The following is a 52464-nucleotide window of genomic DNA, read 5'->3' on the forward strand; positions in this document are numbered from 1 at the left end:
TTCAAAAGATACAACAAAACGAAGTTTGGAAAAACAAAATTTCACACAGTCCGCTTGAGCTCCGCTCAGCGGACCCGGACAGAAAAATCACCAAACGAAAATACAGAACCTCTGCTCAGCGGACCCGGACAGAGATTTCCTGCAAAAGGACCTCCGCTCAGCGGACCCCCTCCGCTCAGCGGACCTGCGTAAACCCAGAAAAACCAGTTCTGCAACAGACCGTCTCAGCTCCCTCTAAACCATTCAAAACCCATTTAAACCTTCAACCCAACACCAATACAACACAAACATGCTATATATACACCTAATCCATGATTAACACATGGTTGGATCATCACATATTATTTTTGACCTATATTTCTTCATAAGCAAGAAAACATGGAGAAATGAAGAACAAACATGATCCATGGGAATATCTATCATCATAGTACACATACACACCACAAAATCAAGTTTATATCTTAAAAACTCACAAAACACACAATTTGCCATTGTTGAGCAAGCTTGGAAAAGAGGAAGAACAAGAACAAAGCATACAAAACTACAAGAACCATACAATCAAGATAAACCATATTCATCCCCCTTACCTTGGTTGGATTCTTGGCTCTAGCTTGGTTTGGATTCTACAACTCTCTTCTTCTCTTTGTTTTTCTCTTCTTTCTCTTCTCTTCCCAAGTTCTCTTTCTTTATTTCTATCTCAAAATATCTCATTTTCTCTCTATATCAAAATATCTCTTTCTATTTCTCTACTTCTCATTTTCCCCCACTCAACTTTCATAAATTCTAATTTTGGCCCAAATGTCACTAAACATTAATTCTAACCAATTAACACCCAAAACATAATAATTACACACATGGAAAGTAATAAGTAAAATATTAACATAATTAATATTTACCGACTGACTCGACTCGAAAACGGTAAAATTAGGAAAATGTAGCAAACATCACAATTAATCAGAAAAACACATTTACGGGCGTTACAACCCTCCCCCACTTAAAAGATTTTCGTCCTTGAAAATAAGATTACCTGCTACAAACAACTCAGGATAGGAGTCTCGCATCTTGCTCTCCAACTCCCAGGTCAAACTCTCACCTGCCGCACTTAACCATATGACTTTCACCAAGGCGATCTCCTTGCCTCGCAGAGTCTTAGTCTCACGATCTTCAATACGCACCGGTATCGTCTCAACCGTCAGGTTCTCACGCACTTGCACATCATCCATCTGAATCACATGGGACGGATCTGCAATGTATCTCCTCAACTGAGACACATGGAAAACATCGTGCAGATTAGAAAGACTTGGCGGTAACGCCACCCGATACGCAACTTTGCCAACTCGCTCCGATATCTGATAAGGACCAATAAAACGCGGAGTAAGCTTCCTCGATTTCAAAGCTCGTCCAACACCAGTCATAGGTGTAACTCTTAAGAATACATGATCACCGGCTTGGAATTCCAAATCTTTCCTTCGCTTGTCATGATAACTCTTTTGCCTACTCTGTGAACTTCTCATCTTCTCACGAATAAATTTCACCTTCTCTGTAGTCTCTCTTACTATTTCAGGTCCGAGTACCACACTCTCGCCCGATTCAAACCAACACAGTGGAGTTCTACACTTACGACCATATAGCGCTTCAAAAGGTGCCATTCCGATACTAGAATGAAAACTGTTGTTGTAAGTGAATTCTATCAACGGAAGATAAGTATCCCACGAACCTCCCTTCTCTAGAACACATGCCCTCAACAAGTCTTCTAACGATTGAATAGTCCTTTCGGCCTGACCGTCTGTCTGAGGATGATATTTTTATTAGAAATTTATAATTAATATTTTCATTGTTTTGTTTTAAGACAATTTTCTATTAAAGTATTTTTTAACACGTAAGCTTTACCCTAATTTTTTTTAATGAAATAACACTTCATACTTCATATCTGATGTGTTTTATTATTAATTAATTTATGTAACTTCTAGAAAATATAAATGTCAGTTGTTTTCGCTGAGAGCAACACCATCATTTTGCTTTAAACGGTGCTGCTGAAAAACCCCTCACTTTCCCTCCGAAACACAGAGCGCACAGAACGATGGCAGGAGAAGAAAAACGACACCAGATGATGCAGAATCTCTTCGGAGATGAATCCGACGAGGAAGATGAACTCGAATCCAATCCTCAACTCAATTCCGTAAGATCATCGTCCACTCCGTATTTCCATTATCAACTCACCATTTCCATTATCTCAATATTTTTTTCCATACCCTAGCTTAATTCCGTTTCTTCCTGAAGCATCGCTTAATCTATTTGCTTCAAATTCGATTGTATCTGTGTTGGAAGATTATATTCAAACTTTCGAAATTCAAAATTTTACAACTGAATTTTCTGGAATTTTGTTTTTTGCAGGATGAAGGAGAGGGAGAGGTAGGCCAAGACGGAGAAGGAGAAGGAGAAGTTGAAGGACAAGGAGAGGTGGAAATAGAGAGTGAAGGGGAGATGGCGCAGATTTCTCGGGAGATTGAAGTGGAGTTTGGTGATCAGAGAGAAGAAGAGAGTGGAGCTAGGGATTCGGATAGTGATGCTAAAGATGATTATAGTCAGCGCGTTGTTACTAGCCGGCGTAGGGATGTTGTTGAAAGTGGATCTGAGGAGAATCATTTCAATGAAAATGATGGCGAAGAAGTTGATGCAGCTAGAAGCCTAAGGTAATCCTCCATCTAGTGTTTTGAGGAGTTAACCACATTGTTGTGTAATGTGTATGTTATTTTTTCTGGTTTTGTTACTCTGTTTATGTGTTGGTGAATTTGTTGGTTTTTTATGGGATGAAATATTTTGTTTATAGCAGTGATGTTTTTGCCACCATAGGGATCTTCCATAAGTTTATTTTTGAAGATGTATTTATTTGTGCAAATTTGTTGTCTGGATGTAAACTTTTGGATGTTATTATGTTTAGAAATAAACAAATGGAATGTACCGGTGTAGTGGCTAAAACGAGGGTGTCAAAAACTATGGGCCCTATTATGTTATGATATTGAATGCGAGAGAATCCGTACTAAGCTTCGTTGGCGTTTATAAATCTACAATGAAATTGATGATTGGCATAGAAGAAGATGGAGAGATGGCGGGCTACTTGGTTAATTGAACTAGGTTTTGTTAATCGTATATATTGTTGTTCTTAGTGTTACTTTACGATGGGATCTAATAATGTTTTGTTATTAATCAAGACTTAGTCTTTGTTTGGATTAATGGGATCTGATAATGTTTTGTTATTGATAAAGACTTAGGCTTTGTTTGGATTGATGAAATCAGATGGAGCGGGTGGTATGAAATGAAATGGAGTGGTATTCCATTGTTTGGATGGTTTAAAGTCGGCTGGAGCGGAACAAAATGAATTGGTATGCATTCCATTTCATTCCATCATTTATCACCATATTTCTTTTCCTTCGATTTGGGTGGAATGAAGAATTTGTCTCGTTCCGTGCTAAAATTTCCAAACAATGGAATGGAATTTTCATTCTGCGCCGCTTCATTCAACTCGGCTCCTTTCCATTCCGCTTTCTTCATTTTGTGATATCCAAACATAGCCTAAATTCAGATATATTTTTTTTAACAATTGCACGTATAAAAAAGAAAAGTTGAAATGTTACATTAACCAAGTCTTTTAAGATACAAAATTTCAATTTTCACACAAGTTGAAATTAGTTTTGAGCCCAATTTTTCTAGAGTGCTATCTTTTCGTAGAATAGAAACTAGAAAGTTGAAATGTCTTAAAACCACAATTATTCTTCCAAAATATAGTGTTTGACATAAGTGGGAATCAGTTTCTAGAGCTCAATTATTTCTAAAGCGTCCTCATTTTTTGAAATATTTAAGTTAATTTTGTAAGTTAGGAACTAAATATTTCAGAAGTTCCACAAATAAAAAACTGAGTATAAAAAAGAAGTGAAGTGATTTGGTCCCAATATTCCTTTTCCCCTCCTCAGCAAACTCTCAAACCCTAGTCGCTGTTTTGCTTCCCCGTGCCCTCTCTTCTCACCATCAGGAAAAAAAATAACTTGCACACAATAGCTTTAGAGATTGAACACCCTGAGAATGAAAGATAGAGAAATAAACTTACGCGCAACACAGAGACAAAAGCTGAGAGGGGCTTCCGGGTTGCAAGGACTTGCAAACGCAAATGTAGAGAGCTGCAGCGTCCGGCCCCCAAGGCTTAACATTACCAATAGTAGTCGATTCTATGTTTCCTCGAGGAAATCACGCAAATTTCACCCGGGTAATCGCTCTTCTGCTGATTGGCCGCGATCCTCGAGTGTGAGAGTCGCGCCTCAGAAACCCCCAACAAGAAGGTTTCACTTTGCATCCAAGTTACAATCCTTCCAGCGACGGCGCGGGTATTAACTGTCTAGATTTTTATTTGATTTCGATCAAGATAGATCTGATGACATTATTATTTTTGTAATGTGTAAATTTGCTGCCCCAAATGACCCATCAATTATTGCATTGAGATTTCTAATGGATGATGAGACTTCCTTTTCTGTTTTATATATTAGTAGAAACTCCATGAATTTAATACCTAGTTATTGAAATTAAATACCAATGGAATCTATGATTTTGTAAGTGCATTTCATTTCAGTATTATACAATTTATAATTGATTATATCTGTGTGTGAGTCTAATTTGCAGGATGGGTTGGCTGTGTTGTTCTGTTTCTTATTGTTTGTGTTGATATGCATGTTTTAAAAAGTTATCTTGAATTAGAGGATCAAATAGAACGTAGAAAATTACCGATGACCAAAAATTTATCATGCACAATTCTTTTATGTAGCACAACATTGACACTGAGAAATTGTCTTTTTTTTTTTTTTATCTAAAAAAATATAGCGGGTCACCTAGAGATGAGAATGATCAAACTCGTGATTTGCATTCTGCCCCGGAAATCCGTGATGTATTTGGTGATTTTGACGATGAAGAGGAGGACATGGGGTATGCAGCTCAGCAGGACATTGGACGAGATTCAAATGTGAGTGTTAGGTGTCAACATTAACATATTTCATTTACATGTTTATTGTTCAAGTTTTTAGAATTAATTATGTAGTTGATTTCTTGTTGTAGAGATATCCAGCGGATGCAGAAGGGAGTTATGGAAAGAGCCTGAGACCAGAGGATATGCTTGCTGATGAAGATCACGAATTAGAGGAGGAAAACATTGAAATGAAAACTAAAGATAAGCCACTTGGGCCCCCCTTGGAGTTAGAGATTCCATTACGTGAACCACCAGCTCTTCCTAATAAGGTCTGCCTTGTGTGAGACCTGTGTTTTATATGTTATTTTTAAGATGAAGCTGGTTAAAACATTAAGTTTCTACTCTTCTTTTGCATACTTTAAATTTTGTGTTAGTTTAAGGTTGTTATTTGTATCAATGAATGTATGTATTTTGAAATGTTTATAGGAACTTCAGAATTTTTTGATAAATTTCTGATGTTATGTTTGGTGAAAGTGACCCAAGTGATAAGAATTAAACAAGTTTCAATAAAAACGTTATAGTGAATAGATTTTGACATTTGGTATCATTCTATTGGGACCTAACTACAAATAGAATACATTTATTGTTTGATATGCATTCGTGTAAACATCTCTCATATTTGTGGCAGATGAACTTGATTAAAGTTTCCAATATCATGGGTATTGATCCAAAACCTTTTGATCCTAAAACATATGAGGAAGAGGATACCTTTGTAACTGATGAACTTGGAAACAAGAAGCGCATACGCTTGGAGAACAATATTGTACGTTGGAGAGAAGTCAAAAATCCTGATGGCACAACTTCTGTAAGTAATTGTATACTATTTTAGTTTTTATTTTTATTTTTATATTCCTTCTTTTACATCCATGGTAACATTTACTCTCTTAGTTGTAGCAAGAATTAGGTGGGGTTGGCTATATGGACTATACAATGTCACCACCGTGTTCTATCACAGACCATTTCTAGATTTAAACCATTTAATTCCAAATCTTTCTCAGTGGTTTGGTCCAGTGTTATCAAATATCCGCAATTGCGGTGCTGCTATAGGTTGTCAATAGCGCGCAATAGCACTGCTTTAGCGGCAAAGCGTAACGGCGCGGCCCCTCACGGCTACGCTATTGTTCTTCGAAGCGCTATTGACGATAGCGGTCATAGCCGCTGCTAAAATCACCGTCGTAGTGGCACTAGGGTGTTGTAATAGCGGCGTCATTGTGATTTGATGGCTGCTATTCTCAATTTGGAGCAAAATCGTAAGCTCTAATATTTTAAAACATAATATTTTTTTTAAGGCTATGTTGGCCTTTCCACATGTGTTATGCTTCTCTAGTTTCACCTTTTTTTTGCATTGTTCTCCCCTGCAACGTCTTCCATCGCATCTTCTGCATTCTTCGTCGTTTTCCTCTATTTCTTCACCGTTCTCCTCTGCTTCTTCATTGTTTGCCTCTGCCACTGATGCGTTACTGTGTAGGGTTAATATCAATGAAGAGGATGATAATATTGTGTAGGAATACTTTTATAAATTGATTTTGATGGGAACTCATTTTGATGGGATATGTGATGTTGCAATTTCTATTTTGAAGTATTTATGTATATATTTAGAATTTATGTTTACTATGTACGTTGTTTTTTAGTCTTCACAATACGGTCATCCTGCAATCCACTATGCAGCTATAGCATTTTAGGGGTTTGGCGCTACATGCCATTATCCGAGATTAACAACCTAGGTGTTATAGTGGATATACATAGCGGTTTTTGGGCTTGCCGCAATGGTAATTACCGGCCGATAATACGGGGTTTTCCGCCGTAATCCGCTATAACGGCGCCACAAAGTGTCTGGTACGGTGGGATTTTGGCTCTCCGCCATCCGCCATGGACAACACTGGTTTGGTCTGTTGTTTTTTTTTTTTAAATTTTTTTATATATATTATTCATCTCCCTTTTGCTAATGTTATAATGTCTTCTCATGAATCATATTTCAAGATAGTGACATAACAAATAGCCTAATTATGAAATGGCATTTAATATGTATTACTGTTGATATGGTGCAGAAAATCTACCTATTGAATGTGCAATACATTTTCTTTTGCATTAATGTTTTTTTAATTAAGAGTATTGGCAAAATGAGTTCATGTGTTCTTATTTATTGTTAAATGGTTTTCAACCTTTTAAGGGCAGCTTAGTTTCCGTTGCACTACATCACTTATTTTGTAGTAAAAAGATATTATTCATGATCAGGTTGAAAGCAACGCTCGATTTGTAAGGTGGTCTGATGGTAGTCTTCAGTTGTTAATTGGGAATGAAGTTCTTGACATATCAGAGCAGGATGCCCAGCATGATCAATCACATCTTTTCCTTAGACATGGAAAGGTGAATTTCATTTTTCTCATAACATGTTTGATGATTTACTTTTTCTCATAACATTTTTCTTACAGGGAATCCTGCAATCACAAGGAAGGCTATTACAGAAAATGAGATTTATGCCATCTTCCTTGTCCTCAAATTCTCATCGATTGTTGACTGCTATTGTTGACTCAAGGCAGAGGAAGGTTTATAAGGTTAAAAACTGTGTTACAAACATTGATCCTGAGAAGGAAAAGGAGGAAAAGGAAAAGGTATAATCAATCATACCAATTAGTCGCTATTAGAGTGAGATATGAGAGAGAAAAGAGAGATTATGTTATTGTTGAAATGGAATGGAGCATGAAGCTCTATTTATACAAGAGGAGTTGAACATTCAAGAGTTGAATCATTCAAGCTCTACATTTAAGGATAACTATTCTTATTCTATTAAATTAAGGCTGGCCTTAATTATTCTATAGTGGTGATGATTTTTCATATTCTAAGATATAACTCTAATACTCCCCCGCAAGCTCAAGGTGGCTGCAAAGGCTGACTTGAGGCAGACAGGTTGAGCTTGCTGCTGAGCTCCATAAATCTTGAACTTGAGAGAGGCTTGGTGAGGATGTCAGCCTTCTGGTCAACACCAGGAATGTGGCAGACAGTGAGAGACTTATTAAGGACCTTTTCTCTTACAAAAAAGAGGTCAATTTCCATATGCTTTGTTCTTGCATGAAGAACAGGGTTATGAGCCATAGCAACTGTGCTCAGGTTGTCACAATAGATGGCTGGAGTTGTCAAGGGAATTCTTAGTTCAGCTAGCAAAGTTTGAACCCATAAAACTTCAGCTGTGATGTGAGCCAAGCTGCGATATTCTGCCTCAGCACTAGAACGAGCAACAACAGTTTGCTTTTTGGACCACCAAGAGATCAAATTAGGGCCTAAGTACACAGCTGACCCAGAGGTGGATCTTCGATCATCTGGGTCAGCAGCCCAGTCAGCATCACAGTAGGCCTGCAAAGAGAATGGAATAGTGGAGGCAGGAGTGAACAATAAACCAGAGGTGATAGTGCCTTTTAGGTAGCGAAGAATACGCTTGACAGCTAGCCAATGGGACTCCAAGGGGTGTGCCATGAACTGACATACTTTGTTAACAGCATAGCAGATTTCTGGGCGTGTAATTGTTGCATACTGCAGGGCCCCTACAATGGACCGGTAGTGAGAGGCATCAAACAAGGCAGCAGACCCTGTTTTGATGAGTTTGGTGGTGGATGCCATAGGAGTAGCAACTGGATTGGAATTCTCCATATCAGTTTTGATTAGCAAGTCCCTTAGGTACTTAGATTGAGTGAGAAGGAGATTTCCATTGGACAGTTTCTTCACCTCAAGGCCCAGAAAATAATCCAAGTCACCAAGTTGTTTGAGAGCAAACACGTGATTTAGTTGTTGAGTAACTTGCTTGATGAGAGGAGGAGAGTTACCCGTGATGATTATATCATCAACATAAACCAGCATATAAATACAGCACTATGATGCTTGTAGATGAACAGTGAAGTATCACACTTGCTGTTCAGAAAACCAAAGGATAAAAGAGTGGTTTTAAGTCTTTCAAACCATTGCCTTGGGGCCTGTTTGAGGCCATACAAGGCCTTGTGCAAGTGACAAACCAGAGATGAATTAGGGGCAGTAAATCCAGGGGGTTGCATCATATACACCTCCTCTTCAAGAATGCCATTCAAAAAGGCATTGTTTATATCCAACTGCTGCAGAGGCCAATTGTAAGTGAGAGCAAGAGTCAAAATAATTCTAATTGTGACCGGCTTAATAACAGGGGAGAAAGTTTCATTAAAGTCACATCCATGGACTTGATGGAACCCCTTAGCAACAAGCCTAGCTTTGTACTTATTTACTGTCCCATCAGCATTTTCCTTTACACGAAAAACCCACTTGCAGCCTATTGCTTTCCTGAGAGCAGGCAGTGGTACCAAAGACCAAGTGTTGTTCCTTATCAAGGCACCATACTCCTCTTGCATAGCAGCAAACCACTTAGGATCTTGGAGAGCAGTTTTAACACTCTTAGGCTCAGAATTGACAAGAAAAATGGAAGGATTTAGACGAGGTAAGGGTACGCCAGATTTAGTTCTAGTAGTCATAGGATGAGTATTGGTGGGAAGAAGTTGAAGGTTAGGATCCCTAGGAGCAGAAATAGAGGAGGACGATGGTGAAGTGATAGTAGTAGGCTGATTGTTGGCATTTGAACAGGGTGAAGGAGTAGGATTAATGCTGGCTGTTTGTGTTACAGGAGTGGCTGACACAGAGGCAGAATGTGTATGGCTGGAATTGGATTGAGAAGAAGAAGAAGAAGAGGAGTGTGAGGTAGTGGAAGCAGTAGGAACGGAAAAAACATTAGGAAGAGCTTGTGTGTTAAGGGTTACTTTAGATGAGGAGGAGGATGGAATGGTTGATGAGGGGAGAGAAACATTAGAGGAAAAAAGATCATTGTAAGGAAATTTGGACTCATTAAAAAGAACATCTTTAGAGATGAATATTCTACCACTCGGGGAGAGACATTTGTAACCTTTGTGAGCTGTAGAGTACCCTAGAAAAAGACACTCTTGGGATCTAAAGTCAAATTTCTGAGAGTTGTATGGGCGAAGAAGAGGAAAACAAGCACACCCAAAGACTTTGAGGAATTTATAGTCAGGATTTTGATTGAAAAGGACAGCATATGGTATATGTTGATTGAGAGACATGGTTGGTAACCTATTTATTAGGTAGACAGCAGTTAAAAAGGCATGATCCCAAAATTTGAGAGGTAAAGAGGCATGACTCAAGAGGGTTAAACCAAGATCAACAATGTGTCTATGCTTCCTCTCCACTACACCATTTTGGCGATGAGTGTGAGGGCAAATTAGACGATGAATAATGCCAAGATCAGAAAGAAACTTTGTAAATGGGCGAAATTCACCACCCCAATCAGTTTGGACAGATTTAATAGAAAATCCAAATTGTAATTCAGCCATGACTTTGAATTGTTTAAAGATAGTTAAGGCTTCAGATTTATTTTTGAGCAAATAGATCCAAGTAAATCTAGTATATGCATCAACAAAGGTGATGTAATAGGTAAAGTTTTGGGAGGATTTGACTGGGGCAGGACCCCATAGGTCACTGAAAATTAATTCAAGAGGAGAGTGATATTGAGTTTGTGACTGAGGGGAGTGCAGCCTATGTGCCTTTCCCATACAGCAGGCAGAACAAAAGACAGATTCAGCTTTACTAGAATAAGGAATATTACATTGAGCTAAAACAAGTCTCATAGTATTAGAATTTGGATGACCAAGGCGTAAATGCCAAGTATGTTGAGAATTATATGAGTTATTAGCTAATACATTTTGATTAGAAACCGAAACCCTATCACTAGTGCTGGAATCAGATCTTGGAACAGCAGCATTAGAGTCTAAGGTGAGACATGAGACTTGACTTGTTGAAGGAGACTTAAGAAGCTGAAGATGGGGAAATTGGTACAGGCCATCACTTCCTACACGACCTTGGAGCAGAATTTCATTGGTAGCCTGAGATTTGACATAACACATATCAGCATGAAACTCAAAGAAAACTTTATTATCAAGACAGAACTTGCTGACACTTATCAGGTTCTTTGTAATAGAAGGAACAAACAGTAAATTATGAAGAGCTAATGGAGTGTTTGGTTTAGAATGAGAGGGAAAATAAGAAGAGCCTGAAGAGTGAATATGCAAACCTTGACCATTATCAATGAAGATCTGATCAGGACCTTCAAAAGGTGTGGTCTGCTGTATGTTTTGAGAGGTATTGGTAACATGATAAGAAGCTCCTGAGTCTGGGAACCAGGCACTGCTTGGAACTGAAGCTGTATTGGCAATCATAGCATTGGGAGTGATCTGTGGTTGTGGCTGAGGAACAGGGAGAGGAGCAAGTCTTGGTTGATAGCTTGGGCGTGACCAAGTGTTAACCATGGGCTGAGCAAACTGTCCACCAATTGGTTGATACGAATTGTTGAAATTTTGTAGGTTCATTGTTTGAAAATCAGCAGGTATGTTAGGTTGAAACTGTTGATTGAACCTGTGATAGCAGTTAGCAGCAAGGTGACCATATTTGAAGCAAACTTGACATTGAATGTTGCTGAACCTACCTCTCCCACGGCCGCGTCCACCACCACGGCCAACTGCACGACCTCCTCTTGAATAGGTTGGATTAAAGGTTGAATTCGCAGCTTGTTCAGTGTTCTTTTTATTGGAGTTATCAATTTCAGGCTGAGAATTGGCTTGAGTGAGATTCACTGAGGTAGCCACCTCCATTTGAGAGTGTTTCTTATACTTGTTGAATCTCATCTCATGAGCAAGAAGAAGAGCTTCAACTTCTTCAAGTTCTACTGAATCAAACTTGCTTTCAATGACTGAAATAACAGAGGCAAAGTCTTGAGGAAGACCTTCAAGAATCACATCAATGTGTTGCTGATCTGGAATTGGATCTCCTACTGAAGCAAGCGCATCAACAAGAACTTTGATGCGAACCAGATAATCACCAACAGATTTGTCTTCAAGTGTTGAGATCTGAGTTCTGCTCGTAGTTGTCTTGCTTTCGCACGTGTAAGCTTTTGAAAATGCGCAAGAATACGTTCCCAAAGCTCGTAGGAATGAACGCATCCAAGAACACGTGAAAGAATCGAAGGTGAAAGCGTGGATTGAAGCCACGTCATAAGCCACTGATCTTGCGTAATCCAAGTGCGATACGCAGGGTTCTCACGAGCAGCTGCACGATCTTCATCAGTTAGGTATTGATTCGGTATGTCACGAAGGTAAAGGTAGTTTTGAAGATTATTCGCGTTAACGAAAGGATCTACTTGTTGGCGCCAAAGTAAGAAATTCTTCTCATCAAGTTTTTCTGTGATTTTGAGTTGGAACGACATAGATGCTGCGGTGGCCGGAGCTGTAGTTACCTGAGTCGCTGCCATGGATAGAACCAAAGCTCTATGATACCATATTAGAGTGAGATATGAGAGAGAAAAGAGAGATTATGTTATTGTTGAAATGGAATGGAGCATGAAGCTCTATTTATACAAGAGGAGTTGAACATTCAAGAGTTGAATCATTCAAGCTCTACATTTAAGGATAACTATTCTTATTCTATTAAATTAAGGCTGGCCTTAATTATTCTATAGTGGTGATGATTTTTCATATTCTAAGATATAACTCTAATAGTCGAATACTTATATTTTGTCTCAAATACAATAGTCTAATTTCCCTATCATTTTCAGGCTGAAAGTCAAACTATTAGGGCTAGCGAACTGCTTAGCCGTAAGCGTGACAAGGTGAATAAAAAATATACTCCAACTGACAGGAGGCCTCAACTTTCTCCTGGGTTTTTAGAGGATGCATTGGACGAGGTATAAATTTAGGAATTGTTGCTGGAGACTCTACTGTCTTTTAGATGTTACGTATTTGCTGCAATATTCTCTAAGCATCTACTTAAACTGTGTCAGTTCCATTATTTATCGACCTTCCCTTTCTTCAGGATGATGAAGCAGATTACTACGATCCTCGTCATAAACAGCGTCACTTTGAGGACGAATTGGAAGCTGAAGTCCGGGCAGAGAAAAGGATTATGAATGCTAAGAAGGTATTATTATTGTCTTTCGGAGGTGTACTTTTCGTTGATTATATTTGTATTAACATTAGTAATGAGGGTGTTGTTGATTATATTTGTATTAACATTAGTAATGAGGGTTAATATCTGGAATTTTAGTCACAGGGACCAAAGAACATCCCCTGTAAGTCATCTATTCCACCAGCAAAATCCTCACGGAACCCATTGGGTTACCCATATGAGAGAGAGGAATCTGAATATGAAACTGATGAAGACGAAGAAGAAGAAATACCTCATTCACGTACGAGGGATGATGATACTGAGCCGGAGTATGAGGACTCTGAAGAAGATGATGAAGAGACTGCTCAAGCCGATTCTGCTGCTTCAGAAGAGGAAGAAGAGGAGGTACTTAAATATTTTATTATATAATTGTTTTCTTTAATTTTAGACTCCAGAGTTATTTCTAATTATATTCCGTTTACATCTTGTCAGTGCACCATTTCCCTTACTTGGTTCGTAAAAACCAATTTTATCTTTGTTTACTTGACTACTTTTGTATCTCCGGATAGGGTGAAACATTTGTGTACATATGTTTTGATCCTTATATGCCTTGGCTCATGTCGGGAACTTCAGAAGTAGGGTGACCATGGGTTTGCATTGGTTTGGGTTACGGAAAACTCAGATCCAAACCAATCAAATTTGATTGCTTTTGTTTTAAAAATGGGCAACTGACCCGCCAACTCAATATTCAAATTGGTTTGAGTTGGGTCATCGGGTTTAATAATTTGAAGAGTATGATGAGAAACTGGCCCATATGAGATTTGCGATAGTATTAAGATATTATTATTTTTCTTATTTTGTAAAGATACATTAACCTTTGAATTAGGAAATCAATCAAAGGTTGATATATTAACATATCAATGATTTGTTAAGCATTAACTATTACACTATCCTTTTTTTTTTTGTTCTGTTTAATTGTACATGTCTGTTAGGTTGCTATCTACAGGCATTCACTAATGCACTAACGTTGTGAATAAGTTATTAACTAACATTGTTATGGTTTTAATACTATTTTGATGGTTACTTGTAGGAACCGAAGCATAAGAGTCGGGATTTAAAAGGTAAGGTCAAAAGGAAGGGGTTTGAATCTGAAGAACACTCTCTTCCTAGAAAACCAACCAATCGGCGAATGACCATTGTGTCTGACAGTGACGACGAATGAAATTCTGTAAGTCAGGTTTTCATTCTGTGCTGCCTTAACATAATATAATTCATTATTGTGATTGCGTACTTGCCACGAGATGTGAACCATTTGTTTTGCTGGCAAAAGTGAGAACCTTTTGCTATTTTCTCCTCCACATTTTCTATTCATTTTTGTCAACGATTTTCGGGTATGAAATTAGCTGCGCTGTTACTTGTTTCATTCTTTTTTCCCTCATGTTTCAGGTTCTTGCAATTGGAATTTGGAAGGAGCAATGCTTTTTGCTGCAGCACAAGCTGAGATGACGACTCGTTTTGCTTTTTCCCTCCTCTATATTCATGCTTATAAAAACTTAAATTTTAAAGTTATAGACACATCAAGAAGAACCACAGGCACACATCAATTGGTAATTTGTCTCAGGTCTTGTTGTATGTTTATATTTCCAAAAACAATGGTCGAATCTTCTCCATAAAGTTGCTAAGCTATATGGAAAGTGATAGGGTGATCAAATCCAAATAAAAACTGCAATCTGATAAAAAAACACTGAATATTTTTTGACGTGTTTCGATTCTCTTTTATGAAAACCGTTTAGATCGGATTGGATTTCTGTTGTATGTTTGGATCCAGAAATATAGTAAATCAGGGCCAAATTATTTGACTATATTTGTATGTATTTACATAAATGAGATGTGTTAAAATACGAGAGACTAAGAGACATTTGAATAAACCGTGTGTTTTGAAAAGCACTACGGAGACTTTATTATATATATAGAGATTATAGCTAATTACATGATATAGTTGATGTGAGATTATTCTATATCCAAATATTATTAACACTATATATTTACAAATATCAACACTCCCCTTAAGCTTGAGCTTATAAGTCAAAAGCACCAAGCTTGTCACATATATAATTAGTTCTGGGACTTCGCAGGGATTTTGTAAACAAATCTGTCAATTGATCATTAGAGTTGACAAAGCTTGTGACGATGTCGTTTGATTCAATCTTTTCTCTGACAGTGACAGTCTATCTTAAGATGTTTGGTCCTCTCATGGAAGACTGAATTTGAAGCAATGTGCAATGCAACTTGATTATTACAAACAAGTGTTATTGGTCTTGCTTCTTCAATTTGAAGTTCTTTAAGCAACTGTTTTGACCAAAAGAGTTTACATGTTGCCATTGCTATGGCCCTATACTCTGTCTCGACGCTTGATCTTGCAATTACGTTTTGTTTCTTACTTTTCTAGGATATAAGGTTTCCTCCAACGAGTACACAATACCCAGAGGTGGATCGTCTATCAATAGGTCACCCTGCCCAATCAGCATTGGAGTATCCAACTATTGGAGTATGTCCTTTATCTTCATACACTAGACCCTGGAGCACATTTAATGTATCTCAGAATCTGGATAACAACATCCATGTGTTCATGACAAGGGGAATTTAAGATCTGGCTTACCACTCTGACTGTTAAAGAAATTTCCGGACGAGTGACTGTGAGATAATTCAACTTTCCGACCAATCTCCTATACCTTAGTCAAATAGTATTAGAAACTCTAACAGAACTCTTCATATTGTAACTGATGTGCAAGTAAGAGAATCTCCCATTCGTCTATATCCATTTCCCCAAACTTGCTTTCAACAACTGAGACAACAGAAGCATAGTCACTAGGGAGACCTTCTAGAATCACATCAATGTGATGTGTGCTTGGCACAGGATCTCCAATGGAGGCCAAGGCATCAACAATCGTACGGATTCGAAGAAGATAATCAGAAACAGACGAATCATCAAGAGTTAGGGCACGTAACTCAACGCGAAGCTGTCTTGCTCTAGCACGCGTTTGCCTTTGGAAATAGTTGAAAAGACGATCCCAAAGTTGATGAGAGTGAATACATCCAAGAACACGAGAAAGAATTTCGCTCGAAAGAGTCGATTGAAGCCAAGACAATAGAAGCTGATCTTTCTGAAGCCAAAAAGAGTACGCAGGATTGATCTTACCGGTGCGACGATCTTCATCGGTGAGAAATTGAAGAGGAATGCGCGTGCACACAACTAGATCGGTGAGATTATGCGCGTTGATGTACGGTTCTACTTGCTGTCGCCATAGATGGAAGTTTTTCTCATCCAGCTTATGTGCGATCTTGAGCGAGAACTGAAAACGACGCAAATCGTCCGGTGCGGCCATGACCGCCGGTGAATTAGGCGGCGTGAGAACTTGAGCGGAAGAGGAAGGCGACTCCGGTGGTGACGGCGCCATGGATCGAGAGCGCTAATCTGATACCATATTAGAAACTCTAACAGAACTCTTCATATTGTAACTGATTTTAGATTGTGTGAAAAGTTAGTTACAAGCAATGACACAAGTTGCATTTATAGTAGCAACTTGTGACCTGCAATAGTAGGTTAGATGATACTGAACAATAGTACAGCTGTCAGTTACAAATGGTACAACTGTCAGTTTTACAAGAGTAATATCTACACGTATCTCTATTACTCTAATAAATAGAGACTCTCCCTGATTGGATAGTAGATTGACACTTGGATCCATAGGAGTATCAAGTGGTTTAACAATCAACAAACTTGTTTCTTTCAAAATATCCATAGCATATTTCCGCTGAGAAATCACGAAACCACCTTTAGATTGGGCTACCTAAATACCTAAGAAATAGCGGAGTTTATCAAAATCTTTTGTCAGAAATTGATTCGACAAATGTTGTTTCAATTAGGGTTGCCTCCACTTATCAATCATTGCTTGCCTAAACGAAACCACCTTTGAAGAGCACACATTTTATCAATCATTGCTTGCCTCCACTTAGGGTGAGATAATGCTTCATCTAGAGTTTTAGGAATAGAAACAGAAGACAAAGAAGTATACTGCAAACGGGAAAGACGATGATAACATAAATCAATATAATATGGAGAAAGATTTCGTGTTTGACGCATATCTTTTCGAAGGGCAATCGGAAGATTGGACTTAGGTTGTAGGATCGGGTCCGGTGATGGCGAGAGCGTCAGTGGAGAGTCTGCAATGACCTCAGGGACATGTACGATCTCAAGGACATTTACGGCCTCAGGGACAGGTACGACAGGTGTTGGTTGACGACGCTGATATGTTTGATGTAGGCGAGAAGTGTGGGGGGTCAATCGTACGGGTATCTAGCGGGCCAGGTTCCATAGTATGATGGGGAACAATGGCAGATGGGACTTCTGGAAGAGGTGTGGGAGTACTTTCCTGAAGGGGTTCCGAAGTTACTTGGCTGGACTTGAAATATAGAACCAACTCAAAGAAGGTAACATCGGCTGATACGAGGTATTGTTGTAAAGTATATGAATAGCAACGATAACCTTTTTGGTATCGATGATACTCAAGAAAGACACACTTTATTGATCGAGCTGATAGTTTATCAAGATCAGGAGATAAATTGTGTACAAAACATATGTATCCGAAGACTCGGGGAGGAATTGGGTGAAGTGGGGAATTGGAAAAAAGGATTGAATGAGGGATTTTATTGTTAAGGACAGAAGAGGGCATGCGATATATAAGGGAACATGCCTTTAGCACATCATCCCCCCAAAACCGAAGTGGAACATTACCATGGAGAAGTAGGGTCCGAGTGGTTTCTATGAGATGCCGATTTTTGCGTTCGGCTACCATGTTTTGTTGAGGTGTATAAAGGCAAGATGTTTGGTGGAGAATACCATTGTTGGACATAAAAGTTTGAAATTGTTGGGATAAGTATTCACGAGCATTATCACTTCTTAAGGTACGAATAGACACACCAAATTGAGTTTTTATTTTTTTATAAAATTATTCAAAAATAAAAAATAAATGAGATCTATTTTTCATTATAAATAACCACGTGCAACGTGAAAAATCATCAATAAATGTGACAAAATACCTAGACTCAAAATAGTATAGACAGTACGCGAGGAACCCTAAACATCAGAGTGAACTAAGGGTCCGTTTGGTTCAATGGAGGGGAGGGGAGGGGAGGGGAGATAATTTAATAGAGGGGAGAGGAATGGAGGGGAAGGGAGGGTAGAGAATTTAATAAAATATATGTTTGGATCAAAGAAGGGGAGGGGAGAGATTTTTAACATGTATGTTGGGTTCATAAGGGGAGGGGAGGGATTTTAAAATCAATTTACCTTTTTATTCTTATAAATATTGTTATTTGTACTTAGTAAAAATAATTCTAAATAACAATAGTATTGAGTAAATTTCACCAAATAAAAACTTGATCATTCATAAACCATACTATAACATCAAACAACAACACACATTAGTTGAACTATAGATGTTCAACGTAAATCAAACCATTATCTGATCTTGATGATTCATATAACCCAATAAAACAATTTCTATAATTAAAAATATATAAAATAATGTTAGAATGTTAAAAAAATTGGACAAATAATATTAGACTTAAAATCTATATTTAGAACATAAATATACTATATTTGTATATTGTTAAAAAAATCTTATTACTATAATATATTGTAAATAAGAACTGATATAAGTATGTTATTATTATAAAAAAAAAACATAATATCAAAAAGGAAAATTCAACAAAATAAAAAGGAAAAAACTCACCTGAGAGCAACGCACAAATAGCAACCGCACAATAGAAGAAAAATGAAACGTGAAATAACACAGAGAAAAAATCTAGTCTTTAATAATTCAATAAGGACAATCTTGGAATTAAAAAAATAATTGAGGATAAAATAGGAAAATAATAAAATTATGATTAATGAATCTTCCCTCCCCTCCAAATCCCTCAAATATGGAGAGGAGCAAAAAGTGAGTTTAGGAGGGATTTTGCTTCCCTCCCGTCCCCTCCCCTTATAGAAAATGAACCAAACACATATTTATTAATATCCCCTCCCTTCCTTCCATCTACTCTCAACCAAACGAACTCTACAACAAAAGAGGACGAAGCTCGTTTATTGCCTCGATTGGGAAATTGACTACGAGCGCGTTTCCCTAACTGACAGGACTCAATATAAGTTTAACTGACAGAACTCAATGTAAGTTAGATACCTTCGATAAATTTGACACCAACTTATGTAGTTTGGAAAGACTGAGATGACCTAACTGAGCATGGATAGTGAATGGAGAATCTTTGGCTGAGCATCATGTCTGAGATGACACTGAAAGGTAATAAAGGTCTTGAGACTCATATCTGATGCCAATCGTGCGTCCCGAATTCCGATCCTGCAAGTTAACATTACTGTTAGTGAAGGTGACAATACAATCAAGAGAATGAGTTAAACGACCGATGAAAGTAAATTAAATGGACAATTGAGTATATATAGAACATAAGTAACAGAGAGAAAAGGTAGAATTTGAACAGTATCAATCCCTTCAGATCGGATTTGGGAACCATTGACAGAAGTTATAGTAGGTAAGAAACCCGAGGTAGAGAGGGAAGAGAAAAGATTTTTATTACTAGTAACATGATCAGACACACCAGAATCAAGGACACAAGGTCTAAGAAAAGATGATTGAGAGAGGCAAACAGACGGATTACCAGTGTGTGCAACGAAAGTAGTAGAATCTGAGTTCTGATACCACCTGAGGAAATCATCGTAGTTTGGCATAAAGAGAAAATATCATGCGAAACGGGTGAAAAAGGATCTGTTTGAAAGGATTATAATTTTTCGTGCATGGAAAATAAAATCTGAGACTGGATCTATAATAGTTGCACGGTGACGAGTGCGGCGGTGGAAAAATCGTCGGGATCGGAGGAGGCGCTTATGTCGGAAGGTCACCAGAAACAATAGCGGCGGCGGCGGTAGTCCGGTGGTGACCGGAGAAATTTAATAACTGATGCCGGAATGAGTTACGACAGTGTAAGGAAGACAAACCAGAGTTATGACATGGTTTGCCAATAATTTCTCACTGGAAGACAGTGGGTCAATCGGATAAAACACGGTGAAGGGTTGTCTCTCAGTAATCTCTGGATACCATGTTAAATTACGAGAGACTAAGAGCTCATTTGAAAAAACCGTGAATTCTAAAAAGCACTACGGAGACATTATTATTATTATATATAGAGAGATTATAGCTAATTACTTGATATAGTCGGTGTGAAACTATTCTATATACAAATATTCCTAACACTAAGTCCTATAATTAGATGACAAGTAACTTCAGTTCATGTCTCAATTTATGTTTTTCTCTTTAAGCTTATTTAAATTGCGAGCTTAAATAAATAATTATTTCATAATGACCTCCTTAACAAATGATATCTACACAAATAATTTGCCTTTGCCCTTTTTTATTGTAAATTATTGTAAACTCTCCTTTAAAACTGTCTTTTTCAGTCCAACACTTCATTTTTTTACACCATTCAGCTTTTATCCTTTAAAATAACAATCTCACTGTGATAGTAATAGTATAATTTGAGGCGTGAACATCTATAATCTATCTTAATATAAGAAAAGGAAATGCTGTAGAAATCTCTATATTACCCCTTATTTGTTAAACATCATGTGTTTAAAATGGGAACATTTGATGAGTCTTACTTTTTGCCATAATCTCAATATATTTTTTCCACTACAAACTCACCATTTCCATAATCTCAATATATTCGCTTGATATATTTGTTTCAAATTCAATTGTTTATTATGTGTTTCGATGATAATATTCGAACTTTCGAAATTCAAAATTTACAACTGAATTTTTCTGTTTTTTTTGTTGCAGGATGAAGTAGAGGGAGAGGTAGGGCAAGAAGGAGAAGGAGAAGTGGAAGGACAAGGAGAGGTGGAATTAGAGAGTGAAGGGGAGATGGAGCAGATTTCTCAGGAGATTGAAGTGGAGGTTGGTGATCAGAGAGAACAAGAGAGTGGAGCTAGGGGTTCGGATAGTATGCTAAAGATGATTATAATCAGCGCATTGTTACAAGCAGGCGGAGGGATGTTGTTGAAAGTGGATCTGAGGAAAACCTTTTCTATAAAAATGATGGTGTAGAAGTTGATGCAGCCAGAAGCCTAAGGTATGCCCATCTAGTGTTTTGAGTAGTTAACCACATTGTTGTGTTTGTTGTTTTTTCTGGTTTTGTTACTCTTTGTTTATGTGTTGGTGAATTTGTTTATTTTTTATGGGATGAAATATGTTTTTGCTACAGTACTAGATCGTCCATAAGTTTACTTCCGTAGATTTATTTGTTTGCACAAACTTGAGCAAGTCGGGATAAGCAAAATAGCGTTGGAAGTAAACATATAGAAACTACTTGTGTAGTGGCCAAAACGAGGGTGTCAAAAACTGCGCCTCTATAATGTTATAATATTGAGAGCATGGTTATTAAAATCACAATCTAAATCTTAAAATCTTACGATTTTACGATCTCACTCACCCCCAACAACCTAGATCCTAAGTAGAATTGTGTGTTGTAGTCCAATTATGGAAAAAAAAAGGAGGTAAAACCAATAATTATGTGCGATTCACCATTTATGGCCACCACCATTACAAGTCGAAAAGGATGGCAAGATACAAAGGCGCAACAATTTCAGTTCGGTGGCGTCCATTTTCTCTCGAATACACTTGCATACGAAAATATCATGTAGAAATACTTCAAATATGTAGTATTATTTTCCGTTTAAGTGGCATCTTACGATTTTTCTTACCATCTTATGTTTTGCGATCTTGCTACCCCCTCTCGATCTTACAAAATTAATTGAGTAGGATCTTCCGATCATAGTTACAATCTTATATTTTACAATCTTACCATCACCTCCCGATCTTATGCAAGATCCCGATTTGACAACCTTGATTGAGAGAATCCATGATAAGCACCGGTGGGGTGGAAAAATCTTCAATGAGATTGACTATTGGCATAGAAGAAGATAAGAAGATGGGGAGACAACATGCTGTATAGTTAACTGAACTAGGTTTTATTAGTAGTATAAATTTGGTGTTCTTAGTGTATCTGCAACTTTATTGATTAAGACTAATTTCGGAGAGCCTTATTTTAACAATTGTATATATAAAAAAGAAAAGTTGAAATGTTACAATAAGAATAAGTCTTCTAAGATACATTTTTTTTCAATTTTCACATAAGATAAAATTGGTATTATGAGCCCAAATTTTTCTAGAGTGCTATCTTATTCTAGAAAAGAAAGTTCAAATTTCTTAAAACGGCGACAATTCTTCTAAAATAAAATGTTTGACATAAGTTGGAATCTGTCTCAGGAGCTCAATTTTTTTTAAAGCGTCCTCATTTTTTGAAATACTACATTTAAGTTATTTTTGTAAGTTACAAACTAAATATTTGCGAAGCTCTACAAATAAGAAACTGATCCAAACTGGACTAAGTTACTTGGCTGTGTGTTTGTGTGAGTCAAACACGTCCGATAAAATGAGAGAATGAGAATTTGTGGTATCCACTTCAATGCTAGTTGAATCTCTTTGCAAATTGCAACACGGTACCAAACCCATTCTTGGAATTTTGGTTTTGTGGTTAATGTGCTTTAGACATCTAGTTAAATATTCTAGATTTCCTTGTGGTTTTGTGATTTTTTTTATGTTTAAGTGCTTTTCTTTGGGATGATTTCTCTTGCCGGTGCAGTCCTTCTTGATTCTAATGTCCTTGCATGAATAAAAGTTATTTCAGTGATGCTGTAACTATGAGAATGCAATTTACTTTTTCTATTTATCCCACCAAGTTTCTTATAGATGATGCCCTTTGTATGCAGGGTGTCTAGTCTATACAAATATGTCTTGTGTAGATTGTACAGATTGCATTAAAAATTTCCTTCAACCAAGTTGTCTGTGCACTTATTTCTATCATTGAATTTCAAATCCAACAAGCTTCAGATTAAGAGTATTAGAGTAATCCTTAGCAGCAGTGAAGTAAAAGAGTATAAAAAAGCAGCATTGATCTAATTTGGGCCAAAATACCCCATATTCCTTTTCTCCTCTTAGCTAACTCTCTGATCCTAGTCACTGTTTGGCTTCCATATGCTATTTGGTCTCACCATCAAGAAAAAAAACAACTTGCACACCCAAAGAATTTGAAAGAGAAGGAAACTTGTGCAGAACATGCAAATTTCAAGGACTTGCAGACGCAGACAGAGAGTAGCCGCGTCCAGGCCCTGAGACTTAACATCACCCAACAGAGCCGTTTCTGTGTTTCCTCGAGAAAAACATGCAAATTTCACCCCTGGTGCCTGATATTCTGCGGATGAAGAAGGGACTTATGGAAAGAGCCTGAGACCAGAGGATACACTTGCTGATGAAGATCATCAATATGAATTAGAGGAGGAAAACATTGAAATGGAAACTAAAGATAAGCCACTTGGCCCCCCCCTTGGAGTTAGAGATTCCATTAAGTAAACCACCAGCTCTTCCTAATAAGGTCTTCCTTGTGTGAGAGACTTGTGTTTTATATGTTATTTTAAAAATGAGTCCGGTTAAGACATTTGGTTTCTATTCTTCTTTTGCATACTTAAGTTTTTTGTTAGTTAAAAGTTGGCATTTACATCAGAGAAAATGTATTTTGAAGTGTTTATAGGAACATCAACATATTGTTTTGGGAGGTTTTTTTCATAAATTTCTGATGTTGTGGTCGGTGATAGTGAACTAGATGATGAGAATTGAGCTTGAACAAGTTTTGATAAAAAGGGTATGGTGAATAGGTTTTTGGCATATGATATCACTCTATTGGATCCTAACTACAAATAGAACACATTTGTCATATGACATTCATTCATGTGACCGTCTCTCATATTTGTGGCAGATGGACCTGATTAAAGTTTCCAATATCACGGGTGTTGATCCAAAACCTTTTGACCCACAAGAAGCGCATACACTTGGAAAACAATATTGTACGTCGGAGAAAAGTCAGAAATCCTGATGGCTCAACTTCTGTAAGTAATTGTATACTATTTTTAGTTTTTCTTTTTCTTTCTGTAAGTATTGTATACTATTTTAGTTTTTGTAGAAATATGGAAAGTTTTTATATATTTTGTAAAGAATACATAAGAGGTATTTATAGACTATAAATCTATCTAAATAAGGGAAGGGTGATTATTCTCCTTATAAATGCTAATCTAGTCATAATGAGCATACAGGACAGCAACTCATAATGAGCTGTATAATAATAATACTAATATTACAACACTCCCCCTCAAGCTGGGGAATGGATATCTATCATCCCTAGCTTGCAAGTAAGATCTCGAAACCGCTCCAAGGGAAGTCCTTTGGTGAGCACATCAGCTAATTGCAGTCCTGATGGGACATACTGTGTAGAAATAAGACACTATCCAATTTCTCTTTGATAAAGTGTCGGTCTATCTCTATATGCTTTGTTCTGTCGTACTGGACCGGATTGTGAGCAATACTAATGGCAGACTTATTATCGCAGAAAAGTCTCATAGGAGCTTCATACTTTATTTTCAAGTCATTTAGAATGATCTTCATCCACAACAGTTCACAAACTCCTTGAGCCATGGCTCTAAACTCTGTCTCTGCACTTGATCTGGCAACTACATTCTGTTTCTTGCTCCTCCATGTCACTAAATTTCCACCTAGAAACATACAATATCCAGTGGTGGATCTCCTGTCAACAACCGACCCTGCATAATCGGTATCTGTATAAACCTCCATAGACAACTGCTCACTTTTCTTGAACAGTAGTCCTCTTCCTGGGTTCATCTTTAGATATTGCAAACCTTATTACTTCTTGAAGTAGGGTCATATCTGGGTGGGATCTCCATATACACCTCTTCCTCCAAATCTCCATGCAAAAAAGCATTTTTCACATCAAACTGTTGCAACTCCCAATCAAAGGGAGCTGCCAAGGAAAGAATGATTCTTACAGTGTTCATTTTTGCTACTGGTGCAAATGTCTCTTCATAATCAATTCCATAAGTCTAGGTGTATCCCTTTGCAACTAGCCTCGCCTTATATCTGTCGAGTGTGCCATCAGATCGGTATTTTACCATATATATCCACATGCAGCCTACTGGTCTCTTGTCATTTGGCTTCTCAACAATCTCCCAAGTCCCATTTTTCTCTAGTGCATGCATCTCTTATTTCATGGCTTGAATCCAGTTCTTATCCTTTAATGCTTCTTGCACTGATGCAGGGACTCTAATAGAGTCAATAGCTGAAATAAAACTCCGATGCTGCACATAAAGCTTTTCAGTAGACACAAATTGGGATATAGGATATTTGGTACAAGATCTTTTTTCTTTTCTCAAAGCAATAGGTAGGTCATCAAGGTTTGGCTCACAAGAATTACTAGGCTCAGGGTTAGAAACACTTACCTCAGGTTCAGACGATTGGACTTGTTGGGGCAGAACGGGTTTACCTTTCCACCTTTTTCGCTGGAACTGTAACTTGTATCTGTCAACATTATTATGCACTGGTATTGGTACATTACCACCATCCTCATTAGTCATCAAGGGTTTCTGTATTACAGGAATAACAAGCAGAACAGACAACTCAAGAAACGGCTCTGGGTCCTGCATTAGAGGAATAATTGAAAAGACAGACAACTCTGAAGACTCAGCTTCTTGATTATTCTCCCCCTGAAGCTGAGGACTAGGATAAAAAGACTCAGATTTTTGAAAAGTAACATCCATGGATATATAGACTCGACGACTCGGAGGATGATAACACTTGTGCCCCTTCTTATTTGAAGCATATCCTATGAAGATACATTTAACAACCCGAGGATTTAACTTACCCCGATGAGGGACAAAGGCAGAACAACCAAAAACACGATTCTGAAGACTTGACATAATGGGCACGGACGGAAAGAATCGAGTCAGGACCTGCACAGGACTAACACCAAACAACACTCTAGAAGGTAACCTATTGATTAAATAAGCAGAGGTCAAGACAGCTTCCCCCCAATAAAATTTAGGAACATTCATTTGAAAGCATAATGCTCGGGTGATTTCAAGAAGATGACGATTTTTCCTTTCAGCAACCCCATTTTATTGTGGAGTGTCAACACAAGTCAACTCATGAACAACACCATTAGTTTTGAGAAAATTGTGAAAAATTTGATTTACATACTCCTTACCATTGTCTGACCGTAACCTTTTAATAGGTTTTCCAAACTAAGTTTTAACCATTTGAAAAAAGTTAACAAACAATTGACACACTTCAGACTTATCTTTCATAATAAAAACCCATGTAAGTTGAGTACAGTCATCAATAAAAGTAACATACCATTTTGCACCAGAAATATTGGAAATGGATGAAGACCCCCATACATCAGAATGAACAAGATCAAAGGGTTCGACACTCCTAGTATCACTAGGGGAATAGGTTGCTCGATGGGATTTGGCAAACTGGCACACATCACAATGAAAGGAATCAACAGACACTTTGGTAAATAAGTGAGGACCTGATGACACTTGTTCGTAACAGTTTTTTTTGCATGTTACTACGATCACCCATTTTAAATTAATTCTTGAGAGGAGTGTCACTCTAAACTATATCTAACCAATGTGAGCCTTAGGAGTTAGGATATTTCTAATGGTCCGATCGATAGGCTCTGATATCGTATTAGAGTTTGATCTAACTCATCCTTACAAAACTCGTTGGTAAGGTGAGAAGTGTCACTCTATATAAACTATTTTCAAGCTCTATGTCTAACCAATGTGGGACTTGTTAACATCTTAGATGTAATAAGAATCAAAGCCTTTGACCATTATCTGGGGTTAGCTATATGGATTATACCGCCCCATTGTGTTCTATCTTGGACCATTTCTACATTTGAACTTAGGAATGTTAAAAAAAACACTGAACCAAGAACCGAACTGAAGTTAAAATAATCGAACCGTTATGTTTGGTTAGTGAACCGAATTTGTGTTGAACTAACACTTGTAGAACCTCAAACCAAATGGCAAATAAACCGAACTGGAATTGAAAATGAAAAATGCTAAAAACAAGTTAAAAATTTCGTACTAACAAAAGGTATAACGGTTTGCTTCTTTAACAAATGGTTCGGTTTGGAAAAAACTGTCTTCTAACAGTTTGGTACGGTTCGGAATTCCAAATAGATATATCAAACCAATAAGTGGTTTGGTTCGGTTCTAGATAATTTGAAACGGTTCGATTCAGGTGACCTTTTACTATGATTCAGTTTGATTTGGTTTTGGTAAATATAATATTTTCTCATGAATATTTTTTTAGATAGTGCAGTTAACTTTAGATCTTTGTTAATGATTTGACTTATTATTTGACATAACAAATGGCTTAATTATGAAATGGCATTTAATGTGTATTACTGTTGATATGATGCAGAAAATTTACATGTTGAATGTGCACTATGTATTTTTTTTTACATTACTGTTTTCAATTAAGAGTGTTGGTAAAATGAGTTCTTGTATTCTGATTTATTGTTAAATATTTTTCAACCTTTTAGGGCATCTTAGTTTCAGTTGTGCTACATAATTTATTTTGTAGTTAAAAATATTGTTCACGGTCAGGTGAAAGCAATGCTCGTTATGTAAGGTGGTCTGATGGCAATCTTCAGTTATTAATTGGGAATAGGGGTGGGAATAGGCTGGGCCGAGCTAGGCTTTGCCAAGCCTGAGCCTGGCCTGCTATAATATTCAAAGCCTAAGCCTGGCCTGTAGCCTATCATAGGCTTATTTTTTTGGCCTGGGCCCGGCCTTTTTGAAGGCCTGATTGGCCTATTAGCCTACTTAAAAGCCTATTTCATTTGAACATTTGTAAATAAGTCATTCAACTCGTCTTTATATAGACTAACAAATTAAGAGATCAGTGAGATTAAATGTTTGTTTGCATTAGTTTATTTAAGTTTACCTAGTAGCATAAATTTTGTGATATTATTTGTTTGAGAGAACTTATCGAAACAACTTATGACATTGTTCATAAGATTCTTTTCATCTTATTTTCATAATTTCTTCAAGATAACTAATTTTTTTTTTATATTTTTAATTCAAAGTAAAAAATATAATATAATAATAATAAAATTATTCATATTTATTTAAGTAGGCTGGCCTCTTAGGGTTAAAAGGCTTTTTATGTGGCCTGTGGCCTAGCCTTTTTAGCTAAATAGGCTTATAAAAAAGCCTAGGCCTTTTCTATTTATCTAAAAAGCCTAGCCTGACCTAGGCCTATGTAGGCTGGGCCGTAGGCCCCTGTTAGTTGGCCTGGCCTATTCCCACCCCTAATTGGGAATGAAGTTCTTGACATATCAGAGCCGGATGCCCAGCATGATCAATCACATATTTTTCTAAGACATGAAAAGGTGAATTTCATTATTCTCATGACATGCTTAATGATTTACTATTTCCCCTTATCGGACTATGTGTACTTGCTTACAGGGAATCCTGCATTCACAAGGAAGGCTATTGAAGAAAATGAAATTTATGCCATCTTCCTTGTCCTCAATTTCTCATCGGTTGTTGACTCAAGGCAAAGGAAGATTTATAAGGTTAAAAACTGTGTTACAGACATTGATCCTGAGAGGGAAAAAGAGGAAAAGGAAAAGGTATAATCAATCATACAAATTAGTCACATACTTATATTATGTCTAAAATACAATAATCCAACCCTATCATTTCCAGGCTGACAGTCAGACTATCAGGGATAACGTAATTCTTAACCGTAAGCCTGGAAAAGTGAATCAGAAATATGCTCCAACTGAGAGGAGGCGCTAACTTTCTCCTGGGTTTTTAGAGGATGCCGTTGGCGAGGTATAAATTTGAATTGTTCCTGGAGACACTGCTGTCTTTTTTTAGGTGTTATGTAATTGCTGCAATATTCTCTAAGCGTATCTTCCTACTTAAAGTGTGTCAGTTCCATTATTTATCAATGCTCCCTTTCTTCCGGATGCTGAAGCAGATTATTTTGAACCACGTCGTAAACGTCACTTTGAGGATGAGTTGGAAGTAGAAGTCCGAGCAGAGAAAAGGATTATGAATGCTACGAAGGTATTATTATTTTGTCTTTAGGAATTGTACTTTTTGTTGATTATGTTTGCATTAACATTTGTAGTGAAGGTTAATATCTGGAACTCTAGTCACAGAAACCGAGGGACATTCCTCGTAAGTCATCTTTTCCACCAGCAAAATCCTCACGGAACCCAGTGGGTTACCCAGATGACGAAAGAGAGGAATCTGAATATGAAACTGATGATAACGAGGAAGAAATACCTCATTCACGTAAGAGGGATGATGATACTGAGCCGGAGTACGAGGACTCCAAAAATGATTATGAAGAAACCGCTCAAGCTGATGCTGCTGCTTCAGACGAGGAAGAAGAGGAGGTACTGAAATATTTTATTATATAATAATTTTCTTTAATTCTGGACTCGAGTTATTTCTAATTATTCAGTTTATTTCCTGACAGTGCACTATTTTCTTTTGGTTCGTAAAAACCAATTTTAACTTTGTTCAATAGACTATTTTTATGTCTCCGCTGGGGAGAGTGAAACACTAGTGATTATAATGAGTGTTTGAATGTGTGCAATTTTTTGCACATGACTTACAGTTTTCTTGTAAGTTGTTACATGTGAGATAAAGTTTTTTGTACATATATTGAGATCCTAATGTGCCATGATTCATGTCGGGAACTTCGAAACTTCGTATCCAAACCAAATAAATTTGACCGTTTTGGATTTGAAAATGGGTGATTAACCCACCAACCCAATATTCGGGCTGGTTTGAGTTGGGTCATCAGGTCTAATAGTTTTAAGAGTATGATGGGAAACTGGCCCTATGAGATAACTTCTGAAAGTAACAAGATATTATATATATATTTTTATTTTCAAAAGATATCTCAACCGACAATGAGAAAATCAATGGTTGATATGTTAAACATATCCATAATTTGTTAAACATTACCTATTATCGACTGCTGATTTATTCATCTATTGTTGAGATTACTTTATCCTCTAAGTGAATTACTCCCTCAGCAAAATCACTTTATGTTATTGATACGGTAATATTCACGTGGGAGTATGGTTATATAGAATAGGAGAGGTATTTGTTTTGTTTACTTTTGGTAGAGTGACGAAGGACCACCTTTCGGCCATAACTCAATTTAATGCATGAATATTACTCAGCATTTCCATTTTGTTCAAATTCAATACTAATTCGATGGTTACTTGCAGGAAATGAAGCATAAGAGTCTAGATTTAAAGGGTAAGGTCAAAAGGAAAGGCTTTGAATCTGATGAAAACTCTCCTCCTACAAAACCATCAACCAATCGGCGAATGACTGTTGTGTCTGACAGTGATGATGATCGAAACTTCGCAAGTCTGATTTTCATTTTGTGTAGCCTTAACCTTTGTTGATATTTGTAAATATAGTGTTAAGAATATTTGTATATAGAATAGTCCCACATCAACTATATTATGTAATTAGCTATAATCTCTCTATATATAATAAAGTCTTCGTAGTGCTTTACAAGACACACGGTTTATTCAAATGCCTCTTAGTCTTTCGTATCTTAACATGGTATCAGAGTCTCGTTTAAGATCCGGTGGGCCACCTTCTATGGTTTCCGCTATCGGGCCACCCGCCATTTATTTCCACGCTCCAGTTGTCTAGTCCTGGGCGTGAGGGGGTGTGTTAAGAGTCCCACATCGGACAATATATGGCCTGAACATGTCCTTATAAGTGGAGGCAATCCTCACCCTACAAGCCGGTTTTGTAGGGTTGTGTTAGGCCCAACCACATTTCCTTCTAAGAGGAAATTCTTCGCCGTGTTTTACCCGGTTGACCTACTGTCTTCCGGTGAGAAATTTCCTTCTGCAAACCGTGTCATCTCTCCGGTTTGTCTCTATTTTTTTTGGCGACTTTTTCGGTACTGTTCATCGTGCGTACTGTTCATCAACCGGTACTGTTCACCGGCGAGGTACTGTTCATCAAAAAAAATTTTTTTTTTTTTGCTCAGTTTTGTTCTCTGATCGCAGATCCGCTCTCGGTTTATTCTTCCGACTCGCAAAAATCTACCCTCCAGTACAAACAGCCCCGTTCTTGTTAACTTGAAGCTATGGGAGACTCGTTTACTAAAGTTCTGCTAATCCCATGTGAAAAACTAACCGGATCAGCAAACTATAACATATGGGCTCGTGCTGTCGATATGTGGTTTCACGGTCAGGGATTTGAAGAGCACCTAACCACAAAATTGTCTGCCGTTGCAACCGACAAACTCGCTAAATGGAAGAAAACTGATGCCTCTCCGTGTACTGTGTTGTGGTTTTCTATAGCACCTAACCTCCAAGCTCAGTACCAAGCCTACTCCACTTGTTATGAGGTATGGGAAAAGGCCAAGAAAGTCTTTTCCAACGACGTTCACTCTCTATACAGTGTCATCCACAAACTCAACACACTGACGTTGGAAAATATGGATGTGCAAGCTTATCTGAGTAAGCTTGATGCCTTGAAAGCCAGTTATGAAACCCTCATGCCTTACGCAAAAGATGCAACAGCTCATGCCGAACAGCAGAGTAAATATTTCATGGTCATGGCACTTAAAGGACTACCATCAGAACTCGAATCCGTTCGTAACCAGATTTTATCAGGTACTATTGTTCCTAGCTATGATACAGTTAGTGAACAACTGTTGCGCTTGGCTACACCTCATGAGTTTGGTCCGGTTTCTCCTCCATCTATTGCTGCTCCAACACCAGGTGACACTGCTGCCCTTGCATCTCTTGGAAACAATCACAATCGCCTTCGAGGAGGGTCATCCAACTCCAAACCTCGTCCCAAGTGTGACCATTGTAATCGGCTTGGGCATACTATAGACCGTTGCTGGAAGCTGCATGGCAGACCTCCACGTCAGGTAAATGCAGCTCAAATTGATTATCCCGATACTATGCAGACTTCACCTTCACTTCAAAATCCTACGCCAAGCTACGACGATTTTCTCAGGTGGTGTAAGACTAATCAGAACTCTGGTTCCACGGCTTCGGTTGCACACATTGGTAATTCATCTGTTTGCCTCTCTCAATCATCTCCTCTTGGTCCTTGGGTCCTCGATTCTGGTGCGTCTGATCATGTTACCGGTAATAAAGGTTTTTTCTCTTCCATCTCTACTTCTGGTTTCTTACCTAGTATAACCGCCGCAAATGGTTCTAAAACCCAATCCCAAGGGATTGGTACTGTTCAAATCCTACCATCTCTCTCTGTTACTTCTGTCCTATATGTACCTAATTGTCCGTTTAATTTACTGTCAGTCAGTCGTTTAACTCGTGCCCTTAATTGTTCTATCACCTTTACTAATAGTGCTGTTACTTTGCAGGATCGGAGTTCGGGGAAGACGATTGGCGTCGGATGTGAGTCTCAAGGCCTCTACTACTTCTCTGCGTCATCCACCAGATGCTCTGCCACAGATTCTCCACTCATTATACATGCGCAGTTAGGTCATCCAGGTCTCTCCAAGCTCCAAAAGATGGTGTCCAGCTTATCTAAATTATCTAGTTTACATTGTGAGTCTTGTCAGTTAGGGAAACATACTCGTAGTCACTTTCTCAATCGAGTCAATAAACGGGCTGCGTCCCCTTTTGCTTTAGTTCACTCCGATGTTTGGGGTCCTTCGCGTACTGAGTCTACTTTTGGGTCTAGGTATTTTGTCACTTTTATTGATGATTTTTCACGTTGCACGTGGCTATTTTTAATGAAGAACAGATCAGAATTGTTTTCTATTTTTGAAAAATTTTATCAAGAAATAAGAACCCAGTTTGGCTTGTCTATCCGTACCTTAAGAAGTGACAATGCACGCGAATATTTATCTCAACAATTTCAAATTTTTATGTCATCCAATGGTATTCTGCACCAAACATCTTGTCCCCATACACCTCAACAAAATGGGGTAGCCGAACGTAAAAATCGGCATCTCGTAGAAACCACTCGGACCCTACTTCTCCATGGTAATGTTCCTCTCCGGTTTTGGGGGGATGTGGTGCTCACGGCATGTTACCTCATTAATCGCATGCCCTCATCTGTCCTTAATAATAAAATCCCTCACTCAATCCTGTTTCCAAACTCTCCTCTTCACCCAGTTCCTCCTCGAGTTTTCGGGTCTACGTGTTTTGTACACAATCTCTCCCCTGGTCTTGATAAACTATCAGCTCGATCACTAAAGTGTATCTTTCTTGGTTATCATCGATCCCAAAAGGGATATCGTTGCTACTCACATACTCTACAACGATACCTCGTATCGGCCGATGTTACCTTCTTCGAGTCAATTCCATACTTCGAGTCCAGCTAAGTAACTCCGGAACCCCTTCAGGAAAGTACTCCTACACCTCTTCCGGAAGTCTCATTTCCCCTTATCCCCCACCATTCAAGCCTTACGGTTGACCCTCCCACTACTCGCCCATTTCAAACATATCAGCGTCGCCAACCCACTTCTGTCGTACCTATTCCTGAGGCAGTACCTGTCCCTGAGGTCTTTGCAGACTCTCCTCCGACGCCTTCGCCATCACCGGATCCGATCCCGCAACCTGAGTCCGATCTTCCGATTGCTCTTCGAAAAGGTATACGTCAAACACGGAATCCTTCTCCATATTATATTGATTTATGTTATCATCGTCTTTCTCCTTTGCAGTATACTTGCTTGTCTTCTTTGTCTTCTGTTTCTATTCCTAACACTCCAGTGGAGGCAAACAATGATTGACGTAATGTGTGCTCTTCAAAGCAGTGGTACTTGGGAACTGGTTCATCTACCCCCTGGGAAATCGTTAGTAGGTTGTCGTTGGCTTTACACAGTGAAGGTTGGTCCAGATGGTAAGATTGATCGTTTTAAAGCTCGTTTGGTAGCCAAAGGATACACTCAGATTTTTGGGTTGGATTATAGTGATACTTTCTCGCCTGTAGCCAAGATGGCATCTGTTCGACTTCTTCTAGCCATTGCAGCCATTCGACATTGGCCTCTTCATCAACTTGACATCAAAAATGCCTTTTTACATGGTGATCTTGAAGAGGAAGTATATATGGAGCAACCACCTGGGTTTGTTGCTCAGGGGGAGTCCTCACAAATGGTTTGTAGGCTACACATGTCTCTTTATGGTCTTAAACAGTCTCCGAGAGCTTGGTTTGGCAGATTCAGCACTGTAGTACAACAATTTAGTATGGTCCGTAGTGAAGCTGATCACTCTGTGTTTTATCGTCACTCTGCCCAATGGTGTATCTATCTTATTGTATATGTGGATGATATTGTGATAACTGGCAGTGATCATCAAGGAATACTCCAGTTGAAACAACATCTCTCGAATCAATTTCAAACAAAAGATCTTGGTAAACTCCGCTATTTCTTGGGAATTGAGGTGGCCCAATCTAAAGATGGCTTGGTGATATCCCAGCGGAAATATGTTATGGATATTTTGCAAGAAACAGGGTTGTTGAACGCTAAACCAGCTGATACTCCTATGGATCCAAGTGTCAAATTGCTACCCAATCAGGGGGAGCCTCTATCTGATCCAGGTAGGTATAGGAGATTGGTTGGAAAGTTGAATTATCTCACAGTCACTCGTCCGGACATCTCTTTTGCAATTAGTGTGGTAAGCCAATTCTTAAATTCTCCTTGCCAAGAACACATGGATGCTGTTGTCCGGATTCTGAGATACATCAAGTGTGCTCCAGGAAAAGGTCTCGTGTATGAAGATAAAGGACATACTCAGATAGTTGGATACTCTGATGCTGATTGGGCAGGGTCACCCATTGATAGACGATCCACTTCTGGGTATTGTGTACTTGTTGGAGGAAACCTTATATCCTGGAAAAGTAAGAAACAAAATATAGTTGCAAGATCAAGTGCCGAGGCAGAGTATAGGGCCATGGCAATGGCAACATGCAAACTCATTTGGTTAAAACAGTTACTCAAAGAACTTCAAATTGAAGAAGCAAGATCAATGACACTTATTTGTGATAATCAAGCTGCATTGCACATTGCTTCAAATCCAGTCTTCCATGAAAGAACCAAACATATTGAGATAGACTGTCACTTTGTCAGAGAGAAGATTGAATCAGGCGAAATTGTTACAAGTTTTGTCAACTCCAATGATCAATTAGCAGATGTGTTTACAAAATCCCTGCGAAGTCCCAGAACTAATTATATATGTGACAAGCTTGGTGCATTTGACTTATATGCTCAAGCTTGAGGGGGAGTGTTGATATTTGTAAATATAGTGTTAAGAATATTTGTATATAGAATAGTCCCACATCGACTATATTATGTAATTAGCTATAATCTCTCTATATATAATAAAGTCTCCGTTGTGCTTTACAAGACACACGATTTATTCAAATGCCTCTTAGTCTTTCGTATCTTAACAACCTTAAATATATTGCATGGATTTGTTCCAAGTTAGTCATTCGCTTTTAGATTCATATGTAGATTCCTCTATGATTCAGGATCTTGCAATTGGAATTTGGAAGCAACATTACTATCATTCTTCCTACAATATAAACATCTGTTATAAAAAGTTTGTTACAAGTATAATTTTCATGAATTTGTTTTCTGAAGTGGTTGAGGAAGTCATTTCGCATCAGATATAAACTTTCATATGCATTTTCTCTTTATAAATAGTTTGGGCTTGGATAACTCTCTCTCTCTCTCTGAAAAGTATTTAGATATGTGATTTTTTTTCTTTATTTTCACAATTATTTTTCTTAGTCAATATTTTCACAATTCTTAACAATTGTATTTGTGTGCAATTCAGGATTATATTATACGACATAGAATAAAAAATAAAAAAAGAAAAACACATCTTTTGAAACTAAGGGATTTTGTTTTATGAAGTGGTTGAGGAATTCATTTCGCATGAGATATAAACTCTCATAAGCATTTTCTTTATAAATAGTTTGGGCTTGGATAACTCTCCTTTTGAAAAGTATTTAGATATATGATTTTTTTTCTTTATTTTCATAATTATTTTTCTTAGTCGATATTTTCACAATTCTTAACCACTGTATTTGTGTGCGCAAATTCACGATTATATTATACGACATAGAATAAAAAAAAAATAAAAAAAAACACATCTTATAAAACTAAGCGATTTTGGTTAGGTGTTATGATTATAAAATCATTTAGTTAAATATTTCTTCTATTTTTACTATCTCACTTTACAAAAAAAATTATATAAATTATAATTTATTTTACATTATATATAAATGATTAATATTATTTTTTATCATACTATTTTGTGTTTATTATTCTCTCTTTTAACTTTTTTAATTAATTTTTTATAAAACTAATAAAATATAATTTTGTAAAATAACTCAAAATTTATATTTCTTAAACAACATTAATTATATTTCTTATTATATTTGAAAGCGAAAAAATAACTTATAATAAAAATAAAAAAAAAAATAAAAAAATATTAGTAAAAGCAATTGTCATCTGATACTATTAATTTTTTGCTTCAATAATCGATTTAGAGATTGAAAATTTTCGGTCACTATATTATACACCAACATTTGATAAAAAAATATTTATCACTAAATCGGTCACTAAAAAAATTAAAGTGTAAAATTAAATAAATAATAAATATACGATATATATATATATATATATATATATATATATATATATATATATATATATATCAGTTTTTTGAAATGTAAGGTACTTCCGTAGATGCATCTACGAAAGAGTTCCGTAGGTGCACATACGGAAGTAAATTTGTTTTTTTTCCTTTTGTTGTTATAGCTAAATTGTATCTAGCTCAATTTTATTTGTAATACAATGTAGACATTATGGCCGACCATCCAGAAAGACTTAAACGTGGGAGAGTAACACATCATGCCTCCGTGAGGCGTGAACGGATGCAGGTAGTGAGGCGTGAACGGATGCAGGTAGTGTCACAGGTGACTAATGGAGTTGCCGTTCTAAAAGATGTACCTGCTACACCCGTTCTAATAGGGCCTTCTCCATCCGTTCCAGCTAAGGGGCCTTCCACATCTACTACCTCATCCCGGAGGCCTCAGGATGATGGTGAGGGTTCTTCACAGACGCCCTTCGCCCACAGACGTCGCATTTGCCGGTTATTATATTACCTTGAAAAAAAATTAATTTTATAATAAAAAAACATTTTCTACACCACACACTCTTAAAATATCCATCCAAAAATTCAAATAGGCCGAATTGTGTTCCCTTAAATTAGAGGACTTAACCTGCCACGTCTTAAATTATAAATTGCATCCTCCTGTATTGATTTCTTCCAAAAATACTTTTGTGTGAAGTGGATAATATTTTCGAATGAAATTTTTGGTAGAGTAGATGAAATTTTCGCTAGTTGAAATTTTTCGGTATTTGTAAACTATCGGAAATTTCAAATTTAACATAGAATACCGGAAATTTTTGTTATACTGAAATTTCCGGTGGTTTTCTCATTTTGAATTTCTTAATGATCAGAATTTTGCCGACATGTTTGGAGGGTTCTGATTGGATCAACAAATTTGCGTGGTTTAGAACTAATCTTCATTTGTATAAATAGATGCATACTCCCTCCACTCTCTTTTATAAGCAAATTTGAATTTTTAGATTCATTCAATAAATGATGTATTTAGTTTATATATAGACTTGATACATCATTTAATCAATGTATCTAAAAGGTTAAAATTTGATCAGCCATTGTTTAATAAATGATGTAGTATCATATGAAATCTTAAATTGTAGCCCTTGTTTGCAAAATTGATGCTTGATGTAGTATCATGAATTCACTTGATCAAACTCATCCATCATTAATATTTTCTTGAAATTTGACTTGATATGACCATGATTCACCAAAATACCTTAAAGTCAAAGTTTGACTTTTAAGCACTTGTGTTGACTTTTTTCAGATGAACCAAGTAACTTTAAAACTAATGAAACCCTAGAATCATGAAGCAATCCTTAGCATCTGGAGACACCTTAAGGACTATAAAATGATGATTTTGATGATCCTTTGAACAATGCACCTTGAAAGCCTAAATCTTGATTTTCACTTGATAGAAGCAAAAACCATAAATCATTTCAAAACTCTGATGAACCAAAGATGAAACCTGTAATACAGTGAACTGACTTTATTCGAAATGTCGCGGTAAGCAAGAGTCGCCACCGACTTTTATTTTATCCAAATATTCAGAAAGGCTAAAAGAACAGAAAAAAACATTTTTAAAGAAAATAGGGTTCGGGGGGTAATTTATGCAAACGGAAGGTGTAAGGCACCCTTTGCATCCATGGTTATCCATGGGCTCTTAATTGCTTTGCTCTTTGAAAGAAATGTAGAAGAAGAGAATACGGACTTTAGCTCGTAAATGAGCGTAGCCATATTGAAGGTTTATGAAAAAAGTGTAGAAAAAGATTTTTTAGAGCAAGGCAATTAGGAGCAATTACCTGGTTAGATGAAAAATGTTCTTTAGCCTTTCAGGGTGAAAGGGTCTATCCATACCATAAGAGGGCAGGAAGTCTTTCGTTTGGATGTTAACGGGTCATCGAGTTATCGTTCGCCATAAAACTGTCCCATGCCATAGAGGGGCAGGTAGTCTAAGGGAAAGATCAAAATAGCCTTCTTCGTTAGGCAACCAGAGGATACCTCAGCCCTTCGTAGGCAACTTCCGAGGGACGAGATCATATTTAGTGTATCGAAGGCAGCATCATGGACTTAGGATCTTTGCATTAGTCGAGGCAACATGGCTGAGGTATCCTCGTATTCGAGGGACAAGGCTATTCTGAAAAAAAACACAAGGCAACAGACAACAGGTAACAGGCAACCAGAGGGGTACCATAAAAGGTACGTGGGTGCAACAATCACGTGATCAGATTTGATTATATTATCTTGTAATTAGGTGATTCTAATTTGATTAACAAGCTTGCACTCCCTAGAATTACTAACCACACAATAATATGGGGAAGGGGAAAAGAAACCAGCGGATCAATAACGCAATAGGTTTGACATAAATAATAATTAAAGCAGAAAATAAATGAGGTTAATTTTAGGGTTACCAACTATTGAGCTTTGACGGTTGGCTAACCCTAAAAATTGGGAAAAAGAGAAAACAAATGCAAAGGGGTGAGTGCATTATCAATTCATCGACAGTTAAAGCTAACCCTAATTTAATAAAAAATGGCAAAAGAAAATTAAAGATAAATATGAAATAAGACTTAGCTTTTGATCTGATATGGTTCGTAGTCGGGGGTAGCCTCGAGGTTAACCCTGAAAAGTTGGCTAAAATAGACAGCAAAAGAAGTGAGTGCAAAAGAGTTCATTGACTTTCGAGGTTTTAACCCTAATAACAATTTTATAAGGCAAATAAACATTCAAAAGAAAATAAAATCGGGACTTAGCTTTGTAATAGGCGTGGCGCACAGTCGGATGAAACCCTGTTGCTAACCCTGAAAAATGCACAAAGAAATATTTTTTCAGTGTAGGGAGTGATCTTCGTAAACCCTGATTAGGGTACGAATTAATATGATTAACAGAATAAATAAAATCAATTTAATTAATTATTGGTTTTTCAACCTAATTAATTAAATCGATGAAAATAGGGTTTCAATTAAATCCCCTAACCCTAATATGTATATTTATCATTTAATAAAAAAAACTTGATAATTAATCTAAACAATCAATTTAAACATTTTAATTATTTAAATCAAATAAAAAGTATTATTAGTAATTAAATAAATATTTTTATTTTTAGTATTTTATGAAAAAAAAGAAAATTTTTAGGAGAAGTTTCAATTAAAAAGATTTTTGAAAAGAATTATATAAAATAAAACAAATAAATAATATATGGCAAAATAGTACTTGAACAAATAAAATTAAGAAGATTGGGAAACTTAGCTTGGATCGTATGCTGTAGGGCTTTGCGTGTCCATGGTGTTCCTACGTATCCAGATGCGTTGGATCTGTTTCGCTTGAGATCTTGTGGTGATGATTTGAAGGTCCATGGCGTGCATGAGTTGGTCAAGCGCATGGAATCTGAGAACAAGAGAATTCAAAGAAATTATAACAAAATAAACGCGAGGGGTAGGGATCGAACACGCACCCTTGCGTGTTAAAGCTTTAAGATGCATTCTCTACCGCTGGGCCATTTGTCTTGCGCTGTTAAGAAAGCAAACAACAATAATAATATTTGAAACCTAAATAATTCCAAAATTGAAACAGAATTCCCGCCCAGGCTCCTTCTTCCTCGTCGATTTTTCTGGAAACGCAACAACATCTTCAGTTGTTGCTACAGACTCTCATCATCCCAACCTGCAATAAATCATCAAACAAAACGCAATAATAATCCCAATTGGTTGTAAACGCCCCTACGAATTCATTGGAACACCTAATTCGGTCAAAAATTGCTTCTAGAACAGATTCCCAATTTGTGAGGTTGAAACCCTAGCCATGGTAAGTCGTTCAATTCATCATCAAAATCAAATTAACCATCCAGAAAGTTCATAAACATCAATATAAACACGAATATACGATCAAATTCAATTTATAATATGTGTATGATGGAAATCGAAATTGGGAAATTTGCTCAAACCGTGACCAATGATGGTGCGATTCTGGAAGTGCTTGATGACTTGTAGTAACCCAGAATGCTTCAGAGAAGGTCGAAGACTTGACCTTGATGCTTGGAACGCCCTCAATCAACCTGGGATTTTGTCTGCTATGTAGCTTTTTTTTCACGATTTTTAAAGCTTGGAATAGGGGTTCCTGCCGCTGCCAAAAATCGTCTTCTCCTCTTAGGAATATTATCTCTTTATAAGTCAGTAATTTAGGTCTTCATAAACTGCCTCAAATCAACCATTATTCGAAGATTGAGATTTGATTTCCAAATGATATAGAAATGTTCTAATTGTGGTCAATCATATCTCAATCATGCTTCAATAATATTCTTGAGCTCCAAAGAAATCTTTGATTGATTATTGATTAAAAAAAATCAAATCCATGCGCCTCTCACTACTTATTTGATGTTTTATTTTATTTATCTTGATTTATTTTAATTTAAATTAAGTAAAAAAATCAAAGATAAATGAAATAAAGATCATGGTCATGTACAAATGGGCCTAGAGGTATTCTAAAATGTCACACTTATGTTTACACCCCACCAAATTAGGCCCATTAACACCAACATTCAAAATTATTCAATTTTGACCTTTTGCATTTTCTCAAAAATGGCCTAACTTGTATCATCCATAACTTAGTCAATTTTGATCATGTGAATGTGTTATAGGACTTTTTAGAAATCTTAGAATGTCTTCTAAATGCTCTTTTTGATTTCATCTCAATTGAGTTTACCGTGTTCATGTACCACTTTTTGAGAAAAAATGACTTTTTGTTGACTTTCAAAAGGACTTGTAATGTTTTGACTTATATCTCTTAGGCGGAAGCATTTTCTGACCTTGGGCCCAACATAAAATTTGTAGAGAATTGAAATTTCTTTCAAAATTAGCTTTGGATGGGAAATTTCTGATGTTCTATGTGAAAGTTATGGCTGGTCAAAGTTCAATTGACTTTAGGTCCAAAAACCCTAATTTAGAAAGTTAGGTTTTTGATGATTTCTGAACTTTCCTCGATGAATCATGATTAATACTTGATCAAATGATGAATTATACTTCAAAATGAGGATGCTGACCAAAAATCAGGAATTTTGACTGTACTTTGATCACAGTTTGACTTTTAGATCAACCAGTCGATTGTTGATTGTTTGGGCCATTTGAGTGAGCAATCTTTTGAATCAGGACTTGAAACTTGGCATAGATATTCTTTGGATCGTATGAGAGGCCATGGGATGCTTCGGAGCCTTTGGTTCATTGATTTTCCTTCAGAACAACAAAACCCTAAATCTTTGAGCCTTGTTTAGGAGAGGGTGTCTTTGAGCTTTGTACTTTGATTTGAATTTGAATAGGAGAAATAGTGTGGGCAAATTTTGGGGTATGACAGCTGCACCTGTTCAATTGTCTTAAACCTGAAGATGTAGAGTGGTTTGTATGCCAGTCGGTATCTGAAGGTGGAAGATGATTGAACACTAGAATACCAAGAAGTTTGCCTTTGTCGGAGATGGGCTTGAAGATGCCATCCAGGTGTTTGGAGAAGATGTATGATTGAGATGGGCTTGAAGATGCCATCCAACTTGATATGCTTGAGAGTCAGAATACGTCGTACGTCAGACCGTTTCTGAGAGATTGACTTAGGTTGAGTCGTGCGTCAGACTGGGTCTAGTTTGCATCAGCAGATGTCTGGAAAACCGTGTGTTAGGCTGAAGGATGAGTCGTGCGTTAGACTAAATCCAATTTGCATCCGTAGATGTCTGGAAAACCGTGCGTTAGGTCGAAGGATGAGTCGTGCGTTAGACTAAATCCAAATTGCATCCGTAGATGTCTGGAAAACCGTGCATTAGGTTGAAGGATGAGTCGTGCGTTAGACTAAATCCAAATTGCATCCGTAGATGTATGGAAAACCGTGCGTTAGGTTGAAGGATGAGTCGTGCGTTAGACCAAATCCAAATTGCATCCGTAGATGTCTCGAAAACCGTGCGTTAGGTTGAAGGATGAGTCGTGCGTTAGACTAAATCCAAATTGCATCCGTAGATGTCTGGAAAACCATGCGTTAGGTTGAAGGATGAGTCGTGCGTTAGACTACATCCAATTTGCATCCGTAGATGTCTGGAAAACCGTGCGTTAGGTTGAAGGATAAGTCGTGCATTAGACTAAATCCAAATTGCATCCGTAGATGTCTGGAAAACCGTGCGTTAGGTTGAAGGAGTAGTCGTGCGTTAGACTAAATCCAAATTGCATCCGCAGATGTCTGGAAAACCGTGCGTTAGGTTGAAGGATGATTCGTGCGTTAGACTAAATCCAAATTGCATCCATAGATGTCTGAAAAACCGTGCGTTAGGTTGAAGGATGAGTCGTGCGTTAGACTAAATCCAAATTGCATCCGTAGATGTCTGGAAAACCGTGCGTTAGGTTGAATTTTGAATAAGATTCGAATCTTCGTAATGTACCTGTCAAATATTGTCAGTTTTTATGCATAGTTATGGTGCATGAGCTACGTGTTTCTCAAAATAAATGAGGAATATGCATATGAGGTAATGTATGCGATGTATGAATATGTTTATGATTTATGATGCATGACTATGATTTATGCTTTTTGAAACATCTTGATTGAGAAGATAAATCTTTTTGATCTTATCTTGGAGACGCTTGGTTGGGGAATTGTGATTTCTGCTTGGGGATGATCAGTAACTTGATGTACCCTGATTGGGGATGAGAGATGTCGGAGAACCGGTAGTGTTGAAGATATGAACTCTGTTGAGGAGCCATGTCTCTTGTTGAAAGTATTATATCTTCTTTAATGATTACTCTGTGGGGATATGATCTTGTGAAGCCAGAGTTGTGGGAAGGCATGGACGCCTTGAACATTGCCCCCAGTATTATAGTAACTACCATTCCTGGATTTGTATTGATTAGGACACACCACTGAGTATTGATCAAGATGTCAAACTGGACTTGCATAGATTTGCCCCTGCTAGTGGGGACTTTCGAAAGATTCGCCTCGTGAGGACCTTATGCGATGTGTACTCTGGGTGACATGCCCCTAGTACTTAGTATGATGCCCTTGTCTGATCGGGAAGTAGCTTCGGACCCACTTGGGTGCATGCCCCTGATTGTTGATGCTTCTGAGAGATTTTTGAAACTTGACCTAATTATCCCAAATTGATCCGGAAATAGTTTGAAACCCACTTGGGATGTATGCCTTTGATTATCCGGCATTTGAGAGACTCTTGGAATCTTGACCTGATTTCCCCAGATTGATGGGACAAAACATGTCGTGCCCCTTGTATACGTAGGAGACATTGCCTCTAGGGTGATCTTATCTGTCGGGATAACTGTTAGTCATTAGTTGTACTCTGTGCAGATTCTTCCTGTTGCTAACATTTGAAATTATGTAGCAGAATATGTTTAATAATGGATTCATGAGATGCAATGCATATGTCTGTCTTGAGTTTTTGAAAAACATTAAAACAAGAGATGTAAAAGCGTGATATTTGTAAAAACGTGATGTTTGTAAAAACGAAATATCAACTCAGCATTTTTGGTAAACCTTAAGGAGTCGGGATACCTTTTTTGGTGACAGTATGCTTTCGAACTAACCATGCTCCAGTTAGGACTTTCAAGGGTTGTAACGTGGCTTGGTTCACGGTTTAAGAAACAAAGGATAATGGCTCAAAAATTTATTTATACCCATCCCAATCTTCGTGACGTTCTTCGATCCTATGCTCAGTTAACCATGCGTTTAAGCCTTAGCAGAGCTTGAAGTCGTAACGTTGACATTTGATGATGGTTTCAGCACCGGCAGTTTATTTGGACATGCAGTCCTCCTTTTTTGTAATTCTTTTTCTCTTTTTTTTTTGAGGATTCGTAGTGACCTCTTTTTTTATATTGATTTTGTTATCCCTAACTTTTGCCTGAACTGTTTATTTTGAGATTACAGTCAGCAGGATGTTTCAATTTTATATAAGTCTCCTTCGTAGGTTTTGACTTGATAGCTTTTTTCTTTTGGTAGATGTTGACTGCCTGACTTAATGATTTCGGGAACCCATCATTATTCGTGTAGACAATAGCTAAGATAATTGAGTTAACTGAGAATCTACCCTGCCCCAGGTTATGATTAAGGGTTTTAAATCGTACAAGAAAGAAAACTCCTACGCCTTAGGCTCAAATGGGTTGACAAGGGATTAACATCCTTATATCTCCACTGTTTAGGAATTGAAACAATGCTTGTACATCGTCAGCACAGTCTGTTCAAAAGCATACTGTGTGAGGTTGCGGTATCATTTTCGTCATCCTCCCTCAAAAGGCTTACAGCTTAGCAGGAGTTGAGTATCACAAAAACATATGCAAAGTAAAGACATAATTTAAATGAGTGATAACGAAATAATTTATTCAAAACAAACATATGCAATGCACTGATGATGGTTATTAAAACATATAATGTCTATCATAAGTCGAATGTTTAAACAAACAGAATAGAAATTGCAAATGAAAGCAAAGCTAATGATTAAAAGTTCATCCACATAGACATTAATTAGTCTTATAGTGTTTAGGCATGTGAGTAGTGATCACTACATGTGTTATTGGATGGTTGAATTCAATTTCACTAGCATCGATCATGTCTTGAATCTTGTTCCTCAATGTCCAGCAACTATTCGTATCATGACCAGGACTATCAGAGTGATAGGCACACCTCACTTTAGGATTATAGCTACGAGCAGAAGTACTAGGATTCTTAGGGGGATCCTTTACAGTAATCAAGTTTTCTTTCAGCAGATATTGTAATGCCTGAGCCAGTGGCATATTGGTCTCTGTAAACTGGCGCTTAGGTGCCTCCGACTTGCGTCCTTGTTGTGGAACCGGTGTGGAGATCAGAATTGTCCCCACAGATTGGCTGTGTCCATTGTGACCTTTCAGATTGTACCCAGCATTAGCCATATGAGATTCCTTAGGTGAGTTGAAGTCAATGATCTTGTCATCAATGAGGTCTTGAATCTTGTGCTTTAATTGCCAACAATCCTCTGTATCATGACCAAGACTATTCGAATGATAAGCACATCTCGCATGGTACTTATACCCAGGAGTGGGATTGGTAGGAAATGAATATGGAGGTAAAAGAGTTATCAAGTTCAAATCCATGCGCCTCTCACTACTTATTTGATGTTTTATTTTATTTATCTTGATTTATTTTAATTTAAATTAAGTAGAAAAATCAAAGATAAATGAAATAAAGATCATGGTCATGTACAAATGGGCCTAGAGGTATTCTAAAATGTCACACTTATGTTTACACCCCACCAAATTAGGCCCATTAACACCAACATTCAAAATTATTCAATTTTGACCTTTTGCATTTTCTCAAATATGGCCTAACTTGTATCATCCATAACTTAGTCAATTTTGATCATGTGAATGTGTTATAGGACTTTTTAGAAATCTTAGAATGTCTTCTAAATGCTCTTTTTGATTTCATCTCAATTGAGTTTACCGTGTTCATGTACCACTTTTTGAGAAAAAAATGACTTTTTGTTGACTTTCAAAAGGACTTGTAATGTTTTGACTTATATCTCTTAGGCGAAAGCATTTTCTGACCTTGGGCCCAACATAAAATTTGTAGAGAATTGAAATTTCTTTCAAAATGAGCTTTGGATGGGAAATTTCTGATGTTCTATGTGAAAGTTATGGCTGGTCAAAGTTCAGTTGACTTTAGGTCCAAAAACCCTAATTTAGAAAGTTAGGTTTTTGATGATTTTTGAACTTTCCTCGATGAATCATGATCAATACTTGATCAAATGATGATTTATACTTCAAAATGAGGATGTTGACCAAAAATCAGGAATTTTGACTGTACTTTGACCACAGTATGACTTTTAGATCAACCAGTTGATTGTTTGGGCCATTTGAGTAAGCAATCTTTTGAATCAGGACTTGAAACTTGGCATAGAGATTCTTTGGATCGTATGAGAGGCCATGGGATACTTTGGAGCCGTTGGTTCATTGATTTTCCTTCAGAATAACAAAACCCTAAATCTTTGAGCCTTGTTTAGGAGAGGGTATCTTTGAGCTTTGTACTTTGATTTGAATTTGAATAGGAGAAATAGTGTGGGCAAATTTTGGGGTATGACAAAACCCTAGCACTTGAAACTTATTGAAGGAGAAAGTGATCCTTATGCCTTAATGATGATGAAAAATCAAGTCTCTAAGAGACAAATCCTTTCCTTTAAATTGGGAAAACCAAAATCACAAGAAATATGTGATCCCATGTTTAAAAAAAAAATCAATGATATGAATGATTGTGATTGTCATGACCTAATGGATAGATGCATATGAATGTGAAACAATAAGTCAATTATAGTTGAAAACAAGAAGGCAAATTTTAGGGTGCAACACTTTACTATAATATTTTTTTTTAACTTTTCAATTTCTAAACACTTTATAAATAAAACACTTTTTTCATAGTTCTCTTTAACTTATTATGTCTTAAATACACTACTATTTATTTTATAACTCTTCATTTTCTAAAATCTTTATAAATACATTTCTTTTACATAATTATCTTTTTCTCAATATGCCTAAAATACACTATTTTTACACTAGCTATTTTTGAAACTTTATAAAATAATTACTAATTGTATATATATATATATATATATATATATATATATATATATATATATATATATATATATATATATATATATATATATATATATATATATATATATATATATATATATATATATATATATATATATATATATATGAATAAATTCAAAATTTGATTAATTCAAAAATAGTTCAGATACAATGCGACCTCAAAGTTAACATGTTTACTCATCAAAAGCATCTACATTAACATCAATTGTCCTATATGCTCTTTGAGTTTTTTTTACTATACCACCCTATACACTATTTTGTCTATGATTTGATTTCCTATGTTCTTTCTATCAACAGTGTTCTTAAAAATTAGGTCATTTCTGTATTTCCACAAGCCATACACAATTTTTGTACCTGCCAACTTCAACAGTGTCAATCTCCACCCTTTTCCCTTGCTACTTTGCACTATTTACCTTAATTATTCGCCCCACTCCTTAGGTTCGTGCTTGATTTGTATCCAATTCAGCACAGAGCACCAAATACTCCTCATTTCTGCACATTCAAAGAAAAGGTGATTCAATCTTTCCACTTTATAATAAAAGCAACAACAATTGTCACTAATCATCCCAAATTTGTGGAGTCTCTCTTTTGTTACCAACTTCTCATGGCAAGCAATCCATATTGTGATGATCACTCGGGGTCTCGCAACATTGCCATTCATCAAAATTTGACAGCTAAGCTTTAGTTTTGCTTTAGTTAGTTCTTCATATACCACATGCATATAATTTTTTCTCTATTTTCATCTTGTCCCATATACCCTGTATTTGCCCAACAGTTTCTCTTTGTTGCATTATATTTCTCATCATCCAAGAGCTACTTTTCTTGATTTGTACCTCCATCAAATCTGCTTTTTTTAAATAGAAAGAGTGAACCCACTTAATCCATAGACTATCTGTCTTTTGGCTTAAGTTCAACAGTAATTTCAACATGGCCACCTTATTCCAAATAAGCAATTCTACAATGTGCAAGCCTCCCTGATTTCTTGGTATGCATACACTTCTCCAAGAGATTGGGCTTTTCATGCTTATGACTTCCCCTCCAGTCCACAAAAAGGAACAACAAATAGCTTATATTTTTTTAATTGCACATTTGGGCATAGGAAAGCATATTAGCCAGTATTTAGACATTAGAAATGTGATACTTTTAATCAGCAGGAGCCTCCCTGCATAACTCAGAATTTTTGTGCTCCAGTGCTTTACTTTCCCTGCAATTCTCTCTACCAGATTCATATAATGGCATGCTGCAAGTTTCTTACTTGTGAGGGGAACCCCCAAGTATTTGAAAGGTAGAGCCCCCTCCTGGAAAGAAGTCATCCTCTGGATGTCACTCATGGTTACCTCATCTACCCCTCCAAAATACACTCTGCATTTTGAGGGGTTGACCTTTAACCCTGTTGTAATACGGTGGGAGAACTGACTTTATTTGAGATGTGCGGTAAGCAAGAGTCGCCACCGACTTTTATTTTATCCAATATATAGAAAGGCTAAAAGAACAGAAAAAACCCTTTTTAAAAGACTTTGAGTTCGGGGGGTAAGTTATACAAAGGGAAGGTGTAAGCACCCTTTGTATCCATGGTTATCCACGGGCTCTTAATTGCTTAGCTCACTTTGTTTGAATTGTTTGAAAAGTTTGAAGTGTAGTGTGTGAATAGGAAAAAGATTTTGATAAGGACTTTAGCTTGTAAATAAGCGTAGCCTTTTTGAATTGATTTGAAAAAGGGGTGTGAAAAGGAGTTTTGGATTTGAAAAGAGTAAGCAATCAGGATCACCTACCATAAATTAGAAAAATCGTTCTTTTAGATTTTCAGTTTGAAAGGGCTATCCATACCATAGGAGGGTAGGAAGTCCTTTCATTGGATGTAAAGGGTCATCGAGAAGTTATCGTTCGCCACAAGACTGTCCCTTGCCATAAAGAGGGCAGGTAGTCTAAAGGAAGGATATAATAGTCATTAATATTTTAGGCATGAGGATACCTTAGCAATTGGGACGGTCATCTTTTACCGAGGCAACTTCGAGGGACTAGATGATTTTTAATCTCTTTAGGCAACCTTGCTTTAGGTATCCTCGCAATCGAGGGACGTGACTATTTAGTACAATTAGAGGCAACATGCAACAGATAAATAAGGCAACAGGCAACAAGAAGGGTTACCCTAAAGGATGTGTGTGTGGCACAATCAGGTGATTAGATTCAGATATTTATCTTATAATTAGTGAGCTATTTTATTTTAAACAAGGCTTGCACTCCCTAAGATTACTAACCACGCAGTTAAAAAATAAAGGCAGGAATTAAAAGTCCTACGCTATTACAATAAACACCTGCGGGGAAGGGGGAATAAAGGCAGAAAATAAGAGAGAACAATAATTAGAATAAACATCTCTGAATGCCTTGATCTTCTTCGAACCCTCGATTGACTCTGAAAATTAAAAGGAAAATAATAGGGGTGAGTGTAGGAGAGATTCATTGACTATTTGAAGTAAACCCTATTTTGGGCAAAAGGAAAAATAAGAATTAAAATGATATTTAAACAGGAAAAGGATTAGAAACTTAGCTTTTCGATTGGTATGGCGCGTGGCTGAAGAATCCTGATTAATCCTGAAAAAATGAAGAAGAGAAAGGTAGAAAACTTTTTGTGGCAAATAAAAGGCATTGATAAGAAAATAAAAGAGGTTCTGAAAAAGGCAAAGGTTTTGAAAACATTCAAGGTAAACCCTGATTTTTAGGGAATGGAGTTTTTATGAGAAAACTTGATACATTAATTAATGGACAACGCCTACCTAAAAATACCTAAGGCTACTAGGGTTTATAAATGAATCGAGGTTAACAAACCTAAAAAATTAGTTTTCAACCTAATTAATTAAATTGACAAAAATATGTTTTTGATTAAATTATCTAAAAAATATTAACTTAATTAAATAATTAAATTAATCATCTAATAAAAACTTAATTTTTATTTAAGTAGGAAAAATAAGAATTTTAAAAGAAAAAGAAAAGAATTTGGGTAAAAATAAATAAACATAGTAATAAGATAAATAGTTAAAACTAAATTAAATAAATAAATAAAAAAAGAAAGAAGGAAAAGAAACTTAGCTGGGTGTTGGATCTTGTGTTGCAGAGCCTTGAGGGTGTATGGTGGAACTGTGTCTCCACGCGCGTTGGATCATTCTGGGTGTTGATCTGACGGTCGGTATTGAGGCGCATGGCAAGCTCCTATGCATGAGGCACATGGAATCTACAGAAGGAAATTAATTGAAAAAAATTGTAGGGGCCAGGGATCGAACCCTGGACCCCTGGGTTACCAAACACAAGCCACACCAATCAACCAAACGTTTTAAGTTGTTAATGGAACGTACAGAATGAAATAAATATTAAATCACGCATAGCTAATAGGAAAGTCTAAAGTAGTTAGAACCGGGGCCCACTGCTTGATGCACCGTCCAATCAGACGCGGGGAGAAGGTACGAAAAGGTTGACCGTCCAATAGGAACAAGACAACAAACGGTCAAGAAGTCTCACTGGGGTTCATCTTCTTCACATTTTTTGCTACAAATTTTCTTCCACTACGGCTGCGATTTAGCTACGAGTATCATCGTAGCAGACCTGCAAAAATTCAAAAATGCTAAAAACGACTTTAAACAAACCAGATGAGTACCCAGATCCACTATTCGAATCATTGTGAGCATGATGGAGGGATTAGTTTTGTGCGAAACCCCTTGTAACTACGTATCCAAAGCTCAAGAGCTTCCTTGCCCTAACAATGGCAAGTATTCATCCGGCCACCAAAAGCTGCGAGTGAGTGATCAAAACACTTCTAAAACACCATATAAACACATTAGCGACGCTCGCTTTAATTGAAACAGGCTGTACACTAAAAAACGATAATGATTATGGTTTGCAAGATATGAATGTATATATAGCTATGTGATGAGCATGAGGTCTATACAGAGGACGATTATTACCTTTTCTTACCTTAAGAACACGATTGGATGGATAAAAGGCTCTGAAGAAGTGTGCAAACTAGGATTCAAAAGTTGCAAGCTTATGTGTAAATTTGAACTTGGAAACCCTAGTCTCCCTTAACAATTTTTCGTCCCCCCAATGGCTGCATTGTTATGGTACATATATAGGAAAGAATTAGGTTAATTCATGGGCTTGGGTCTTGACATTTTAGAAAGATAGAAATTTTTTAAGGAAAATATGACTTGGAAGTTTCTATTTTTGTATCAATGTTGTTTAATCACTCCTCCACGAATTTGGACTTGATTAGGGTGTTATCTTGGGCTATTGGATGATTAGAAATAAAGCTCCATGAATTCAAACCATTATTTTATATTTTTACTTAATTTATTTGTCTTTATTTGAAATAAAATTCAAACAAATATCAAATAAAATAATTAAAAATATGGTGCAAAACTTAGGCCCATTAAACACAAAATTGTGCAATTAGAGTTTTGTATTCTTCTTGAAAATCGACCAACTTCTGAGCCTCGTATCTATTTCAATTTTTATCATATGACCATGTTCTGGGACTTTTTGGAAAGCCCAAGATATCCTCTATAAGTCACTTTGGAACATTTTTTGCATTTGGAGATTTTATCTTGAAGATATGGCCCCTGACAAAAAATAACTTTTTGCGAGCTTCTAGAAGGACCCGTAATGTTTTGACTTATATTTCTTAGGCGGAAGCATTTCTTGACCTTGAGCCCAACATCAAAGTTGTATATAATTGAATTTCCTTGAGAATGAACTTTGATTGGGGAATTTCTGATAAAGTATGAGAGAGATATGATCAGTCAAAGTTGGGTTGAGTTTTAGTTCAAAACCCTAAATTAGTAACTTGGACATTTGGTGATTTCGGAGCTTTCCTTAATGAATCATGATCAATCCTTGATCAAATGATGAATGATACTTTAAATTAAGGATGTTGACCAAAAATCAGGAATTTTGACTGTACTTTGACCACAGTTGACTTTTAGGTCAACCAGTCGATTATTGATCATTTGGGCCATTGACTGAGCAATCCTATGCATCAGAGCTTGAAACTTGGCATGAGGACCCTTTGAAGCATATGAGAAGCCATGGGATCCATTTGAGGTCTTAGAACTTGATTTTACTTTGAGAAATACAAAACCCTAGTTTAGAGGCTGTTGTTTAGGAGAG

At 36.9% G+C, this 52464-nt stretch overlaps 2 protein-coding genes across 10 annotated transcripts; both read left to right on the forward strand.

The window, feature by feature from the left end:
• Window positions 1–1985: 1985 nt before the first annotated feature.
• Window positions 1986–28649, forward strand: LOC131662620 (protein LEO1 homolog). 8 transcript variants are annotated; one of them, XR_009301758.1, is made up of 17 exons: window positions 1989–2179; window positions 2395–2693; window positions 4870–5008; window positions 5101–5280; window positions 5640–5816; window positions 7247–7378; window positions 7444–7623; window positions 12645–12773; window positions 12902–13006; window positions 13133–13378; window positions 14064–14201; window positions 14420–14580; window positions 20881–21172; window positions 22872–23533; window positions 23915–24044; window positions 27624–28411; window positions 28488–28649. XR_009301758.1 is itself a non-coding variant. In XM_058932450.1 (12 exons), exons 1-11 carry the CDS (start codon window positions 2081–2083, stop codon window positions 14193–14195), a joined length of 1818 nt encoding a protein of 605 aa, XP_058788433.1. In that variant the 5' UTR covers window positions 1989–2080; the 3' UTR covers window positions 14196–14201; window positions 14420–14735. The 8 variants fall into 8 exon arrangements, 1 of the variants encoding a protein (XP_058788433.1); XR_009301759.1 differs by having other exon boundaries at window positions 22872–23507; XR_009301761.1 differs by lacking the exon at window positions 22872–23533 and having other exon boundaries at window positions 1986–2179; window positions 14073–14201.
• A 79-nt stretch (window positions 28650–28728) lies between these two features.
• Window positions 28729–30609, forward strand: LOC131662622 (protein LEO1 homolog). Of its 2 annotated transcripts, none has more exons than XM_058932452.1 (4): window positions 28729–28859; window positions 29008–29096; window positions 29186–29431; window positions 30278–30609. In XM_058932452.1, exons 2-4 carry the CDS (start codon window positions 29082–29084, stop codon window positions 30458–30460), a joined length of 444 nt encoding a protein of 147 aa, XP_058788435.1. In that variant the 5' UTR covers window positions 28729–28859; window positions 29008–29081; the 3' UTR covers window positions 30461–30609. The 2 variants fall into 2 exon arrangements, with proteins under 2 accessions (XP_058788435.1, XP_058788436.1); XM_058932453.1 differs by having other exon boundaries at window positions 29192–29431.
• The last annotated feature ends 21855 nt before the right edge of the window (window positions 30610–52464 follow it).

Source organism: Vicia villosa, linkage group LG3, assembly GCF_029867415.1.
Source record: "Vicia villosa cultivar HV-30 ecotype Madison, WI linkage group LG3, Vvil1.0, whole genome shotgun sequence".
Lineage (NCBI taxonomy): Eukaryota > Viridiplantae > Streptophyta > Magnoliopsida > Fabales > Fabaceae > Vicia > Vicia villosa.

Excerpts from the sequence above, each read along its gene's own strand:
- LOC131662620 (XM_058932450.1), top strand. The coding sequence starts at position 2,081 with ATGGCAGGAGAAGAAAAACGACACCAGATGATGCAGAATCTCTTCGGA. Across the intron at positions 5,817-7,246 it reads ATCCTGATGGCACAACTTCT|GTTGAAAGCAACGCTCGATT; the intron begins GTAAGTAATTGT and ends ATTCATGATCAG. Across the intron at positions 12,774-12,901 it reads TAGAGGATGCATTGGACGAG|GATGATGAAGCAGATTACTA; the intron begins GTATAAATTTAG and ends CCCTTTCTTCAG.
- LOC131662622 (XM_058932452.1), top strand. Across the intron at positions 29,432-30,277 it reads CAGACGAGGAAGAAGAGGAG|GAAATGAAGCATAAGAGTCT; the intron begins GTACTGAAATAT and ends GGTTACTTGCAG.